A 63,697-nucleotide genomic window follows, 5' to 3' on the forward strand; every position below is an offset into this window, starting at 1 on the left:
TATTTAAATATATTTGTATTTTGTACATTTGTAATAATGAAGTTGCAATTTAGTACATTTAAATTATAAACCTAATAAGAATAAAAATTAAAATCAAGTACTTCTCATGTGCTTTAATATGTTAGTCAGCACATAAAAATAATTGTAATTATTTAAGGCATGACCACAGTTTACTAAACATAATTATTTAAAATGTACTTTAAAGTAAAACTTTTTTGTGATTATTATGAAGTGTTCTTAATTGTGTTAATGAAAGTGTGCTTTAAGTACAATTAAGTAGCCTTTTCTTTCATTAATATTATATTAATATTTGAAGTACACTACAAGTGCACATTCAATACAGTTAAGGGCACTTCTTTTTCAAAGGCTTGGAATTAATTCCAAATAATAAGAATGAATTTGGTCATGAATATTGCATAAGAAGAAACTGTCATCAGCTGTCCATCAAGTTGTGCCATCAGGTCTCTTCTGTAGAAACCAAAATCGAAAACACAAACTAATACTGTTATCTGCATACCAAAATGCAACCATAAATAGTTAGTGCAATCCTGTCTGAACTTACTAACCAAACACTTCCTGTTTTCATTGCATTCCTGTTAGCTCTTGTTAGAACATTATTAGAAACATATTGTAAATTCCTCCATCCATCAGTCAGGCTAAAAAATTCACTATGCTCAATACATTCGTCATAATTACTAGCTTATGGTGTTTGGTTTAAAATCACAGCTACACTGGTTTGTATGTGGCAAACAGAAGTGTAGAGCAGGCAGTTGCCTGAAGCGAAGCTGGTTGTTTGTTTAGGGATCACCTCGGCAGGAATGAGGAGGTTCTGTCACTCAAGCTTTCACCCTGCTGTCTACCTGTGCTTTATCTGTGTCTCAACTGCCAGCTTTTCTGCCCCAACCAGTCAAGTCACATGCAAAAACATCAATCTAAGACTGAACCTCATCAAAGCCAAGTATTCTCTCGTTGCTATGACACATGCGTTGATACACTCAACAAAGAAGGTCTGATTATCACTTATAATGAGCTGTGTGACTCATAATTTAAATGAGAAACTGCAAGGTAAGGTTGTGCTTAAAACAACTGATTTTTATGATGTAATCACTCAATTTAAACACTATATTTTGATAGTAATGTGTGAAAATTTACTTCCAGACTATTGCCCCTTCAGGAAAATATAATCCATTATTATTTAAAATGCTGTTATGTGGCTCCCTCTGCTGTTTGGAATTCTTAAAGGATGAATGCAACTAACTCTTTGTCACCATTCTTTCGCAGAATAGACTCTAAGTTTAAGGTGAAGTGAGTCATTTCTGCACAGTAGCAGTTAGTGAATTAGCATTTTTAGACTTCCTGTTCCATCGTCCCAAAATATATATGTTTTAATGGAATAAGTTATGTTGTTTAGTACAAGCTCAAGATATTTTATCCTACAACAACAACAAAAAGTGTTTGCTTTTATATATAAAATCATCATTTATTGAATACTTTCAATTGGGAGGTCACCCTAACCTAATTATGAAAATGATATTGAAATAATTTTTGTATTTTTTTTTTTTCTTCCATTGTTGTTTTAAAAGTATCCTTTTGATTCTTTTAAAATGTTAAGTTAACACTGCCGGTCAAAAGTTTGGGATCAGTAAGATTTTTAATGTTTTTTTTAATTTTAAGTTTCTTCTGCTCATCAAGGCTATTTTATCAAAAATACTGAGAAAAAAAACTTATTTTGTGAAATATTATTGCAATTTAAATAACAGTTTTCTATTTTAATATACTTTAAAATATAATTTATTTCTGTGATCAAAGCTGAATTTTCAGCATCATTACTTCAGTCTTCAGTCACATGATCCTTCAGAAATCATTCTAATATGCTGATTTATAATCAATGTTGGAAACCGCTGTGCTGCTTCATTTTTTGGGGCTGTGATATTTGTTTAGGATTCTCTGATTGATAAAAGTTAAAAAGAACAGCATTTATTTTAAAAAAAAAATTGTTTTACAATACACAATGCTATTCAAAAGTTTGCGGTCAGTACATTTTTTCTTTCTTTTTTTTAAGAAATTAATACTTTTATTCAGGAGGGATGTGTTAAATGAATAAAAAGTCATAGTAAAGACTTATTTTGTTAGAAAAAGATTTCTATTTTGAACAAATGCTGCTCTTTTTAACTTTGCATTCATCAAAGAATCAAAGAAAAAAGTATCACATGTTCCAAAAAACAATATGAAGCAGCACAACAGTTAACACTCATAATAAATCAGCATATTAGAATGATTTCTGAAGGATCATGTGACACTGAAGACTGGAGTAATGATGCTGAAAATTCAGCACTGCATCACAGAAATAAATTCTATTTTAAAGTATATTAAAATAGGAAACCAATATTAGAAATTGCAATAAGATTTCACAATATTACTGTTTTTTTCTGTATTTTTGATCAAATAAATACAGCCTTGATGAGCAGAAGAGACTCCCTTAAAAAAACGTTAAAAATCTTACTTATCCCAAACTTTTCAGCGGCAGTGTGTGTGTGTGTGTGTGTGTGTATACATAATATTTGCTTTGTAAATTATGAAACTTTATGTAAAAAAAAGCTACAAGGTGTGAGTAGAGTGTTCAAAAGCCTGTAACTTTAAAAAATGTCACTACCAAACATTTTCTGCAATTAAGCACACTTTTTTCAGTGTTATTCCACATTTAGTATTTATATGTGTACCATTGTTCAGAACTGTGCCAGCTAACCATGTGCTGATTAGCATATTTGAGCTAGGTTCAAAAGTATCTAAAAATGTCACTATCAAAACAGTCACTACTGAAACATTTGGTGGAGTTTCGGTAGTGACATCTTTGTTTTTGTTTGTTTTTTTTGTTTGTTTTTGGAGTCATCCCATAAAATTATCACTACTGAAACAGTCACCATTGTTTTGGTAATGACAAAAGGGAACACATAATCCTCATTTATGGGGGATATATACAAAATTTTAGTACAGTTAAGATTTTTTTTAATTATTTTTTTAGTATGTTTTAGTGTTTTAGCATGCAAGTTAAAATTATGTAATGTGATGTGGTCAGTCTCTACAAAAGCATTACTGTCACTAACGAAAATGTGCAGTCAATATCAAAACATGGGATGTTTTGTCAAAAATTAAGGATACTGAATTATCAACTAAGATGTTATGATTTTGGTTCAATGTATATTTAAACTAATGAATCCTTAACTTTGAAATCAGTGTGATTAACTTTTTGCCTTTTACAAAGAAAAACTGGATTCAAAATACAAAAAAACCTCATACATTACACTTGAAATATTGTTAAAAATGTAATTGTTATTGATTTACCTCTGAAAAAAATTTATAAAATAGCAAAATATATTTAGTCAAATCAAGTCACCTTTATTTATATAGCGCTTTTAACAATACAGATTGTGTCAAAGCACTTAACAGTATCAAATTGGAGGACAGAGTGTCAGTAATGTATAATGATGAGATTAAACATTCAATTTTCACTCAATCATTTACAATGTATATGTAAGCAAAATCTTAATAGATCAATATAACCCTTCTAATTAAATTATTATTACAGTGTTTCGGTAGTGACAAATTTGGGGAGAGGACAAATATTCCAAAACTTTTTGAAAAAACTGCACAATTACTAGAAATGTGTACCTTGGATATTGTACAATTTGCATACATACACTTTTTTTTTCTTTTTTTTAAAATAGATAGAAAAAATAATATACAGTGGAGATCAAAATTAGCGAATCCATAATCATTTATTATGGAAATATTGAATATAGTTAATCTCCATCAATCAAAATTTGAAAGAATATTAGCTGTGAGTATGCCACTGTTCTACTAATGTTTGACAAAATAACCAAGGCATTAAAAAAAACAACTTTATTTTGTAATCAAAATCAAAGTTCAGTAATCAAAATTAGAAAACACTAAAGGACTAAAGAAGATTACAACACCTGTTTTGGAGAGTTTTTGAATGACTTCAGCACATCTGTGGCCACAGGACATCACTAGTCTCTCACACTGCGCTGGTGTGATCTTGGTCCACTCTTCTTTCACAGTTCAGTGACTTAAGTGGGTTTCTTAGCCATTATTTTGTCAAACTCCTGCTGCAGAAAACATCCCCCAAACCAGGACACTTCCTCCTCCACATTTCACTAACTTCTTTACACATTCGGGGTTCAGTCTTTCCCCAGTTTGACAACGAACATAATGTTTCCCATCAGACCCAAATAAATTGCACTTGCTCTCAAGTGAACTTTGGACCAGTTCTTTCTCCACACAACATGCTCCTCAGCAAAGGTGAGCCTAGGCTTTTGATTCTTTCTGCTGAAGAGAGGCTTAGTCACCGAGAGGGCTTTCAGTCCAACTTCTATTAAACGTGCAGAGATGGATCCATACCCTGTTCATCACTGAATCCCCACCGAGTCTCTACATTATCCTGTCTTCTCGTGCATTTGTCTTACGTGGATGACCAGCCTTTTTGGGGTACTTGAATGAATTAGTGTCATTGTAATCCTGCAGTATTCGAGAAATCGCAGATTTGGAATGACCAGATTCTCTTGCAATGGCTGTAAGGATCATCCCTTGGCTTTCATCTGGACAACCTCCGTGTTGCAGGGTTTCAGTCAACTTAGAGCGGCCCGCCATCTTGCAATCTCAGTGAAAACTGAAGAAATGTTGCCAGTTTAATAGGGTTTGTTATAGGAAATTAGCACCAGGTGCCAAATTAACTCCAGTAAAAACATGGAGGTATGTTTTTTTTAAAATATCTCATTTAAGTCTTTTATACTGTGCTTCAGAATATAATTAATTTATGAAATATGCTTAACAAGTGCCCTTCTACTCCTCTTAGGATAAGTTCAAATTGGACTAAACAGTGACCTTGTCATTTAGAAAAGTGTATATTGCTCTCTAATTTTGATCTCCACTGTATATAAATCCAAATTTTTATCTCATAATTCAAATTTTTTGCCTCACACTTTATTGATATAATCTCAAAATTCCAAGATATAAATCCAGCATTGCAAAATAACTCAGAATTCTATAACTTTTTAGATGAGTTTATCTCGCAGTTCAGACTTTCTTTCTCTGAATTCTGTTTTTTTTTTTTTCTGCAATGGAATATAAAATAATTGTTTTTTAAAGTAAAGCTCTCTTAAGCTCTCTTATAATTAAAGGAAATGCCCGTAACCCTAATGGATCTGGCAGAAAATTACCAGTATATTTTCCTCTATCAGTATATTTTTTCTACTTACAGTGTACAAATAACAGTTACAATTGTCTCTACATAATAAACTACAATGAAAGAAATTGTTTTAACATCTAAACACACACTTTACCTTTAAGGCTTTGATCACCGATCTACACAAAGAACTACAGACCTGCAAGCGCACGCTCTTTTCTAGCTGACAGGTTTCTGAGAGACTTTACATTACTTCACATGTGGGTGCCAGCCAACACAAACTATACCTCAGTCAAAACTGACATCTAACCTGAAGGCAGGCATTAAGTGAAGACATGCTTGTCTCAACTACAGATGATATTCTGCAGCTGAGGTAATATTTTTTGAGTTTGACTACTACAGTTACCATGATACACTTGTCAAAACACAGGTAACATTCAGTTGGTATTATCCTATGGGATCTGTCAAATTATTTGGATCATGTGACTCAAACCACTATAGTACACTGACACCAAATAGCACCCCAGGAAAACACATTCTAAATTTAAACGCAAGTGTAAAGAGTATGTTTAACGTAAACATATGACATTTGGAATTTAGAATGAAAAGAGGTTTTAAGGCCACAAGAGGGCACCACTACACTAACTATACACAAAGGGGAAAAAAGTTGTAAATACTGTAAAGTAAATATGTAAATACTGAAGAGTCTGATCATTATTGCAGTGATTGATATGTTTCTGACATGTTGTATGTTTTCCGAGTTGTTTTCCAAAAGTCCAGCTTTTCATTTCTTAAACAACCCTGTTGGAAAATGTATATTCCAGGATGACAATATCAAGTTTTATTGGACCCAAATTGTGATATAGTGGTTCAGTGAGCATAAGCAACCATTTTTCACATATGAATCGGCCACCAATGAAGTTTGCTGTCAATATTTTATCTACGAAAATTTTTTCCTTTTTTTTCAGCAAGGATGCATTAAATTGAGGTGAAGACACTTATACTGTTACAAAAGATTTATATATATATATATTTTAAATGCTGTCCTTTTAAACTTTCATCCTGAAAAAAAAAACATGTTTTCCACAAAAATATGAAGCAGCACAACTGTTTTCAACATTGATAATAACAAGAAATGTTTCTTGAGTATGAAATCAGCATACCAGACTGATTTCTGAAGGATCATGTGACACTGAAACTGGAGTAATGATGCTGAAAATTCAGCCTTAACATCACAGGATTAAATATAAAAAATTAAACAGACATCAGTTCTTTCAGATAATATTTCACAATATTACTATTTTACTATAATTTCGATCAAATAAATGTTGCATTGGTGAGCATAATATACTTTCTTCAAAATCTTACCAAGCCTAAACATTTGAACAGCATGGTAACAGATAACCTTATTAATGTAAAGTACTAAAAAATGTCCTAAACCTCTGATGCCACCCAACAAAGACCGACAGTGAGACGTCCAGCTCACATAGCAGTATGACATATGTCTTCCTGTCGACAGGGTCAGATTCTAACAAGCCCACATCTGGCCCAAAACAAGCAAACGGTGCTACTCATCTCTTCCACATTGTGTTAGTGTAGGGACAAGAGGTCAGGAGAGAAAGCGGGAGTTGCATTACACAAGCCGCAAGAAATGCTCATCCAATTACTACTGCTTGTTTTGTATGGCCAAAGCATGACATAGTCTCTGAATCTCGCAGTGTAAATAAGGAACTGAATATGTGTTTGTGCAATTAAGATAGGCATCAAAAGATATACAAAACAAGAAAAAGACTTGATCAAAGCGGTATAGAGAATAAAGATGAGCAATGCAGGTAGTCTGCTCACTGTATGTGTGTGTGTAAGAGAAATAGAGGAAACAGACAGCAAGATTATTCAAGGTGAGCACTATCATGAAAAACATCTCAAATACAAAGTTTACACGACAACAGCTAAAATGAGGTAAACCTCCAAAAATCCTTAAGCTCTTCTCCTTTTGTGAAATAAAAAAACAACAACAGCACCTTTATAGGGACATCACAGTTAACTAAAGATATAACCATGAACAAGATTTTGTTACTTGAAATAAACCGAAACAAGTTGGTTTGTGTATACAGTATATAAATATAATTTATTATATTCTTCGTATTATTATTTGTATTATATTTAGATTTATTATAATATATATATATATATATATATAAAATTATTGTACTTATTTATTATATATATATATATATATATATATATATATATATATATATATAAGTTTTGATGTACCCAAATAACTAAAACTGAAATAAACCTTAATAATAAAAAAACACAAAACTAATAAAATACAATAGAAAATATGAATATATATGAATATGATAAATATTAAAATAAAAGCTCATTCTAATTATTAACAGCGACTATAATGTCTGAATGATGCAGGTAATTAAAAATAAGGTTTTCTTGAAACAAAACAAAATAAAATCACTTTTTGGGAAAATGTGCCCTGTTTTGCAAGATTTACTGATAAAATTGAGTGGCAGCATTTTCATATTTTAATATTTCACTGTTTGCAACTTCATAAATGTAAATAGCCAGATGATTTGTTCATTTTCAAATAACTTCTCCATTCAAAAAATAAATCATCTGGCCATCATACTGTGGCCAAAAAAAAGTTATGAACTTTACAATCACAACACAGACAAATACAATAAATATGATTGTACAGATTAAAAGTATTGAAACATAAATGTGCCTTTAAAAATACATTGCCTTTATCTATTTAATATAATTATAGTTGATGTGAAGCATATTTATATTTAATATATTCCTAAAACAATTGGAGTGGATGCTATTGCCACTCACCAGACACAGACTGGCGTTAAGTGTGTTAACTGTAGAGCATTTCTGGGCTTATGGTGGTGGGAGGTCATGCCGGTGGACAATACTACCGTTTGTCACTCTCAGCTTTTGTGTTATTCCAAGCAAACTCCCCGCTCTCCCGGGGCCAGTGCGTCCTCTTTCCCCGTCCCATTCTCTACCTCAACATGCCTCCCCCTTAACCACATCTCTCTCTCTGTCCGTGTCTCTCCTTCTTTCCCCTCTGCCCAGGACTGTGGGGTCACACAGAAGCACAGGGGCACAACAAACAAACAGCCATACAACAACGTGTGGGTCAGGAGAAGGAGCCGGGACCAAATATGTTGAAGTCATTAGCTCCACGGGGAGGGGGCCACCCACTCTGACCCGGCCTGACTATGGATCCTCCTCTTGCTTATGAACACATACCCCGGTGCCCTGGACCTCAGGGCTTACCCCAGCTTGACATCCAGGGATGATAGGAGACTAATACTGATATCTCGTTACACAATAAATCTCACTAAATTCTCAACTGACTGAGAATGAGGGGCAGAGCGGCTCAGTGTAGCGGTAATAAAAAGCTCAGTGTAAACTACTGCACATGCGTTTGTTGTAACTCAAATGCAGTATCTTTTTCTTAGTTTAAGGATAAATTCAAATATTCATCTTTTAAGATATGCAAAATGAAAATAAAAATAACAATGAATTACAAATCCAAAATTCAAGAGACTGAAAGTACGGAACCAATTTTCTTTTTTTTTTTTTTAGTAAATGTTTTGCAGTATATTATTTGTAGTTTATAGAGTAATTTCAAACTATATATATATATATATATATATATATATATAGTACATATGCGCGTGTGTGTGTGTGTGTGTGTGTGTGTGTGTGTGCATGCATATATATATATATATATATATATATATATATATACATTACAACCATTACAAAATCAGAATTCAATATAATGAAACTATGACATCAATACTCTACATATAAAAACTTTACAAATTTCAAGCAATATTACACACTATAAATATTCATCATGAATAGATACATGATAGGGTCCCACTTTATATTAGGTGGTCTTAACTTCGATACTTACATTTGAATTAATCATTTGGTACAATGCACTTATTGTGTACATACATGTTTTTACATTGTAATTATATTTTTAAATACCTGCATGTAATTACATCTGTTATTAATTTCTGTAATTACATTTATAATTACTCTGTTGACCCATCCCTTACACCTTAACCCACCCTTAAACCTACCCAAACCACCAAACCTGTCCCTAACCTTACCCGTATCCCACCTCAATAGCAGCAAAAATGTTTTGCAATACAATATGAACACAGTAAGTACATTGTACTTATTTTTGATGTAAGTACATAGTAGTTAAGGCCACCTAATATAAAGTGGGACCCATGATAGACAGATAGATAGATAGATAGATAGATAGATAGATAGATAGATAGATAGATAGATAGATAGATAGATAGATAGATCGATAGATAGATAGATAGATAGATAGATAGATAGATAGATAGATAGATAGATAGATAGATAGATAGATAGATAGATAGATTAATTATCTATCTATCTTAATTTTATTTTGCATATCTTGAAAGATATGTGTGAATATAAATATACAATATAAAAATAATGTGTATATAAATATGTATATGCATACACACACACACACACATATATATATAATTTTTATATTGTATATTTATTGTGTATTTTTGTATTGTACATTTATAATATTTTATATGTTTATATAAGATTGCGGTTGGGAGGACAGCTAAGTATCTCTACTGTGTAAAGTATGAAGACTTCGGGACAAGCAGCAGTTGTGTCTGGTGTCTGGCAGAATGATGGTCGGTGAAGACGTGTCTGTTTTCGCCATCAGCGAGCCTGGACCGATGACGTAGCACAGGACGCTCCTCCAATAGTGGAAGAGACGGCAGACTCACGCGCTACTTAAAGTCAAGCGGCTGAGCTGGAGAGTGAAAGTGCCAATTACTTACCCCGAGGAAGAAGACGCTTTATCCTTACCTTTATCAGGAATTTAGCAACGTAGATGGCGGCTTCAAACAAGCAGTTGACGTCGTTTTTCATAGAGGACATTTTATCCTTAAAAGAGGGTAAAAAAGAAGACTCCTGCCAATCTGAGAGCGACAGAGCCGACAGCACAGACGGACGAACAGGTACTGCACTGTGAAGACCATTTCTGAAGAGGTGCACCTCTAGCTAAGTTAGGAAAGATTAAGCAGTTATATCATTTGCATGTCAAACTAGTAGGCAGTTAGCTAGTTAGGCATGTAGGTAGTTTAGGTAAACTGAATATGTATGCCTTACGAAAATTAACTATTGGTTTTAGTATAGTAAAAGTGTAGTAACCATGTGTTTTTGTTTGTTTGTTTTCGTTTGTTTTTTTGGCAGATTGACTACCATTTGTATAACTACAGTTTTACTAGGCTACAAATACCATGGTTAGCCTACACTATAGTTAGTGTAGCAGAACAGTTAATTTGGTAATAACTACATTAACTGTTTTTTTTTGTTGTTGTTGTTGTTGTTTTTCGTTTGTTTGTTTGTTTTTTTGTAGTAAATCCATCGTTCGTTTTCGTAAGTTGGGCAGTTAAGTTAAAAGTAGACCTACCATTGTATCTGTAACGTACTCTGTCAGGTTTAGATATGTCCCGAGACCAGTTTTCCTGTGAGAAACTGTCCTTACGAAAATTAACCATGGTTTTATTGTAGTAAAAGCGTAGTAACCCTGTTTTTTGGCGTATTGATTACCATTTGTATAACCACAGTTTTACTACAAATACCATGATTAAACTACGGTTAGTCTAGCAAAACCATAGTTGATTTGTGGTTACCATGGTTTAACTACAGTAACCATGTTTATTTGGTTTTATTTGTAGTAAAACCATGGTTAATTTTCGTAAGGGGGTCTCTGTCAGGTTTAGATGTATTCTGAGACCAGTTTTCCTGTGAGAAACTGAGTTTAAACCCCTAAGTGTATCCTACTTACGTTCGCAGACTCGGAGGATGTGTCGGTTTGTCGGAGCCCTGAGGATAAATCAGAGTCCGCGGATTTGGCGGGAGGCGGCAGCGGCGGCGGCAGCGGGAAGAAGAAGCGGTCGCGCGCCGCGTTCACGCACCTGCAGGTGCTGGAGCTCGAGAAGAAGTTCAGCCGTCAGCGCTACCTGAGCGCGCCCGAGCGCGCGCACCTCGCGAGCGCGCTGCACCTGACGGAGACGCAGGTGAAGATCTGGTTCCAGAACAGGAGATATAAAACCAAGCGGAGGCAGCTAACGACAGACTTTCACAAATCCGACGCCACCGCTGTGGCTGCAGAAGAGGACTTCTTCAGAGCTTCACTTTTAGCGACGGTCTATAAATCATATCCATACCGGCCTTGCGTGTATGACTTGCACGGACTGAGTGTATGGAGACCAGCACTGTGATGGACATTAACATGGACTTTCTCAGATTATTGTGAATAATATTCTTTATTATTATGGTGATTTTTTAAAGTGTTGTACAGCTTTGTATTCTGTGAAATAAAATATTTTTTTTTTCAAAGGTGCATATGTGTGTGTTGCATCATGAGCTACAGGCTCAAAGTATTGTGGTCACTCCAATGACATTTTATTCAATCATCCCCATTTCATCTTCACCTTTTTTTATTTAATTCATAAATTTAAGAAGTCCAGGGAAGTATGAGCTTGCGCCTTCCATCATGAACAGAAAGCCACATTTCTTTATCTTGCATTTATCTCACTTATGTTAACGTGAACTTGTGAAATGCATTTTTGCCTTATCTGGTTAAACAGACTTAGAATAGGCCTACTTCTGACCTTTTACTTTAAAACGACTGAGGAACATAAAGAATATGGATCTAAGTGAACTGTAAGAAAAATAGTGCAACTAGCCTATATGCTATAATTCATTTGCATCGTTTTTAGCCATTAATTCACCAACACTTAAATAGTTACAAATTTGAGTGTGTTGGAAGCTCATAGCCTACATGTTTGTAATATGGCCTTCGATGAGCTTAATTTAACATTTTTGTGTTCTCTGAAGTTGTCATACTGTGGCTCTAATGTTTTTTCAATTGGATTTCAGTAAAAGTGTTCACACATACATCATTATTCTTTCAAAATAATAGCACTTCCTAATTCCTAAAAGCAGTCCATTGTTTAACAAGGATTGCAATTATTCTTCAGCCTGAACACTTGCCACGTTCACAAGCCATGCTAGCTGATAAATCAAGAAAGGATTCTCTTGTAAAACATGCAGGTCCGCTCAACATAGAAGTTTAACATTGCTACAAGAGATTGTGATCTCAAGCGCCCCTATCCTTCTTCCATTCAACTTAAGTTGACTTCAGCAGAGCGATAGTTTAAACCGCCTAGACCGGAGGTGGTCTGTTGTCTGAGGGATACAGGTAGGCTTCTCCTGGAAAGATGACACGATTTACCCTGTAAGAGATGTGGTCTAATCAGTGAGTCATGAAAACTCAAAAAAAAAAAAAAAAAAAAAGGATTGCTTAACCTGAATTCTAAACTGAAATAATAACTGAACCATTTTATGGTTTACTTTACACACAAAATCCACAACCTGGAATATGTTTGCAATACTTTTCCTTCAGGAAGCAACTGCCATGTAGGTCATCAATCACCTGTCTTTAAAAAGCTCTCAGGCATAACCAGACCTCTTTAGCTATTTCTACAAAGAAATGTCTCAGTATGTGGATTACATGAATAGCAGTAGGAAGTGTTTGTTACAGGGGTGTTAAAATGAGGCATGTATAAATATTTGGTAACACTTTTGGTTATGGTCTCATTATGTAGTTGCTTATTAGCATGCATATTACTATCATATTGGCTGTTTTTAGTACTTATAAAGCACATATTAATGCCTTATTATGCATATTTTAGATCCCTTGGTCTCTACCCAATACCTAAACCTTAATAACTATTAATAAGCAACAAATTAGGAGTTTATTAAGGCAAAAGTTGTAGTTAATAGTTAGTTAATGGCAGTTGGTCCCCAAACTAAAGTGTGACCAAATACGGTCCCACTTTATATTAGGTGGCCTTAACTACTATGTGCTTACATTTAAATTAATCATTTGATACAATGCACTTATTGTGTACATACATGTTTTTACATTGTACTTATATTTTAAAAAACACTTATGTTATTACATCTGTAATTCATTTTTGTAATTACATTTATAATTACACTGTTGACCCATCCCTTACACCTTAACCCACCCTTAAACCTACCCAGACCACCAAACCTGTCCCTAACCTTACCCGTATCCCACCTCAATAGCAGCAAAAGAGTTTTGCAATACAATATGACAACAATAAGTACATTGTACTTATTTTTTTATGTATATATATATATATATATACACACACACACACAAATATTTACTATACATTATATTATATTATATTATATTATATTATATTATATTATATTATATTATATTATATTATATTATATTATATTATATTATATTATATTATATTATATTATATTATATTATATTATATTATATTATATTATATTACATGCTACACACACACAAATGTATTGATTACCTGGCTGTATGGCTATTTAACAGATATTCATTAGCATATAATATAATATAATTAATATAATATAATTAATATAATATAATATAATATAATATAATATATAATATAATATAATATAATATAATATAATATATAATATAATATAATATAATATAATATAATATAATATAATATAATATAATATATAATATATATAATAAATATAATTAATATAATTAATATATGCTCTTGTCTTACTGAATAACTTTGCTGCAAGAATGTTTATTTTAAGCAACCGTTCCCATTTGTTGTATGACAGGTGGAAATTATTTATTATTTCAAACATCAGTCAGATGACAGAAATTCTCCACTTCCCAGTTGAAACGATTCAAACCAGTTTCAGCTATTATCTAAAACTCAAACCTGTCTGGTGGAGTCTGACTTTGACATCAAACTTGTTCTGGATTCGGCCCCTTTCTTTCAGTTGAAGCTTGCAGATCCACCCAAGCAGGGCATATCCACCCACATATTTCTATCTCCACAACAATGTCATGCCACTTAATAATAGTAATCTGTGTGGTGACATTGTTTTGGTTTGTGAGATAAGCGCGGCCTGTGATACAGGGGTCCTCCGTACAGAGTGCGGGTTCACCTAATGCCACCCACTTGGCTCGGCTCCAGAGAAACTCTGGAATTTTCAGCGTCAATCCATTTCTGTCTGTTCGTATCAATATCCTCACTTTACCAAAATATGTTCTCTGTTACACCCTAATTTACCCATCAAAGACTACATCTGATATTGTACACGTAAACACTTGGGAATTCATTGTGATGTCATGTGAAAACATTTATGGGATTGGTTTCAATGCCATTCTCTGTTAAATATGTTAAATATGTTAGTCAATTGGCAGAGAGATTGAAATGTGCGCTGTTGTTATTATTGTCGACAGAGTAACAAGAAAACCTTTAAGTCTTGAAAAAAGCCCAAAAATTGTGACTGACAGCTAAAGGGATAGTTCACTCAAAAAATTAATTTCTGTCATTATTAAGTCACCCATACGTTGTTACAAACATGAATGACTTTTGTTCTTCTGTGGTATACAAAAGGAGTCTTCCTGCCTCTGCTTTCCTTATAAGGACATTTCACTGCTTCTGACTTCTGACAATCTCCAAAGAAATAGAACAAAATAAAATATACAAGTGCTTTGGCAACTGAATGAATGAATGAATGAATAAAATATTTTAAAGAATCAAAAAATTATTCACTGATAATCTTCCTGCAGCTCTGAAATCTCATTCATGCAGGTTTATCACCATTGATTCTTGCCTGTGTAGTATATCTGTAGTATCATTACTGACTGCTAATTTATGTTTGTGAATAAATTTAATGGATAATGAGGTTTGAAAGCTGGATGGGAATATTTTCAATGAATACTGAAATCAAATCACACTGAAACTCACACAAAAGTATCATATGACTTTAAAAGTCTTGGAATATAGGTAAGGAGTCATATCACATATTACAGCTTTGTCATTTCTAAACAATAAATTAATTAAAAATTTAATTAAATTAAATTAAAAAAAAAAAACACACTGGGTTTGCCAGTGTAAATAATTACTTTGTGTGTGTGTGTGTGTGTGTGTGTGTGAACAACATCCAAGACCACAGTACCTGTACAGGCCTGCGTCACTCATGTCAAAGATAGCTGTTTTTCTCAGATGAACCTGCTGCCAAGCCACACCTTATTTATTCATTTTGTCTACTTGTCAAAATGCATTATGTAAAATGTTCTTACCCAGTAATTGCCAAAGTACTTGTCTACAGTACATAATTTATTGCCTTTCAACTTCAGTATGTTAATGACCGGTATTACTAGATTACTTGAGAGGAAATTGGAAACATTTATTTGAAGTCTTTGGTCTGCAAATGCTTGCTTGTGCCGATGTACTGTGGTGAACAAGAGATCTGAATTCTCGGCTCCGTTAAGTTTCTGAATCTCTACAGGTAGAGGTCAAAGTGGGTGGAGCTGCTGACCCCCAGGTGTGACGGATAACGAACAAAGCTCTCGATCATGACTCAGTCACCTCATCTAACACCTGCCAATCAAACTAGGCTGCACTCTCACGCAAGTACGGGTGGAGTTAACTGTTAGGCAAAACTTACTCCAGAATATATACTGCTCCATACTGAGCATTAAACAGCCTTGGCTATGAGAGGTGGTGAATTTGGTACTGTTATGTTTTTGAAAGAAGTCTCTTATGCTTACCAAGGCTGATTTTATTTGATTAAAAATACAGTGAAAACAGTATCATTGTGAAATGTTCAGTGCATCAGTGTCCCATGATCCTTCAGAAATCATTATCAATGTTGAAAACAATTGTGCTGCTTAATTTTTTGTATTAAGCATCCTATGATGACTAAAAAGATCGAAAGACCAGCACTTATTTAAAAATTAGATTTTTTTTATGTTAAAGGTGCCATAGAATGCATTGATGCAATATTTTAAATTGTTCTCTGATATCTACATAAAAGGTATGTGGCATAGGTAAAGGCAAAAATTCTCCAGAAACGGTTTTACATGTCCATTTACAACCCTAGGATTTCTCCCTAGAATGAAATGGTCTGTTATTACCTTATTTGGAAGGGTCATGAATAATAATGTTGAGCTCTGCTCTGATTGGCCATCTGAAAAACCCATCCCTGCACAGCCTGGAACATAACATTTATTTCCATGATCTGCCATTTTCGCTGTTGTCCTCGCTTGTTTCTTCACAATACCTGCAGAACTTCTGGTGGTTCGGCTGGCGGCTGGCCTAGAACTTGGGCGGGTATATGCAAATGTTGGGGGCGTAACTATTAGTGATCCCGACTGTTACGTCACAGTCGGTGTTATGTTCTGATTCGCCTATTTTTCAGTGAAAGTCTTTTGCATTCACGAGATTTACATAAGAAGAAGGAAACAATGGTGTTTGAGGCTCACGGTATGTCATTTCCATGTTCAGAACTCTTATTATTCAACTATGCCAAGGTAAACACACTTTTACTTTCTATGGCACCTTTAAAGTCTGACAAAGTGACTCATTATTAGATCAATTACGATCATAAGTTATTATGATCATAAATTAATTAATGTTAAATACCAGATGTCAAATAACAAACATACTTTCAATCTCAACACTGGATATAAACACGGAAGAAGAAGAAGTGTCTTTTCAGAAAGTATCTCAGCAATGCAATAAACTGTGCTTAAAATAGCCTGCAATTCTTAGCAAATTCTCAAAAATGATCTGAGCTTCAAATCAGCTATTTCAACATTGATTTTAAGGCTCTATGCATGTACTGTATGTCAACAATTGGCCATTTTCATTTTAGGAGAAACATCCGAGACAAAGTATTTTTATGATGCTTAAAAGAACTGCATTCTTCACATGCACGTCTCTTGAGCTATGAAAGAGAAACATTTGAGTAATGTTCCTCTGTACAGCTGCAATTGTACTGTTTCATGTGGCATTAAACTGAAATTCATTTTCAAGACAAGTGGCTGCGTCAAATTCTTGACAGTTTATGACTAGTTGACTGACTTCCAAAACACTGCCTAAGCCATCTCACATTTCACATTTATTCATCCAAACCATTACCCACTCAACAACAACATTTCAGATCATTTCCCCTGATCTCTCCTCAGTGTGGCGGTTCTCTAAGCGACGGCCTTTGGGAGGAAGATGCTGTAGTCTGCGTTTAGGGGTAAACAGGATTAAAACCTTTGGGTCCAACTGATCCAGTGTCTCAGCCACTTTGGCTCCATCATTAAAGGATTAGAAGTGTTGGAAACCCTGATAAAGAAGGTTCAGCTCCCTCTCTGTCTAGCACAGGTTTACACGCAGCCATTATCAGCCGAGTGACAGCACTTCTGGAGGGAGGGTGGCCCTCTCTGAGTGCGGATTAAGACATGTTGTTGTTTCCGTTATTCACATCCGTAACATCTGCAGGTTCAAGCCCTGAGTAATGTCTATTTGCAATACAATTAGAAACGAAGATAAAAATCTCTGGCAATATGGCAGATCTTGTAGTAATGCCAGCTTTGAAAAGCACAAATGTGACCCTGGACCACAAAACCAGTCTTAAGTCGCTGGGGTATATTTGCAGCAATAGCCAAAAATACATTGTATGGGTCAAAATTATCAATTTTTATTTTATGCCAAAAATCATTAGGATATTAAGTAAAGATCATGTTCCATGAAGATATTTTGTAAATTTCTTACCGTAAATATATCAAAACTTTTGATTAGTAATATGCTTCATTTGGACAATTTTAAAGGCGATTTTCTCAATATTTAGATTTTTTTTTTGCACCCTCAGATTCCAGATTTTCAGATAGTTGTAATCAATGGAAAGCTTATTTATTCAGCTTTCAGATGATGTATAAATCTCAATTTCGAACAATTGACACTGGTCAAGCTTATATAATAGTATGCAAATATATTATATTATATTATATTATATTATATTATATTATATTATATTATATTATATTATATTATATTATATTATATTATATTATATTATATTAATATTTAAAGCATAGAAAAATACCTTATATATATATATATATATATATATATATATATATACTGTATATATATATATATATATATATATTTGTTTTAATTTATATATTTATTTATATATTTATATACATGTATGTATGTATGTATGTGTGTGTGTGTGTGTGTGTGTATACATATGTATGTATGTATGTATGTATATATATACATATATATATATATATATGTATGTATGTATAAATTACAATAAGATAATTGTAAGGTATACTACAATAATGTCCCATTACTTAACATTAGTCAATGCATTAACTATCATTAACTAACAATGAGCAATACAGTCTTGTTACAGTATTTGTTAAACTTTGTTAATGTTAGTTAATAAAAATACAACCAGTCATCTTTAGTTCATGTTAGCTCTGGTCCATTAAATAATAAAACTTTTAATGCATTAGAAAATGTTGACATCAACATTAACTAAGAATATATATTTTTTTATTATTAGTTCAAGTTAGCATGCACACACACACACACACACACACACACACACACACACACACACATTATCAACAATTGTTGAAAACAGTTGTGCTGCTTAATTATAATTATTATTATTATTTTTATTATTTTTTTACCATAATACATGTTTTTCTGAATTCTTTGATGAATCGAAAGGTCAAAATAGCAGCATTTATTTATTTATGTGGGAACCAAAATCTTTTTTACATTTTTTTATTTTTTTCAAAAGGTCAAAAGAACAGCATTTTTTTTGTTTGTTTACTCATTCATTTATTTATTGTATTTTTTATTTTTATTTTTGGTAATAATATACTTCTTTACTGTCACTTCTTTTGAATTTAATGTAGAATAATTATAAATAATTATAAATGATAAAGTTTATAAAAGTATTAATTTTAATTATACTTTTAATTGATTATATATGAATTATAATTATTATTAAATCTTCTGTGTTTAGACTGTCTGAAGAATTGTTTCTGTCTTTTCATGTAAATCCAGAGTGACTCTCTTGTGTGGGTCATGCATTCTGGTGTTGAACTCCATGTTCGTACAAAAATACACTTCCTGCTGACTCTCTAAAGCATTTGCATGTAAAATGAATGTCTAAAAACAAACATTTTTGTAAAGAATCTAATATTAGTCAGTGATCAGCAAACAAATGTGATCCACTTCCTCTGTAGGAATGATATAGGATGGTTTTGTAACAGCACCGGCATGTTGAGTCTGAAAGATGAAGACAGAAACCTGTAAACAAGCTGATAAGGGTCAGCGGTGTAAGGTCTGCTTATGGGAAATACAGGTTTTAAACAGCTCATTGGCAAGCATTCAATGAACAAAACATTGCAATTTTCTTTGAAAAAGGAACTATTCTTAGATTGATGGCTAATTGTATTATTGATGGATGTTTCTCATCTGATTTCAGATACTCAGCATTCTATTGATTGTCTTGTTCTTCACTCACACCTTTCAAGACACTGAAGAAACACACCACATGACCAAAACATTTCGATGAGCCTCATTGTTGTTCTACTTTGCTTTTAGCACACACACCCTCTGTGAAAACACCACAGCCGATCTGAGCAGCAGGGCATCCTCACCTCTAATGAAGCTCTATTCAGTGATTGGGTGAGGTTGTCATTCTTTCCAGTGATGATTATTAGATATCGTTCCAGGGAACCACACCTGACCTGACTGTCAACATTGTCAACGTGTCCATTGTCACCTGTTCTGATGGGGAAAATCTGATGATAATCAGAAATCAGTGTAAGAAAATCAAGTTTGCTTGAAGCACAGAAGTGCCTGATGATGACCTCCTGTATCTGGCCATCTCTGCTTCATGAATAAGCCTATGCAGAACTCAGCACCAGAATGCCAGGGGGTTTCCAAGGGTGTTCTGGGTGGTTTCTAAGGGGTTCTTAGGGTGTCCTAGGTAGTTGCTTAGGTGGATCCTTTAGGGTGTTCTGAGTGGTTGCTTTGGGTTTCTATTGCATTCTGGGTGGTTTCTAAGGGGTTCTTAGGGTGTTCTGGATGGTTGCTTACTGGCACTTTCTATGGTGTTATAGGTGGTTGCTAGGGGGTTCCTTCCAGGGTGTTCTTAATTGTTGCTAAGGGGGTTTCTAGCTGGTTTAAGCTGGTATCAGAGTATGTGAGCAGAGTGGAGCGGCATGATTTCTGACTGGAGCAAGGAATGGATATTTTGAAAGTCAGAGCGTTGTGGTTTTCGCTCTTTCCGAGAGTGCTTCACTACCGCTCCATCACGAGCACAATTAATGCCAACAGCCCATAATATAACTGCATTTCATGAAGAATTCACGCATTAAACATCATAGCAAGCTTGACAGATATGTGGATCACTCAAATCAGAAAGAAGGTGAAGGTTATAATGACAGCGACGGACGAGTCCTCAAGGTTACATCTTAAGCATGTTTGTTTGTAGCATGTGGATACTCAATACTGATTGGTTGAATTCACGTTTTAAACAGTTTATTGTTCAGGTAGTTAATCTCCGCTCTAAACTAATGTGCTGCTACATTGCTGCACAGGCGCACACAACACATGAGCTTGCACATAATGTACAGATCATGTGAACATAGACACATTCAGGAGTGCAGAAAATTATTGTCAGCACTTTCCTGTGATTTGTCAGCTTAAAAATGGAAAGTTACAGCATATTCTTTCTGTTTCTGAAGTAATGTGAAAAGGGTCCATTATTGAATGCCGCTCACATACTCTGGCTGGTATACCTGGGTGGCCAGCTGTTCTCCCAGCCAGTTGAAAAATGCCCAAAACCCCTTTAAAACCACTCAACAAAACCAATCCAGGCTTAGGCCAAAGTGCAATATATAATAGCTCATTCAAATTCCTAACTCAAAATAGTATGAGCGAAAGTAGTAGAGTTGCTCGCATTAGCAAATACCAAAACTAACCTCCCATTACACTCTATTGTCAGTTGCATTTTTTATTTTTTATCATTTTGACCGAGCAAGGGGTGATGATTGACAAAATGATGTTTATCTCAACAAAGACGCTATCAGGTGAGACCTTCATAGCCTACATGGAAGACTTCCCATTTGTAACACATGCTTCATGAACCATAAGCTATGACTGCGATACTGTTTTAAAAAAATTATCTTTCTTTGTTCGCTAAGAGAGCTAAGAATGAACGCATTATAGCATACAACCAAGCATAAGGAGCGAGCGCATGTTTGTATCATTCTTCAGCTTCAGTCAAAACGAATGGCTAGAATTCCAACTGTGCTGCAGCTTCATACTGATAAAAGATACTTAACAGCCTGCCCACGAGTCTGTGTTTAAACGTCTGTGTATGAGACTATGAGGTGTGTGATTGTATGCGCTCCGACTGACCCTCTCAGGAAAGAGCAGTCACAGGATCACACCAGCCCTGACCCTTGACCCCATCAGGAGTGACCAATCATGCCCAGGCAGGGTCAGAGAGCTGGGGGAACACAGACATGGCTCTCTGACTGTCGACGTTATCATGACTGATTCACGTATTGCTCTACCCAGCAGCCCTGTTACAGGCCATTTAACAGCGTATTAATCAGACACATGACCGATACAGACACTCACCAGGACGTTTAAGTAGAAGAGATTCCAGTTATTATTATTATCTTACCTCGGTAGTGGCTTCTTTGAATAATTTGACATTTTATGCTATGACAACTACATTAGCAGATGTTTCTATTTATTTTCCTCAACAACACTGGCTAATGAAACTTCATGCTTTTCAAGCGAATTCGTACAAAATCACCACATTGTAAAACAGTTATTCTGAATGTTTCACAACTATGTTGAGCAAAAACTCTTCAGAGCGTTTAATTTCTCTTGAATGTATAGATTAAAAATCAGTGCATTTGAGTTTAAATTTTAAATTAGGCATTTAAATTCTTTAACAACAGCATATGGTGGATAGGTCACTCAGAAGTGAACATTCAGTCGTCATCTTTTCACTCTTCCATGGAACACAAAAGCTTATATTTATACTGAATGTTAGCTCCTCTTTTCCATAATATAAACTTCTTTTATTATGTTTGTATAATTTCTTTTTGTGCATTTTTGAGCATAATAGTCCCTGGTTCTCATATTCCTTTAACCTCTTCTCGATTGTGAGAAAGAAGTGCACTTATTTGTATTGCATGTGCACATGTAGTGCACCAAAATCTATATATATAAAGTATATAAAAAACACTACTTGCAGATAATTACATAATATTAATTACACTTAAGTGAACTTAAAAGAGAGACACTTTCGTGATTGTTTCTAACACATTTATATATCATGATTTATAGAAGTACACATATTTTGATGTGTTGACTAACATACTAAATACTTGATTATCATTTTAACTGTGTATAATTAAATTTTCCATTTAAAGTTAATACATTGTAGATGTACTAAATTGCAGCTTCGTCATTACAAATGTGCAATTATACATAAATACCTGACATACAATTTTGAAATAAAATGACATTAAGTCTTATTATCTTAATTATCAAAAATGCTTGTCAGCATTCAGCAGTTCACTTTAACCATATTTCAAAGACAATAGAAGTAACTATGAAATTACATATAAAAATGTATGTTCAAGCACTTCTAATTCAACTAATTGCACTTAATATAAATTTCAACTACAATATATTTTCATTTAATTGTAAATAACATCCAATTAAGTCTCCGAAAACATGACAATCATTTCACACTTAGTCTAATTGGTATTTTTTACATTATATTGTTATTATTAAGTAAACATAAAGAACAACATGGACTTAATTAAAACATTTTTCTACACTGTAAAAAGTGATAAGTTGACTTAACTTAAAAAAATTGAGGAAACCCGTTTCCTTAAAGTTATTAAGTAAATAATAATTAAAAAAATAAGTTAAGTGAATTGTCAAGTTTACTTAACTTTTTTTTTTTATTATTATTATTTAATTAATAATTTTAAGGCAACGGGTTTCCTCAATTTTTAAGTTAAGTCAACTTATTTTTTTACAGTGTAAGTACGTTTATAAAAATTATTTAAATGTCCAAATTGGACTATGGCCTAATCCTGGTTTAGTCTAAGCCCTGTCTGTGAAACCGGGCCATTATCACCTGGAGCAAATACCAGATTGTTATTTTTTTATAATATAAATATTAAGAAATAATATTATTTTGAAATGCAATGTGGACAGCGTACACTGTAAAAAGTGATAAGTTGACTTAATATGCAGCCCTTATTTGGGAGTCACACTCATGGTCTTCACGGTCAAAAGTGACCGGACACCTGAAATTTTTTTTTTTTTTTTCTTCAGTAAAATCAATCTAATATATTTTTGTTCAATAATATTTTTTCTTTTTTCTTTTGTATTTTGAGAGAATCTTATGGTACTTATTAATATTTATACAATAATTATGATACATTTTTCCCATTGAAAATAGTACAAATATTTTTTTTCACATTTTTTTAAATAATTTTTCAATTTATGCAGTATTTCAGATGAAAATAGACACTAGGCCTTTAAAATCCAATTTTTTAATGCAGATTAGCACCTCCTGGTGTGAGCAAAGAAAGAAAAAACATGTAATTTCATGGTGTAACCACTAGTTGCCTGTATAGGACTCTATAGAGAGTCTTGTGAACTCCCTAGTTGTTTTTAGACATAATTGTTTACTTTTATTAGGTTGTGGATATAAATGTATACTTAGGCATTCTCAAAGACTACTTTTTGTCAAGGTTTATATATTTTTTTGCATTATTATTATATAGGTTTTTTCATTATTATTACTACAGTCAACCCTGAACACAGAAAGCATTTTGTTACACAAAACATTAAAAACTATAAAATGTAACAAAATGAAGAGGAATGCTTTATCAGAGCCTAATCCTTCAGGGTCTGATCTGATTTCAACCTCTTATTTCACTCAACTCATTTTGGCTATATGGTTATTGCCATACCAATTCATTCGAGTGTGTATAATTGTGTATGTGTGTGTGTCTGTGAGTGTGTGTGAGTGGATGTATCCGTTTTACACTCTTGATGTTTTAGAGTATAACCCATTCCTTGTTGTCCACTTTTTAACTGCATTGTAGTTGAATTATTGATTTTATTTTACATAGTTGCTGTGTTACAGGCAAACAAGTTCATTGGGGTGTGTGTGTACAAGTGTGTGTGTGTGCGTGTGTGTATGAGTGGATGTGTTGATTTTGCACTCTAGATGTTTTAGAGTTTCACGCCTTCATTACTGTACAATGTTTTTCTGCATTGTTGGGGATTTGTAGATTGTACACACAAAAATTTTCTGTATTTTTTTTTCAATTTTTCACATTTCCCATTCATTTCCTGTGACAATTTTTTTTACGACCACTTAACTTTTTCGAATCATGCCCTCAATTTTTTTGTGTGTTCACATACCAAGTGCCATAAAAGTCACGGAGTTTCGTACCATTCTGGTGAAGCTACGATTTTTAAAAATTCAGAAATGACTGAAGACTGCATAAGGGTTAACTTTAAAAAATTGAGGAAACCCGTTGCCTTGAAATTTTTAAATAAATGATAATTAAAAAAAATAAGTTAATTGAATTGTCAAGTTCACTTAACTTTTTTAATTATTATTATGTACTTAATAATTTTAAGGCAACGGGTTTCCTCAATTTTTTTTAAGTTAAGTCAACTTATCACTTTTTACAGTGTATAACCAGTATACTGGACTTCAAAAAATGTCTGCCATTTATTTTTCATATTTTATAAGAGTAACATTCTCTAATGGCAAATGTAAAAAAAATATATATATATATATATATATATATATATATATATATATATATATACATATATAGTTTTTTTTTCAGATAAAAATGTGGGCTCATGTAAAGAAAAAATATATATATTTAAAGCAAATACTGTATGTTCAATGCATTGCAGCATTCAGAAGTTGACCTGTCAGTTGTTGCCAAACACCATGAAAATCTATTTTCTATTGCAAAAATTGTGTTTTGTTTGTGGAGATTGATGTCATCAGATTAGAGGAGCTGTCATTGCTCTTCTCACACCTGTTGTTCAAAGTGGGATATGTGCTTTTGAAACTAATGAGCACTCAAACTACTCCCTGAATATCTTTCCACTCCACCCTTTTCTGTGTATATAGATGTACGTAAGCCAAAATGCTTTATTGATGAGCACACTTGAACGCTGATCTTGCCCAACCAACCAACACACACACATACACACACACACACACGCACACAATGAATAATAACAGAGAAGCACATGAGAACACTCATTGTCTTGTAAACTGACTGAAGGAGCGTCGTCCTCAGACACGTTGTCAAACTGGATCTTCAAAATACAGAGTCAGATCAGTGATTTATTATTCAGAAGTGGATACAAGTCAGAAGCAATATGAGACTGCAATACTGTCTGAATTGTATAAAATAGCTGAGTGGGGTAAGCTGTGTCAGTTTTCACTTAAAGCTGCTTCCCAGCAAGAAGAAAAGAGGTCAATTGAATACTTATAATTATTTATACTTTTGAAGAAAAAAAAAAAACCTGTTACAAGGGGCCATAAAAATATGACGTACGAAGTGACACTGCTTGCCTCACATTCCAAGGTATGACTTCAAGTTGTTGGTAAATATGTAAAAGGTTCAATGATTTCAAATAAAAGACGAGTGGGGAAAAAAACATAAAAACACGTTTAGCCTATTAATGCACAATCTCATTTCAAAGTTTTATTCTTGTTTATTTGTCAGTTTGTTTTCAGATCCATAAACCAGCTATGAAAGGTTTAAGAATATTTGAACGTGTCGAATGAATTTTTAACATTATTAATATTATTTCCTGCATTTGCAGGCAAATCTGTATTAGTAAAGCTAAGCGTTTTCAGCGCTGACTAATTTAAACGCCTCTGATTGGCCAAAGCATTCCTAAGTTCAACAGAAACACGTGTGATTGGCTCAATGCAGCAAACAATTAAAAAAAAAAAAAAAAACAGCACGTAAAAAGCAATCTGATGCAGTCTGAGAGAATCTAAATGTAATTTCGCGAACTGATACTTTTCATTCGACAGCCGTAATATATGGAGTCAATTTAATGCCGCATATATATGCAAAAGAAAATAAAGTTTTGCAAAAGAAAATAAGTTTTGCAAAGAAAAATAAAGAATTGCAAAAGAAAATGAAGTATTGCAAAAAGAAAATAAGTTTTGCAAATAAAAATAAAGAAAAAATATTTCTATTGCAAAATAGAAAAATAAAACAGAGCAAAAGCAATGATTTTGCAATACATATTTTCCATGGCCATATCTACTAATTTATTTGCAATGCAGCTTTTATTTTGCGTTTCAGTCAAGTTTGAGCTTGCGATACCGTTTTCCCCTTTGCGCTTCACGTTTCTGCGTGTCTCACTTTGTGGCGCTGTTTTGACATGGGGGTGGAGTCAGGGGACGGGGGCGTGTCCAACAGGCCTGGGCATGCCTCCCTGGAAGTGACGTCATCGGCCCGAGACGCAGATCACAGCTGATCCAGGCACCGTCACTGAGCAGAGGCATGCTGGCGGATCGTTTCCTTTTATTCACTAGCTTTAAAACATGCATGCTTTCGTTTTATTAACAAATGTATATGTGTATTAGCAGCGTTTGCTCAAGTTAAAGAAGTTGTTAATATGAACATCTGCTGTTTATTTCTCTCAATGTGTGCACACTTTTATAGCATTAAAATGTGTACTGTTTCATTTGGTTAACTAAATGTGCATTAATAGTGCTTGTTTAAAATCTCTTAACCTGTGCACAGCGCTCTTTGTTTACATTAGTTCAGAGTTACTGCTAGTTTTAATGTAAAAGAATGCAATTAACTTCATAAACTATACATCATTAAAAAGGTCTAAAACTCAAGCTTCATATCCATCTCGACTTCGTTTTTCATTTACATAACTCCTGGCATAAATTAAGAAATGACTGGCACTGGAAGTTTAAAAAAAGATTAAAAAGTCATTTTGGTTTAGTTTTGTCTTGGCCACGAGATATTAAGTCGTGGGAACGTGATAATACTGTATGTCATGGCCATGAGTTTAATCATGCATAAACAAACTCACGTGACCATAGCAACCTGGGATTATCAGAGACTGATCAAATATATTTATCCATCCCACAGTCCGTTGATCGTGTCTTTTTATGTAATATATGTGTATATTAGGCTATTATTATTATTATCATTATTATTATTATACAGCCCTGAACGTTAAGAGATCGAAATGAAGGGAAAATAAATCAAATACATAACAACGAATATAAAAATATTACTAATACTAATAAAATACATGGACTTACAAGACTTGTGGGATGGATAAAAATGTTTTCTTGTCAGCCTATTTTATTATACTTTATGTAACATTTATTCATAATAAACTTAATTTGAATGTTGTCTACATCGCGATACAGTCCAGTACGTAGCCTATGGTTAACACTTCAACCACCAGAGGTCGCTGTATATCTAAAAGCGCCAGCGGGTCAAATTCACCCATGCCATGACTACTGTTTTGATATGGCTAAAAACGTAGTATGTCACTGTATTATGCCACTGTCTTCACAATGTCTAGAGTCATAAAATTATTATTTTTAGTCATCAGCTATGTTTTTGTCCTGTTGTTTTAAGGTCACAGCTATTTTTAAGCAGGTTACACTAATCACTTTTCTTAATGATGAATATAAACCAGTCTGCAATGACAACGAGAATTACGAGGAAATAAATACATATTTGGGTGTTGTAATATTATAGCTAATAAAATGTTTCAAGATAACCCATGTTATTTAAATGACTAAAACACCCTAAATAGACTATTATAAGCAATACTAATTCACCACATTGCAAAAGATGTACAATGACAAATTCAAGTGCACAGTTTCACCTAATTAATTAATTTGTTTAGTTATATAATTTATCATTTGAATAAGAGAACAACACCAATAAACTTGGGGTAATCATAAAAATTGTTTTATTCATTACATCATAGTTCAGATTTTTTTTCAGGAAAAAATAAGCAACACAGTAGCGAACCATAAACGATAAAAATTGCAAACACAAATTAATATTTAATCCAAAGTTTGAACATTTATGAGTAGAGGAATAAACATCTAAAACATCTTCATTTGAACTTGATGACAGGAATTATGCGTAAATTTGTCCTGATGGCGCTTATAGGTATAAATGCCCCATTTTGTTCTGGTTTTATCTAAACAATTTTTTAACAATAAACAGGGATTGTAAATAACAAAATTTTAGTAAAAGTCAATGACTGTAAGACTTGGATATTTTTAATTGAAAATATATTATGTAGCCTATTTGAAAAACAGCCATGGGTAAAATTACCCCGTGGTGGTGTTAATATAATAATTTAATAATGTATTTTTTTTTTTATAATTTCTTAATTAAAAATAAAATATTAATAAATACATCTCTGATAATCCCAGGTTGCTATGGTCACGCTGGTTTGTTTACCCATTAATATCTCGTGGCCACGAGAAATTTAAACCAAAAGACTCAAGCTTCATTTTTTTAAACTTCCAGTGCCAGTCATTTCTTAATTTATGCCAGGAGTTATGTAAATGAAAACGAAGTCGAGATGGATATGAAGCTTGAGTCTTAGACCTTTTAATGATGTATAGTTTATGAAGTTAATTGCATTCTTTTACATTAAAACTAGCAGTAACTCTGAACTAATGTAAACAAAGAGCGCTGTGCACAGGTTAAGAAATTTTAAACAAGCACTATTAATGCACATTTAGTTAACCAAATGAAACAGTACACATTTTAATGCTATAAAAGTGTGCACACATTGAGAGAAATAAACAGCAGATGTTCATATTAACAACTTCTTTAACTTGAGCAAACGCTGCTAATACACATATACATTTGTTAATAAAACGAAAGCATGCATGTTTTAAAGCTAGTGAATAAAAGGAAACGATCCGCCAGCATGCCTCTGCTCAGTGAAGGTGCCTGGATCAGCTGTGATCTGCGTCTCGGGCCGATGACGTCACTTCCAGGGAGGCATGCCCAGGCCTGTTGGACACGCCCCCGTCCCCTGACTCCACCCCCATGTCAAAACAGCGCCACAAAGTGAGACGCGCAGAAACGTGAAGCGCAAAGGGAAAACGGTATCGCAAGCTCAAACTTGACTGAAATGCAAAATAAAAGCTGCATTGCAAATAAATTAGTAGATATGGCCATGGAAAATATGTATTGCAAAATCATTGCTTTTGCTCTGTTTTATTTATCTATTTTGCAATTCTTTATTTTTATTTGCAAAACTTATTTTCTTTTTGCAATACTTCATTTTCTTTTGCAATTCTTTATTTTTCTTTGCAAAACTTTATTTTCTTTTGCATATATATGCGGCATTAAATTGACTCCATAGTAATACATTGTTTAATTGTGCAAGAGCGATTTTTGCCCCTTTGTCTTGAATTTGTGGTGCATTTTTGTTCATTTTGGTGGCATTTTTGGTCTGTTTGCCTATATAAACATATAAATATTGATATCTAAATCTAAATACAATATAATAAAAGAGTTCAGATGCAAAAGCCTCTAAGTGCCATCTGAAATTTTCATCTAAAACGAGTATTTTTATCAGGCTCCTATGTCTAGGTTCAGTCATTTTACTCTAATGGTAATGTATAGGTTTATTACTATGCAATTAAAGTGAAAAAACTAAACATAAATATAGAAGCCTGATAAAAATGCTAATTTTAGAAGAAAATTTCAGATGGCACTTAGAGGCTTTTGCATCTGAACTCTTCAAATATAAACATAGGCATTCTTAAATCAAAATAAATGTACTAAAGAAGGAACATTTCTTAAGCTATTAAGTCTGGTTTTCTAAAAAAAAAAAAAAAAGTCAGAATTACCCAAGTATGCTTTAAAAAATTTCAGTGTGGTAAGAAAAATAATCTTATTAATAATCAAATTATATTAGTTTTAAGTATAAAATCGCTTAATTTCAATAAGCCTATCAGAAAACCAGACTTAATATCTTAAGTTATTTTGCTTCTCAAGTAAATTTTTCTTGATTTAAGAATGTGTATATACATATCTGGAAAACAAGACAAAAATGTATTACTTTTTTGCAGTGTATATCTCTCTTAAGCTCTTTTAAAAATGAATTTAACATGGAATGAAGTTAATTTTGTCTGTGGGAACCCTAAATTCTATCCATGTCATGTGATGATCTGATTGGCTCTTAAGATTGAGCGCACAGTGTGGTCGTAAGACCATTATGACCTCCACCGAGGCTTGGCAAAACAAACAGAATCTCCTCCGCTGCAGTGATGGGCACGTTCACCTCCTCCACAAAGAGAGCCATTGTCAGCGCTGCAATATGCCGTGACAAATTTGCCCAAACTGATAAGACAATGCTCAACAGCACATCCTCATGATTCACAAAGTCGGCCACAGAAACAGATTCTAACTATACAGTCCTATCTGAGCTGAAACCATAACGGTTTCACTGAGTATCGTGGTAGAGTCAGATCTCAACTCTAGACTTAGGATGTTTCTGTAATACGGCCCCATATAAGACTAAAACCTCAAAAAAGGCTGTACAGATGACTCATGATTTTGATGGATGGAGAATAATGTGTCTCCTGCATGTATTTGTTCTGTGAGGGAATGAACATACACTTAAGACCTGGACCCTTGACCTGCTTTATCTGTGATGTAGGATAAGCGTGTGCAGATGAAGCGATTGGGACGGTTATGAGGACATTTCAGCACAGGATGATGAAGGACTATCTTTTTATGCCTCCCAGATAAACAACCATCTCAGACAAGAGCAAACAAAAACGCCAAACAAGGCCGAGCGGTGTGTGGGGAGTGTGTACGTGTCCTCAGACATGTTGTGTCACAATTGGAGAACAGAGGACCTTGTTTTCCCTGCAGGACTGATCAAGAACTGCTGCTGGAGAGATGACCGAGATTTTCTGTCCATCATGACCTCTCAGGTTTTCATCAGGTGACTAATAGCAAATGACAATGTATTAATTGGCCAAGGCCAACGAAAACACTTTTGCATATTTATTTCTTATTCAAGTCTGTATGGCCCGAAGTATCTGGATAAATGACTTTATGCCACATTATCATGGTATTAAAAGCATATTTATCTAACTATTATTTTCTGACTTTATAAGTGAACTTCACTTACTAAAATAACTAAAACTAAAACCAAGTATTTCCAAAATAATAAAATATTTTATTATAGTTTAATAGTATATTAGACACATCAAACATTATTTGATTGCATTTAGTATCAGAAAAAAAAATAACACTTCTACAAACCAGGATTTATACTGTTATCCTTACCTGACTCTCATAATACTAAAAAATAAATAAATAACAGTCCCTGTTGTAACAGAAGTCATATTCTCTGGACAACAGCGCCCTCTTCAGAAAACAGAGAGGTGCGCTCAATCCATGCCTCAGTAATAAGTTTATAATAGAGAGTCATGACACATGATTTTATGTCAGTATTTATATCCATAAAAGCCCAATTACACCAATGTCTATTTTCTATTGAAGTGGTCAAATTGTTGTTGTTTTTTTCAAACATCCACCCTAGCTCTAATCAAACCCCACTTAAATTACAAAATTTTTTAACTGGAAATGTAAACTAGAATTGGAATTCTGTCCTACAAATAAAAACTAAAAAGTTCAGTCTTCTCAGAATAGGTTGAAACATTTTATAGACCAAGTTATATAATACTCGTCACCTTTGCCATTGTAATTGATGAATTATAATTCATAACTGTAGGTTTAAATAAATGTAAACAAAAACAACGTAAACAAATATTTATATACTTCAAGGAGTATTTCAAATCTCAAAACAAGTATTTTTGATACAGCAATAAACAGCAGGTTCCTACAGATTATTAAATTTAACTGAATGAAACTGACATTATTTCTGAAGTTAATTATTATTTTTTGTTTATTTTGAGGCCATAAAATGAGCCTTAGAATCACATCGGCTAAATATGCATTCACGACAAGCATTCATACAATGTTACAAACATACTAAACAAGACGTGTGTCATTTGATCATTGTGCATTTTATTTCAGCTCCAGTGTTTCAAACTGTAGCAGCATTTCCACCAATCAGTTTAAGAGTCTACATTTTACATTTTCATTGCAGTAAAAAAACAAAACATAACTTGCGTACACTAGATGGCACTATTTTTTATTTCAAAATCTCCCCACTTCTTCTACACTGTGCGCACAGAGCGGCCAAGACATGAATTGGTTCAAGACACATATTTAGAGTAACACTGCAGCACTTCACTGCAATGGGCAAATATCAGAATAAGACATTGATCAATCGGTTTCATGTTTTCTCGAGAGCATGGTACATAGTGATGATCGGACAAGATCAATATACACAGAGCAAACGGAGTGTTGTTAATATTGGACCCAAAAGCAAAACCTTTAAAAACGTACACAATTTAAAATGGTTTCAAATACAATGTGCATTTTAAAACAGCTAGTTTTGCAGAGCAAGTACAGATAAGCAGCATTTAAAAATGCTGGACCCAGAGAAAGCAAACCCATGGGGTTTCCACCGTACAACACGGAGCCAAAGGGTAACGGAAATCTGTCCTTAATCAAATCAAAATCTGCTATCGCTGCCCCTCGTGAGAAATATCACCACATCCATCATCTCAGTTGCACCCTAAAAGAGAAAAACCTAAAACACGTCACTATACAAGTCTCAATACGTCATACATCATTGTTCCCCAACCCGAAAGGTCAAATGTGTAAATTAGTGATATATAAGCTATACCGTAATGGTAGTGAATAAGATGCTAGTTGGAAGAAACCAAAAAAAATTAATAAAAATAAACCGGTGGGCTGGAAACACACAGCAAATCAAGTACTAAACCAATAAGCATTTAATCAGAAGGCAAATAAACTGGCATTAAGAACGTCCAAACTTTCTGAGATGAAATAAACAGAAGGCAGAGGACAAAAGTCCAAGGGAACAGGAAGTGAGAGAGAGAGAGAGAGAAGGGGACACAGGAAAGGCACAGACCAAACAGAACAGCTAGAGCTGAACCGGTCAGCTCAGTAGAAGCAGAAACCAGTGCGGTCAAACCATTAAATCACATCCAAAATAAAAGTATTTGTTTATATAATGTGTGTGTGTGTGTGTGTGTGTGTGTGTATATAAAAAGACACACATGCATATAGATTTAAGAAAATGCTATGTTTATATATTAAATATTTATATTCATAGAATTTAACTTATAAATATATGTACACGTAAATATTTTCTAAATATACTGTATGTGTGTATTTATATATACATAAATATAGGCTAAAAAAAATAATTTTTTGGATGCGATTAAACGTTTGACAGCACTATGAAAACCCTCTCGCACACGGTCTATTACTGGAAAACAAGGCAAGCCTTCTTCTGAATGGGCGACTGAATCTAGAGATTCACAGAGAGGCAGAACACAAAGGATGAGTCAGCTGCATATTCACAAACGGCTCAGAAACAGAATAAATCTGCTCCCAGACTGAAATAGATTGTCACAGCTATGAAACCTCCTATCTACTTCATTAAGGAATAAAGATTTCATTCTGGGTTTGGGATTTGAGCTGCACGCTCTCCATTCTCAGGGTTTCAACAAGCAGAAAAACCTCTAAAGCTGCAAAACCCACTGCATAGATCACATCTCATAATTATGTCACAGGCTTGACTGGTAACATATATACATCGTTGACAACCATGTCCTTAAACAGCAAAAGAAAAAGTTATCACACCAAAAAAACAACTAATTTAGAAATCCTAAGCGCTTTAGTGTACTGAAATCAGGCAGTTTGATTAAATTAGCATCCAATTCTTTGGAAATCTAATTTCAACAGTAGATTAGTCCATCTAAAATTAGAAGTGTCAAATATTTGGAGTATTCATAGCACAAATAATCTATTCTTGAACTTTTGTCAGGGTTAATGAAATTAAATTGAACATGAATAAAAATGAGGCTGCGTTTGTTCACTGTAAAAATTCCAGAGGCCAAAACCTCTTGATTTTAATACTGAACCTATTGAACTTCCATTCCTCACAGCCACACTTTTATTTAAGTCAAATTAAACACGCCATCTTCCCTGATTGAGATCAATATGCATTCATATTTTCTTGATAAAACAAAGGTTAAAAAAAAAAGAAAAAGAAAAAAATAGAACCAAAAAAGCAAAGCTTGAAGCTCAGGCAGCTTTCATAGAGGATTAGGCAATAATAATAATAATAATAAAAATTGCTCTTATTAATCTTGAGCAACAATTCAGGAATGTCTTAAATTATAAAATACAAAAAAAAAAAAAAAAAAAAAAAGTAATAAAGAGCAAACTCTCCTGAACCCCTAAAATATTAAAAAGTCCAGAAAAGCCAATAAAATAAAAAAAACGTTCTACCGCACCGGTTTGTTGTGTCATTGAGCAGATATAAATACAGAGGCATACCATCACGCTCAATCATAAATTACCTTCCTGTTTCAGTCATGTTTACAAGAAACTGTCTGTAGTGTGCAGCGTCCATACATTCTTGTAACATTAAACTCTTCCAATAAATTAATACGTTAGCAAAAACACAGAAGCGGCTGGAGTGTCTACTGCATAAGAAATGAGTGTCTACTTTCCCCTTTGAGCCGAAGGCGTCTTCTGTCGTCTGTTGGTCCTCACGCTCACTCTTTGGATGGGCTGAACAGATTCAGCGCTAGCGGGCCTCATGTAGGGCTGGCCTTGTGAGCGTCCCTCCTCAGTTCCTGGATGTGCGGGTCCTGTTGGGTCAGAAAGTATTTGAAGAACTCGTACACGGACCAGGCGATGGCCGTAGACGGCATCTGATAAATCACCCGCGCTCTGATGCCTTTAAAGAAGGCCGGCACGCCGCCCAGCCGGTACACTGTCCTGAGCGCGTTGACCATGCCAGAGAGATGTCCGCTGACATGCGCCGAGCTGAGCGCCACGTTCTCCTGCGTGTTTAGCAGCGTCTTGCACACGTCTAGCGGAGTGGTTACGGCAGCAGACACGGCTCCGGCCGCCGCTCCAGACAGGATGTGCGTCTCGGGCCGGTACTGGCGCTGGGGGTTAAAATGTTCCTGCATGTATTCATACGTGATGAAGTGGACGGCCTGGAAGGGGATGTTCATGGTCAGTTGAGTGCTGTAGCTGCGGTAGAAGGCGGCCAGTCCTTCCTTGCGACTGATCGTCAGGACGCAGTCATACAGGCTGCGGTATGGAGAGTTGTACATCTGCATCCTCTGCTTCACCACTGACAGAGAGACAGTGAAAGAGATTTGATGCAAAACTGAATATAAAAGTATGAAAATGCCCGTCTTTGCAAGTATCCTCATAAACAGTCATTTAGGTCTTAAGGGAAAGTAAACAGCTGAGAAAGAAAGTGCATGTGTAACAGTATATTGGATCCAGATGTTCGGTCTTAAAGGGGGAAGCTACCTATTATTCCTCCTGCTTGTCATTCATGTTAAATCAAACAACAGTTCTTGCCTAAATTACTTTTGTAACTTGGTAAACTGTTTATTGATACAATGTATGGGGCATTTCTTATTGTAGTTTTTTGTCATATTGTAATTAGTTACTTCTCTTCAGTGAGCTTGAGTTTTTCCTCTTTATTTGGCTTGTATTATTTTTTCTGTAATATTGACAGTGGTGACAAGAATTATGGTTTCAAAAACTATTACACACAGTCAAACATTTTTGAACAGTAAGATTTTTATTGTTTTTTTCAAAATTTCTCTTCTGCTCACCAAGCCTGCATTTATTTGATCCAAAATACAGCAAAAGCAGTAATATTGTGAAATATTTTTACTATTTAAAATAACTACTTTCTATTTGAATAGATTTTAAAATGCATCATTACTCCAGTCTTCAGTGCCACGTGATCCTTCAGAAATCATTCTAATATGCTGATTTTGTGTTCAGGAAACATTTATTATTAAATACAGTTGAGTAATTATTTTTCAGGACTTTAATGTAAAAAATAAATAAAAAAAATAATATATATCGTGATGTGTGTGTTTTCAGCAGCAAATCAGCATATTAGAATTATTTCTGAAGGATCATGTGCCTGGAGTAATGCAAAAAAAAATATTTGAAAAATCACAGGAATAAATTACATTTTAAAAGTGTATTCAAATAGAAAAGTTATTAATTAGTAAAAAAAACTAATATTTTACTGTTCTTGCTGTTCTTACATTGGATCAAATAAATGCAGGCTTGGTGAGCAGAACAGACTTCTTTAAATAAAAAAATAAATAAAAAACCCATTAAAAATCTTGCTGTTCAATAACTTTTGACTGGTAGTGTATATCATTTGTGTGATCGAAAATTACTCTTATCGTGATAAGATTTGGGTCACGTCGCCCATCCCTATCTGCTAGTATTGTACTAAAACTGCTCATTAAAAACCCATATTCGTAAAAGGCATGATGTTTTTAGGTTTTGGCCTACAAAAATACAAGTTTGCATTTTAGCACCTCTGGTTTTTTTTTTTTTTAATGGATTTTTCAGTTAAATGCCTAAAATAAGGTCTGTGTTTGACACAAGCTCAAGATCTTTTTGCGTTTTATTCTACGACATGAAATGCATCAGTAAGTGTGTTTATTTGTAAAGATTATCACAATGAACAAAACAGTCATGTGAGAATTTTTGTTGGTCATGGAGCTTATTTTCGGCAATAATCCAAGAATCCAGTGAAATTCCTATTGGATTTTTGTTGAGGGAAGAAGGGCGAGATGGCCTACAAAAATACATCACTGCAGCACTATATTGTGATATTTTCTGCATTGGCCAATATCAGTGTCTGATCGGCTGGTTAGCAAAAGTGCACATTTTGTGTTTTCAAATACTTCGTGAAATTTGGAGTACATATTTGCATAAAGTATGTTCTTTTAATCCAGCAATAATGTTTGCATCATATCTGCTAGTATTATACTGAAATCAGCCATTAATGTAAGAAAGTAACCATTATTAAAAGAACTTCAAAGACCACACAGTCATTTCAGCCAATTGTCAATTTTCTACAACTGAGTTTTTCTATGCTCATTAAAATGCATATTAACTGTATTAATTACATATACAATAATAATGATGATGATAATAATAATAATAATAATAATAATAAATACAAGAACAACTACTCACTTGATTTTAGTGATATATTTTTGTTTCTATTGTCTAGACCATGGTTTCCAAACAGGACTTAAGATTTTCAACATCTCACAAACCTCCTGCATTTCCTTAAGTAAATTATTAATTTTTTTTTTTTTTTTTTTTTTTTTTTTAAAAAGTAAATCAGCTAATGAAAACATGAAATGAGGAATTTCTTGGGTTATTCTGCTACAGTTATCTTGAAGACTCCAAAACAAACCACTTTACAGTGTACTTATAACAGTATTAATATAAGATTCATTATTGACTGGTATTGACAGTAGAAGAATACCTTCTGCTGGGTTCATGATAGCATCGTGGAGGACAGTGGCAACACTTCCCGCCACACCTGAAGAGGAAGAGAGAAGAAAAATGTACATCACCATATCAAGTAACAAAATGTTGAAAAACAGAACAGAAACTCATGCGCTACATTTACAAATGTCCTATACAACAGACAAAGGGGCACTCCAATTTCATTCCTTTTCCTCAAAACAATGGCACAATGGACACACAACAAACCTGAACCTGACAAATTATAAAGTCTTGATCTCTTGAGCTTCAGTTCAGAGTTCTGAAATCAGAAATCTAGCGATGGACATTCATAGAAGGGGTAAATGAAAATTGGCTGTTAATTTGTTAACTCTCAGGCCATTCTAGACATGGGTGACTTTTTTCTTCAGTAGAACAATAAACATTTTTTTGAAGTCACAGTTCTTGGAGATTCAGCAAATGCAAGTCCACAGCTACAGTCACTTTCAGAGTCAAAAAAGCATATCAAGGCAACAAAATTAATACCCGTGGCTCCTGACGATATATTGAGGTCTTATGAAGTGAAAAAAATAAAATAATATTATTATAATAACAATAATAATTCTCTCTCTGGAAGAAACTGAACATTAGTTACAACATTAATACCTGTAATCCAGAGCCTCAGGCAAACGGTCTGAAGTGACGCCCGGTTAGCGAACGAATCAGTCTTTTGAGTCAGCTCTTTGAACCAGTTCACCAAATCGTTTATTCACTTTATATGCTTTAGACATGTAAACCACACATTTTACATGACATCATTATCAGGTACTTCAATAACATAATTACATGTATGCAGGGGTGGGGAGGGGCTATCCATCTATCTATCTATCTATCAAAAAAAAAAAAAATACAAATGTGATTTATTCTGAAGCAATATTCTGATCAGTTTTCTATCAGCTGTGACATAAATCTGCATGTTTGTTTTTTTTATATTTAATCCAAGGGCATTTTTTTTACCTTTATAGAGGGCATTTTCCCCCTAACCTCATTAATACTTCATCTTTCATTTCAAATTCTTACAATTAATCTATAAATTCAATTATAATAATGTGATTGATTCAGTTTGATAACGTATAGATAACATTTACAATGAAAAATACAACTGCATTGAACAATGCTATGAGATTGTTTTAATATTGAATATACAAACAAGAAACAATGGTGGAAATTATACTTTTACACCAAATTAAAACACCAATAGGTGCCAGTAGGGAGTGTTTAATGAGAGTCATTGAGTTGTTCATTCAAGAGATTCGTTCAAAAAGCAGATTCATCAGATGTTTATGCACGGGCTAATCAACTTTGACTCCATCGATTCGTTCAAAACACTGAAGCATTCAGCAGTGAAGCGGCTGGTTGCTGTGAGATGCACTGTGGTTCTGCCTAAAATGCAAGTGACCTAATATTATTGTACTTGCTTACTGAACTATTTATTGAACTATTAAACAGTCGTAATGGTGAAGATGTTGTGTAATGTTGCCTAACTAACTGAATTTTAAATATAAAAACTGTTTATTGAATTTTTACCTCAGCATGCTGACTTTCCTTGTGTTGCGCGTTTTGATTTCTCCTGGAGAGGCAGCATGAACCTCGCCCCAGCAGCGCAACTTTATACCATACATGCATTTATATACAGTAGCTATATCCACTATTCGCCACTTACTCCAAGTGTAATAAAATCAGAATACTAATAATACTGCCTAGTTCTTTTTGGTTATTGATGTTTTAATCAGTTACTTTTCTGGCGTTAATGAAGCGATAATGTCAAGCCCTGGAGTCTGTGTGCTGGGGCTCAAACCAATTTAAACCCTGCATATGTGACGCCATTGCATGATTACATATCAAACTGGTGAATCGGTTATTTGAATCAAAAGCGAACTGTCTGAAAGAACCAGTTCACATAAAATAATCAGCTTTCCCATTTGCTTGTAAATTACAGTTAATAACATTGTAAGTAATGAGCAGCTTCTTGCACCGACCGATCGTTTCGCTTCATGAGACCTCTATATTTAGTCAGAATCCACGGATATTAATTTTGTGTTGCCTGATATGCTTTTTTTTTTTTTTTTTAAACTCAAGTGCTGGAAGCTGCGGATTGCATTTTATGAAATCACCAAGGACCACGGTTTCAGCTAAAAATCTTCTATAATGTTCTACTCAAGAAAAAGTCTATCTTAGATGGCCTGAGGGTGAGAAAATTAACAGCAAGTTTTCAATTTTAGGTGACCTATCCCTTTAAGACCTCACAGAATAATCCCTTCTCCTACCGTTAGCAATGTGACTGTTGCCGCCGTTCTGTATGACGTCACTAAGGCTGCGCTTAATCCGCTCGTAGCAGGCGAAATAGAGTGCGTGTGCGGGACCGGCTCCCAGCACAGTGATATTGAGGCCCCTCAGGGGCCGAAGGAGGCCCTCTGTCTGTACAATCCTCTTCAGTGCACCGTACACACTTCTGTACTGGGCCTTCGGGTCCGGCTGTAAACTCTGCATACGTGTCTGTGGACAGAAAGACAGCAGCATATAAGCCTATCAACCATAAAAAAACAACACCACTTGATATGCAAAACTAAATTTACATATTTACAAACAAAGTTTAGGAACTAGACCAAATCATGAAGATCAGTTCTGGCATTGTGTAGGCAATTTGGCCTCGAACTAATTTCTGATGTCAGTGATTTATTCAATTCCACCAAAAAAAATATAAATTTACAGAGACCCTAAAAATAGATATTGTCCGACAGAAACAAAAAGGATGGGTAAATTGTTAACAAAAAAGGGAAGGAAATACCATCAATATGTAGACGGAGATAGAAGCAGTCAATCTTTCTGCTAACCCAACCTCTCAGCTCAGTTATAAAAACATGCTTTGTTTAATGTGAATGATTTGGCAAGAATCCTCATAACACACAGACTGAGGGGCACAGGAGCCAAACTATCAGAATAAACCCTGATCCACAAACTGAAGCTTACTCTGCACGAAAACCGCCCACTCAGACATGAAGAGACATCTGTGCAACAAAACCAACCAGTTTTTTGCTGCCAAAACTTCTGGAGGGAAGTATATTTTATACTGGCTTCCCAGACTTTTTGACCACATATGAATATTATTAAATGTTTTAAAAATCATTTTGATTCACACTAATTGTCTAATAGTGATTCTGAACATTTGGGAACAATTTCAAAATGACTCGCTAAAAAGAACTCGTACAGTATATGGCTTGTTAGAACACTTTTCTCTATACATCTGCAATACCTAACCATTACAGCATTTTAGACTGTTTTATAACAGATCTAGACCGCAAAATGCATTTGATGTAAGATGGAGTGAAAGAATCATTAAAGTCTGTCTATACAGTCCATGTAAAACAAGTTTAAACCAAAATACTTCTTTCAATAATTTATTTTCCATACTTCGTCCCATTATCTTTCTAATTCTACCTCTTAAATCTAAACACTAGACAGGCTGGTGTGACCGGTTACAGCTTACTTTGAACAAGATACTATTACAGCTAATCACAAGGGTTGAATTAGCTCTTCTTTAACTAGAGAACTAGACAAACACCAAGATGTGTTTGTATTTGCCCAAAACTTTCATCATAAAATCCCTGTCATCAAACAGCTACCTGGAATAAAAAGAGATCTTCCTGAAAACATTCATCAGGGTGGACTGAGTTGTTTCAAACAGATTTGATTCCGCATTTCAAACGGTTCTATAATCTCAACTCATGCTTCATTACATCAACAATTAAAGCAATAGGGTAGACGTTCCCATTAAGCACACTTCCATTTTTGAGAAGATTATAAAAATAAAAATTATCCTACTTGCTGTTTTAACAAATTGATGTGTTTGTTACTATACACCTATAATTTCAAGTCAATCAGATCGTCGCACGCTAAGATATGAGTCTCCATGTGTTCACACTGTCTGGCGGCCATTTTGAAAGCAGTCTAAAAACTTTCACCAAAAGAGTCATCCCTTAAATGTGCATTTTTATTTTTTAGATGTTTAAGCCTTTATTTTGGGTGAGTTTCACTACTTACTGTAAAATTAAGAGATTAATGTTCAGACTTTTGCATATTATAACCTGGAACTTATCGAAATAATTACATCAGATCCAAAAGATAGCAACACAGCGCAGATGCTACAGAACACAGTTAGCTGACTAGCTGTATAAGATTGTGTGCCACGCTAACATTACTGGCTTGTACTTTCACATCCATAATATTATACATTGACAGTTTATTGCTGGTCTGTCAGTTTATTATAAATTGACAGTTTATTGCTGGTCTGTGGTTTTACAGTGCTGTAAATTTTAAAGATGTCATATTATTGTAAGCTGAGCTTAAAGGGTGCACTTCTATGAAAATCACAGCTTCAGTGTGACATCAATAAGAAACAGTATAATTTCATAGATATTCTTAATAGTTGTTCATATTAAAATATGTATGAACTTAATACATGACCTAGATTATTTATTTAGCAAAATCCTATCATTTTAATAAATATTACATGAAATTTATTAAAAATTGTTGCTGCTTTAATTAAGCTCAGTGTGCTCTTTAAGCTCTTCCACATTGAACGTCTGTAAATACTTCATAAACAGACTTGACTTGATGGTTGTCACTTTAAGTTAATCGATTTTCTATGGATTCTGTCGACTCAAATCTGCAGACTGGCTCTGATCTTTGGCAACTATAGCATCAACTTCTCCAGACTGTAAATCTGTGGAAAATCGGGGCAAAAATCATGTAGTCTATTCAGCCTTAAGAGACTATAGATAAGTTTACATCCATTTAAAAAGAGGCTTCATAATGAGGCTAGTTTCTGTGTTCATCCCCATGAATTAAATGTTTTATTGGTTTGTTTTATTTGATTGTGTTACTTAGCTGAACGTGTTGTAATGGGCTTAGATGACACTTCATTATGAATATATAACTGATCGACTTGAATGCCTTGTTGCTTGATTTTAGTGTTAATTGAAATGCTTGTCATCATTTAAAATAAAATTAAAATATTACTCAATATTTATTTTAACATAACTTTTTGTACTGAAACCAATATGTTGTGCACTAAAAAGGTCTCAATGTAGATTTTGGTGAGCTTAATAGGTACGTTTACCCTACTTTTACAAACTTCCACAACTATTTTAGGAATACATTTAGGTGCATTCTGGAGGGCTTTAGAAAATGAAAAGCAGAAGAGCAGATAAATATGCCACAGGAAACACTAAGCCAATGTAGTGGCACGTAATGCTATGAACATTTGAAAATCCAAACTTGAATGGGTTACACACTTCGGAGACCAAAAAAAAAAAAAAAACAGGAAGGTGGAAAGACTGGCCTTGTCAATCTAAATTTGCACCACTGACATTATGAGCACTTAAACTAAACTGGTTACTATCAAGCAACTGTCACAGAAGAGAGGTACCAGTCACGACAGGAATGTGAGTGAGTGTGAGTAAATAACGGCCTGTTAATCAATTTCAAAACATCCCGTCCCAAATGCAAGAGACACTCTTGCACATTCACACCCTTCTGGACGTGTGAGATTGCGACCTCTGCCCTGGCCCACCCATCAGGCATGAGGAGTGACTCACACCAGCCCGTCCGTTACGCACCGATTACTGGTAATACTCTGTAGTTACCGCCACCAGGCCCAGCGTTTAAACCAGCTGTCAATTTTCACCTGCCATTGAAACTGCAGTTATATTTAGCCTACATACCGTACATAACATTATTGGCTATTGGTTTAAATTTTCCCCCAATATACCCTATATCTTGATACAAACTTGCAATCGCGAGAAGAAAAAAAAAAAAAAAAAAAGGCAAAATTGGATGTTTTCAGATTTTTTTTTTACCCTCACAACTGCGAGTTTATATACCGCTATTCTGACTTTAAATATTTCACACTCACAGCATTACTATTTTTACTGTATTTATCTAATAAATGCAGCTTTAGTGAGTATTAGAGACTTTGTTCAAAATTCCAAACTTTTGACCAGCACTGAATTTTAATTGGAAAAATAAATACTACTGTACGTAAAATACTGTTCACTTTTTTTGTTAGCTACTTTTTAAACGGAAGCCCGTTTCTGAAACTGAATTTAAAAAAAAAAAAAAGATAAACACGACTTCTCACAATTCAAACTTTTTTTCTTGCAGTTTCAAATCTACATCTTGCAATTCTGACATTTTTCTCAGAACTGCATTATATAAACTTGAAGAATAAAGTTAGAATCTTGATATAAACTTGGAACTGCAAGAAAGTCAGAACTGCGAGATGTGAACTCAATTACAAGAAAAAAAAGTGCAAGATACAAACTCGCAATTGGGAGAAGAAAATAAATTGTGAGATTATGAATTACCTTTTTCGGTAACACTTTATTTTAAGGTGTTATAATACAGAGTAATTACCCAAGTACTTATTTCATGCAAGTACAACAGCTACTACTAAAATGTACCTACCATTAGGGCTCGGCGATATATCACATGCGATATGCATGCGCATCTCGTCAGTAAAGCCGGTTCCTTGATTAGCGGTAAATCTCCATCACCTGTTTTCAAATGGAGCGGCATTTAATACACGGAGCCGTAGTTCACTTACAAGCTAGGCAATATCGCATTCATTATCGAAGGCGATTCATCTGCGATAATGAATGCGATATTGCGTAGCTTGTCAGTGAACTACGGCTCCGTGTATTAAATGCTGCTCCATTTGAAAACAGGTGATGGAGATTTACCGCTAATCAAGGAACCGGCTTTACTGACGAGATGCGCATGAGATATATCGCCCAGCCCTACTTACCATGTAACTAAGTTATGGAACGGCTTGTACTTACAGTTTGTAATTATGTAGATGTAATAGGCAGCTACTGTTACACAGCTACTTGTACACTTAAGTACAATCTTGATACACTTTATTTTAAGGAGCTTCTGCCTGTGTAATATTCTGTAATTGTAATACAATTAGAAATGTATTACATGTATTTTAGCTGTGTACTGGTGGGTTAAATCAAACTAAGGTGCAGCTGGAGAAGGTGTACAGTATAGATACACATGAAGTTACATGTGTAACAGAAGCTGCCCATTACATCTACATAATTACAAACTGTAAGTACAAGCTGTTCCATAACTTAGTTACATGGTAAGTACATCGTTTCATGTAAATACAACGACTACCAAGTACTTAAGTAGTTACTCTATTTTAAGGTGTCCATAATACAAAGTGTTACCCCTTTTTCTTTCTTTCCTTTCTTTTTTATTCAGTGGCGTCAAACAAGCTTCCATAACTTTTAGTTTTATTATTAGAGTAAAGGGGTACAACTGCCATAGGTACCACAGTTAGACTATGGATAAATATGCAGAACTATGAAAAATATGCAAGTTTTTCACAAGGGCAAGTACAAAGTATAATCAAGAGCTTTAAAGTCTAAGTTATGTACCAAGCTTTTGGTATCCCTGGTTAAAAATGTTAAAAGTGGGATCAAATAGCAATATCACTGGTAACTGCATTTACTAAAGCAATTCATTCAGAATAACATTAATAAGACCTATATAACTTTGTGGCACCAGTTCCACTGCAATTAAACATTACTCTGGAGCCCTGACATACCTCGATGTAAACATTAACCATTTGTGACCCTGGACCACAAAACCAGTCTTAAGTCGCTGGGGTATTTTTGCAGCAATAGCCAAAAATACACTGTATTGGTCAAAATTATCTATTTTCATTTTATGCCAAAAATCATTAGGATATTAAGTAAAGATCATGTCCCATGAAGATATTTTGTAAGTTTCTTACAGTAAATATCAAAACTTAATTTTTGATTAGTAATATGCATTGCTAAGAACTTTATTTGGACAACTTTAAAGGTGATTTTCTCAATATTTAGATTTTTTTTTTTTGCACCCTCAGATTCCAGATTTTCAAATAGTTGTATCTCGGCCAATATTGTCCAATCCTAACAAACCATACATAAATGGAAAGCTTTTTTATTCAGCTTTCAGATGATGTATAAATCGAAAAATTGACACTTAAGACTGGTTTTGTGGTCCAGGGTCACATTTCAGTCTTCACTTTATGCAATGTACAAAGAGTACAAAGCTTGCATTGTAAGATGGACAAAGTAGTAACTCATTTGCATTGTTGTAAAGTGTTTATATTGGGTCAGTGTATGGAGAGGAAAAGCAGTGTCTTTCTCCCCGTTTCTCTATTCTGGATCTTCTGCTATTGCTGCATCTCTCTGAATCACACCCGGTCTCTTACTGTACATGCATCACAATATTACCCAACACTGGCATAGAGAACCATGTGATCTGTTAAAGATCCATTTCAGTCACAAACTACAGACTACCAACACATTTAAGTGGGTGTTAGACCATATTAAATGTCATTTGCAATGCAATTATCTTCCATAATGTAACATTTTAGAGTGAAACCAAATATTCTTTGGAAAACAAAAGTTGGGCGTAGCATGACGTTGAGAAAGTGGAATGTGATATATTCGCTAAAAAAGTAAATAGGGTCAATTTCATGTCACCTCTATATTTTGTAATAGAAAATGAATTAATGGAATGCAGTCTTGTTTTAAACTGTGAAAAAGCACCACCATGTGCACCTCTCTCATTATCCAGGAGCATGAATGATTGCCGATAGAGACAAGGAGTGTGTGAGTAAAGGTCATATATGGAAAAGCTCCTGTCCTGAAACACTCCTTAGATGTGTTTCTAGGAAGTGACGAACCTCGTACAGCTGGCAAGTCCCCCACTATTTCTCACACACTGGAAATTCCAGTGTCACTTCAGCCTGAAATCACTACTACAGACACATGTGCTCCAGTAACTGAATTGCAACACAGGAAATTTAATTACCAGCTATAATACAGTGACAAAGTTTAAAGCAGTTTAAGCGGTCATTAAACAACATAGCTAACAAATCTCAGTTTCCCTGGTTCCTGAAGATGCTTTTTTTTTTTTTTTTTTTTTAAACTACGCAAAAGCTTAGAGGAAGTATTTAAAGCTAATCTTAGACAAATTATTTACTGGTCTGTCACAAACCAGTTCTGTTAGAGGGATAGTATAACCTACTTTTATAATTTAATATTAGTTCAACATTAAATTAATGTCCTTTGCTCCACATTTAACTTATGTTGTATTTCTGATACATGACATACATGGGATTTTATTGGCTCAATAAATAGTTTGACATCATTAGGGTCAGTGACATTAAAGTGCTCACAATAAAGAAAAAGGAAGAATCTTTTTTTTTTTTGGCAAAGGACCTTGAGACGGGAATTGAACTTTGGGTCACCGTGAGCACAGTTGCGCTATATATGCAGCACTGACAAGAAAAGGAAGAATCTTTTAACAGGAAGGAAAGATTTATTAAAATGTGTGCCAAGTTCCTAGAACTAGATTACATGTATTGTCTCTATCTGTAAACTTATGCTTGTAAGGAAAAGCTTAAATTGAATTACTCCAAAAATGTAGTAAAACATCAAGTAAAAGATAACTTTTTTTTTTAACAAAAGATTTAAATATAGTTCTGAAAGCATATTTATTCATTCATTCATTCATGCATTAGTGTATGAATTATTAATTAATTTAGGTTTTTAGGGAGTAGCACCACATTACATTTTTTACAACCTTAATTATGTATGAATATTAAAAGCAAAGACTTTAATTTTTGGAATTATATATATATACACATATACATATGAATGATATTATTTATTATTATTGTTTATATACTTTTTAATCAGTTAATATATTTGTACTTGATGTGTCTGTTACATTTATTTAAACAAACAAATACAGTGGTGTGAAAAAGTGTTGGCCCCTTCCTGATTTTTTAATTTTTTGCATGTCGTCACACTTAAAAGATTCAGCTCAAACAAATTTTAATATTACACAAAGATAATGCAAGTAAATACAAAATGCAGTTTTTAAATGATAATTTCATTAAGGGAAAAAAGCTGTCCAAACCTACCTAGCCCTACACGAAAAATTGCCCCCTCCTATTAAATCATGAAAGAACTGATTAACCACATTATTTTAGAAAGCCGAGTTACATTTCACTAGCCAAACCCAGGCCTGATTACTGCCAGACCTGTTGAATCAAGAAATCACTTAAATAGAACCTGTCTGACAAAGTGAAGCATGCTTAAAGAGCAACACATCATTCCTCGATCTTAAGAAATTCAAGAACAGATGAGAAACAAAATAGTTGACGTATCAGTCTGGAAAGGGTTATAAAGACGACTCATCCAGGAGGTCATAAAAGAACCCAGAACAACATCTAAAGAACTGCAGGCCTCACTTGCCTCAATTAAGGTCAGTGTTCATAATTCAACAATAAGAAAGAGACTGGACAAAAACAAGGCAGAAGCCATTGCTGACCAAAAAGAACACAAAGGCTCGTCTCACATTTGCCAAAAAATATCTTGATTATCCCCAAGACTTTTGGGCAAATATTCTGTGGACTGATGCGACAAAAGTTGATTGCAGTTGTTGCTGCAAAGGGTGGCGCAACCAGTTATTAGGTTTAGGGGGCAAGCACTTTTTCACACAGGGCCATGTGGGTTTGGATTTTGTTTTCCCTTCATAATAAAAAAGACTTCATTTAAAAACCGCATGTTGTGTTTACTTGCGTTATCTTTGACTATTTAAATTAGTTTGATGATCTGAAACATTAAAGTGTGACAAACATGCAAAAAAAATAATTAAATCAGGAAGGGGCCAACACTTTTCACACCTCTGTGTGTGTGTGTGTGTGTGTGTGTGTGTGTGTGTGTATATATATATATATATATATATATATATATGTATGTGTGTATGTTATATATTTTTTTTATTTAAATTTAATATTAACGTTTTAAAAGTTACTTTTTCTGCTCACATGGCTTTGGTTACATAAAAAGAAAAGGTGTTATGTCAGAGGCAAAGACCATTACTACACTTTTTTTTTTGGCAGTAACAAAAACAAAAAGTTAAGTGGTTCCATTTTGATTCCAATTTTAAGTTGTCTATAATCTCAAATTACAAATTTCTGAATGTCATGACAAATAATGACTTAATGCACCATCATGAGAAAGAGTCACCCTTTGTCCTAGAAACGCCATATCCCTCTGTGATCTCTGACCAAGTTTCATTCTCCATGTCTGCCATCGCTAACACGCACACACACCCACGAACGCACAAACCAGTTACAGCCCAGTTCCTTCCAGGTAATGTCCAGGGGCCTGTGGTTGGTTAGGCATGAGACGCATCTCTGTGGCTATGTGCTCTCCAGACACGTATACGCAGCTCTCAAATGTGTAGCACTATGGTGACCAGCAAACGAGTGAAATCTGGCAGCCACTAAGGAAACAATGACAATAGCCTACGCAAGTCTCACAGAATAGATGCAGAGCTCAATCTGGCACAGTGACAGATCACTTTCACTCACAAACTCCAAAAAAGACATAGTTGGGACACTTTTGTCCCGCCGTAAAAAACTCCAAGAACTGGTTTGTGAAGAGAAAGAGCTAAAATTCCTACAATAAGGAACTGGATGCAAAGGACTGTTGTGTTCAGTGAACTAGCTGGCAGGCTTACATTTGAATGAACTGTTGTTTTAAAGCCGGAGCGAGGCTAGCCCAAAGATTAGCGCTACGCTCATGCATAAAAACACCATGGCATTTCCACTCAACATCATGAGACGACGCTTTCACCCTGGATAAAATATGTACAATGGGGAGAAACAGAGATAACCTTTTGTTCCTCAAAATTAATCTGAAATAATGAATCTGCCCGAGTCAAAGTCATGCTGACTTAAACTCATCCGTTTCCTCTATTCGAGGATGCCGTGGCCTAATGGTCAAAGATCTAGGCCGCTAACTACAAAGTCACAAGTTCAGACCACGGGAAAAGGGTGAGCCATAAACTACCACCATTATGACCTCAACCCACTAAACCCAAGATTGCGCAAGGGTAGACTGTCCTTGTAACAAGTATACTTAGGGCCCTATAATTTCCACGATGCGGAAAACACAGACAGAATCGCGGAATCCAGTCATAAAAACAGAATTTACAGTTTAAACACAGAATGTCACGGAATGCGTCAAATTTTGAATGAATGAAATAAAAAGTAGGTCATTACACTCAAGTCAAATTGCGATATGAACTAGCAGGCCCTATCTGTAAATATTAAGCCACAAAAGTCAATTTAAATATGAATCCTGCATGTTCTGCGTGTCTGTGTTAATGTCTGGCACAAACGTGTGGTTTTGTTTACTACATACACTGAAGCACAAGTGACACTCGTGATGATTTCTACATTTGCCGCCTCATTAAATGAGGATGTAAACTCATGAACAACATCTCCAGAACTGCTCGGAGTCTCACTTCATGAGCATTTTACTGTTTGATTTGAGTAAAACTAGTGTCATCATACACAGTATTGTAAAGGTATTCACGGCAACCCGTAAAAATAAGACTAGTTTAATTTGAAGACATTGTGCTAGAAATATATTACTATTGTTCAGTATAATGTGCATAGCTGCCTACTACTACTACAACGAAATAAACATTTAAGGAATAATCACAGAACATTTCTTCCATGTTTTTTAATTTTAACAGTAAATCCCCTTTGTTACTTAAATTTTCAATAATTAAAAAATAAATGTAATTAATGTTTTTTTTGCCTTCATTTGATAACCAGAAAAATGTAAATACACAAACAGAATTTCTGAGAGAAAAAACAAACAAAAAAAACACCCCTTTCATAAGGCTATTTTAAGAAACAAAATGAATAAATTAAGTTGTTTTTATGCATTCAAATAATTAGACATGCTAAAACACAGAATTTGGTAACAATAAAACATATGGCGAGAAAAAAATTATAATTTCATAGGGCCCTAAACATGAAATTTGTGTTACACGTTTAATAAATTGATGTGAAAATGTATGAGTTTCATGATTTTAATTATGACATGCTTTTTGATTAATAAAATTTAACCATTAAAAAGGAGTCAAGAAAAAAAATAAAACTGAATCCAGAAAAATTTAAATGGAAAAAAGACGGAATTTGGAAAAAAAATAAAACTGATTTCATAGGGTCCTAGTATACTGCAAAAAGACTTTAGGAAAGCCTTTGTGAAAAGTACGTACACTTAACGCTTAACGTACGCTTTATAAAAAAAAAAAACTAAAAAAAAAACTTATGGAGATAATACACTTTAAAAGAAATAATTCAGTGATAATTGTATGGAAGCCCATTTCTGCCACAGAATTAAAAACAACAACTTTTTATCTCAGAATTCTGACATGTTTTGTCACAACTCGGATCTTAGTTCTTTTTTTTGTGTGTGTGTCTGTGTGCGTGTCTTTGTGAAACCGAAATTGCAAAGAAACAAAGTTTCTTTTTATTTATTGGTCACTTTTTGTTCTAAGAATTGCTATGAAACGAAGTTCAATTTGAGACATAAACTTAGAATTGGTCTCAAACTCAATTCCTGGAGGGCCACAGCTCTGGAGCTTTAGCTCCAAATCACACCTGTTTGGAAGTTCTAGTAATCCTAAAGACCTTGATTATCTGGATCAGGTGCGTTTGATTAGGGTCGGAGCTAAACTGTGCAGAGTCTGTGCGGTCAAACAAATAATCGCGATTAATCGCATACAAAATAAGTTTTTGTTTACCTAATGTGTGTGTGCGCGGTGTATATTTATTATGTAAATATAAATGCACATATACACATAAATATTAAAGAAAAATTTGTTGTTTATAGATTAAATAAATATAATAAATTATATGAAAGTAATACATTTTGAAAATATATACTGCATGTGTGTATTTATATATACACACATATTACGTTAACAAAAAAATTCATTTTAGATGCGATTAATCATTAAGCACTAATATGAGGTTAGTAGAGCTTCTTTAGCAGCGTGGGCATCTGTCAGCAGCCAGACGAACTGCTGTCTGGAGAGGAAGTACACTATTTTAAAGTCGTAGACAGCACAGCGCGCTTAAACAGCAAAAAGCATGGCCGACTGTGCTGGTTTAACTTAGTTGTTGTTGTTTTGGACCAATTTGAGAAGGTTTGAGTCATCAAGTCATTTTCCATGCTGATCTAGCCTAACTTTGTTTTAAAAGTTAGCTTGACGGCTACGTCGCATAAGCTGTCCAGGGCTGCTAACAGCACACTGGAGACCCTAGTGAATGTCTTCATGCCCTGCTGTCTGTTCGGAGTTACCTTGACCGAGTCCACGGGGTACATGACTGTGTGCTCCAGCACTCCGGCCACGGCGCCCGCTGTCATGTGCGTGCAGAGGGACGCGTGAGCGGGCAAACTCTCGTAATCCTCGTCGCTTTTCACCTCCGACATCTCCAGACTCGCCAGGACCGTCTCGGTGCGCAACTCCATGCGTGAAGGGCGGCGCTGGGAAGGTTTAAACGCACGAGTGATGCGCGGAGATGTGTAACGGCAGCACGAGCCCGCACATTTTTACCACTACCACTGACAGCGTCACTTCAGCGACGCCGCGACGTCACCGTGACGCAGCGGCCCCGCGCCAGGCGATGAGAGCGGGAAAGTATGAAGTGGAGGTGGAGCTTAAAACTAATGTGATCATTAAAAAAAGTACAGTGATGTGAGAAAGCCTGTGGAGTTTTTTTTTTTTTTAGGGTGATACTTCTTTTAAGAAGTGATTTTAACTGTTTTTAATTCTGCTTAGAGTAATTATTATATTCTAGTCAGTTTCGTTTTATTAACTCATTAATCCGGCCTGATTTGTAGGCTACTTTTTTGGCAGGTAACAGTTACGATTCAATTTAGCAATTCGGTTTATTTGATTAACGGGTTGAAAATGATTCAGTTGAGTCATTACTGAAAAGCGTTAAAAAAGTACAGGCACAGCATTTGTTATTAAATAAATGTTAGTTATATACACCTACTTTTAATAATACTCCTGCTTTCTCAATTAAACGGGACCTGTGCTGGCAAAATGAATTAGGCTACAATGAGCAAGTTTTCAAAAATTAGTTTTATTTTCACATTCTCCATTTAAAGACTTGTGCCCATTAAAAAAATAATAGAGATGTGGGAAAGCCTGTCAAGTTTTTAGGGTTCCCTGCAAGCAAGCCTTTTACAGGCCCACTTAGGGCTGGCATAAGGGCCCCCAGCAGGCTGCCAGCGCAGGACCCCTGAGAATTTGCTCGTTGGCTAAACGCTGGCCCCTTAGAGCTGGCCCTACCCTCACTTAGCCCCCAGGTAGCCCTCACTAGGGCCATTTCTCAAACAGAAGGCTGCATCCTCCGGAGGTCGCATTTGTAGGCTGCATGCATCATAAAGAAGAGCTTATTTTAGAATATTAACAGTTATAAATTTGACCATTATTCATAGTTAAGCGTAAATTGTTATAATATGCTTATGACTCGGGAATGTAACGCTCAGTTAACTGAAATAAACCAGGCTTGATGACGTATGCAGCCTTCCGTTTGAGAAACGGCCTATTAATTTGCAACAGGGGTGTCCAACCCTGGTCCTGAAGATCTACCTTGCTGCAAAGTTCAGGGTTGTGGCTAGAAGGGATACAGCTCCGACCGGAAATGAACAATGAAATTAATTTTCTACTTATTAGATTGTGTTTTATTGACATCTACACCTACCCCAACACTAAACCTACCCCTTATAAGAATGAACAAAATAGTAATTATTGTTGTACAGTGTGACAAAAATTACGCTGTGTTGATGTGCGCATGCCCAGTAGCGCCATACGTATCCCTTCTAGCCTTAACCAAAGTTCAGTTCCAACCCTGATCATCTTCTTCTTCTGGTGTTATTGGTGGTTGGAGGACCAACTTAAATGGTGCATTCCCGCCACCTACTGGATAGGAGTGTGGAGCATCCAACCCTGATCATACATACCTGTCCTAATTAGTTGATTCAGGTGTGTTTGATCAGGGTTGGAGCCGAACTCTGCAGGAAGGTAGATCTCCAGGAACAGGGTTAGGCACACCTGATCTACAACAATACATCTGTTTCACTTTAAATCATTGGTCTCAAACTCAATTCCTGGAGGGCCACAGCTCTAGAGCTTTAGCTCCAAATCACACCTGCTTGGAAGTTTCTATGAATCCTGAAGAGCTTGATTATCTGGATCAGGTGTGTTTGATTAGGGTCGGAGCTAAAATGTGCAGACCTGTGGCCCTCCAGGAATTGAGTTTGAGACCAATGCTTTAAATACTTTGCAGCTACCATAACATAAGTCTTGGGGAAAACAGTTATTAAACACCTGAAATGGATGCAGTCACCACATAACTAATGTCTTTATTGTCACATTTCAAATCAATGGATTTATTAAATACAAAATAGAAAACATTCAATTCAGGTTAATACAGCTACACTCTAAAAAAAAAAAAAAAAAGGTTCTTCAACGGTTCTTTGGGGAAGTTGGGGTACTTTATAGCACCGTTACCATATAAAGAACCTGTTAAGCCCCTGTATGGTTCTTCAGCGGTTCTTTGGGGTGGTTAAGGTGTTATATTGCACCACTGCTGTACATAAAGAAGTCATTAAGCCATGAGCAAGCCATTAAGTTTTTTAACTGTGCTTGCACTTGGATGGGATTAATGCAGAACACAAATTCCAAGTATGGGTTACTTGCCCACAGCTTCTAGTAGGCCTGCCCTCGACTAAAGATTTTCTAAAGACTGTTTTTTTTTTTTGTTACATTTTATTGACGGCCCCCATTTTTAACAATTTAACTACCCCAATAGGTTGATGCTGGAGAAAATTAACAAAGCATCAGGGAACATCTGCATGTAATGGAGGAAACAGAGAAGCTTAGACCAAACATAGAGCTCCTCAAAGAAAGGATGGCGTTGATAAAATGCTATCGGACAAATTTTGTGTCCAAATATAGCACTGAGGAGACTCTGTCTGAGTTCTTGTGTTTCATACTGGCCAAAATGCTCAGTACAGTAGTGTGTTAATTGCCTACTTATTTAGTTGTATGAGTTATGACTATATTTTAATACATGTCTTTCCTCCTTTGCCTTCATGCTTATCTTTTGATTTTGTTGACGTGAACTCCGTTAAATTTAAATATAGCGTGGGAATTGAATATCGGATTCATATCCGTTTTGCGACGACACATTTATGTGGCTAAGTGTAAATGGAAACGTTTTAACAAATCAGACAGATATCCGATCAGTGAAAACGTATGAAATGACCAGGTGTAAACAGGCCCATAAGGTTTGCCTTGCAAATAAATATAAGATGGTTAATGCTATTATCCCCTCTCCCCCAGGGCCATTCTCAGACCAGCCCATCCCAACACCTAAGATGAAGCTTAAAGGCTGTAGGGAGGGTCATCTCGTGCAGTATGACCACACTGTGCTCACATTGGATGGACAGTTAATCACAGAGGAGAGCGAGGACATCTCGACGGCACTGGGACTCCTCTTGTAGCAGCGCTTCTCAATTCCAGTCCTGGTGACCTGCCCCCACATGTTGTATATGTCTCACTTATTTAACACACCTGATTCAGATCATGAGCTCGTTAGAAAAGAGCTCCATGAATGAGCTGTGCTCTGACTGATATGGTCCCTACGAAGGCTATTCATTCACAGATTTACACTACTGCCTGTCACTGTAAGTCAATATTCTCTATTTCTGGGCCTCTTCCAAGTCTAGTTGCAGTTTCTATTGTTTTTAAAATCCTGAAGGACTTACAAAAATGTTAGTATGCTGTTGACAGTGAAAAAGTGAAAGATACTGCAGTACTTCAGAGTGTACGACTTAGTTTGCAAGTGGTTGTGTATGATACACTTTCAGTAATTTCACTCACTCACTATTAATGTTAAAAAGACTAGATTTTCCAAATAAAGTAAAGAACTAATGTAGGCCTAAGACCGTAGGCGAAAAAGTTATCTGATTACAGGGCTACAGTGTATATATATATGTAAACCAGGACTCTCTCTTCTTTAAAAATGTACATATTTCAAGCTTGTTGCAATATTTTGTATGTGTATAAAACAACAACCAGGTGAAAGTTGATGTGTTCAAAAGTCTTAACAGTCAAAAATAGTCCAGACTATGGTCTCGCATCGAAAAGAACTTTAAATCCATATTCAAACTGGACCATGATGTGGTGACTGAATGAATGAGGCATTTATATAGCGCTTTATTGTGTATTGCTGTACACCCAAAGCGCTTTACACTCATGGGGGGGTCTCTCCTCAACCACCACCAGTGTGCAGCATCCACTTGGATGATACGACGGCAGCCACAGGACAACGGCGCCAGTGCGCTCACCACACACCAGCTACAGGTGGAGAGGAGAGAGGGTCATAGAGCCAATCAAGTGGATGGGGATTATTGGGAAGCCATGATTGACAAGGGCCAGTGGAGGGAATTTGGCCAGGACACCGGGGTTACACCCCTACTCTTTACGATGAGTGTCATGGGATTTTTAATGACCACAGCGAGTGACCTCACCAATAAAGAGTCCTTCTAAAATGCATACAAATACACTGTCTTAAACTCTTAGGCTATACATATAATGGTATGACAGAATGGTTATGGTTCCAACAAAAAAACTCTTGAGCAAATCGTAAAAAAATAACTGACTCAACAGAACGATTCGCTCGCGAGTCGGGTTCGATTTTTACAAAAAGATTCCCACACAAAGCTGAAATGAAAGGTTGTAAAAATGTACACGTTATGTATCTGCTATTCTGCATCTGCGTCTTGTGATTGTCATTCCAATCCACTCATGCTAGATTTGCTCCGATCCATCTGTGAGAGTGTGATAGTTTAGGTGTGTCTTTCTCAGAATGGATCTGAAGTTCAACAGTGTTCACTTTATCATGCAACATCTGCTCATTTTGTGACTACAAATGATACAGAGAATCTGGTTTTGACCAGATGTCCCTCTAACTTACTCCACCTTTCATGCACACACAAAACATTTTGCACTCTTCTGTTGAGAATGAGTTCATGGATGAAAGAAAATACACTTTAGCATACTTTTAAAAGGAGAACTTATGGAAGTAATGTAATTTAAAAGAATAGATTTAAGTGCAATCTGAATGTTTCCAGACATGTCTTTTACAATTAAATAAAAATTTATTTTACATTTAAATGAAATGAAATTGTGTGTATATATATATATATATTTAGGCTATATGTAATTTCATAATTCTGTTGAGTTATTAAAATCAAGTACTTTATGTGCTTTAGTATGTTAGTCAACACATCAAAATAAGTGTACTTCTTTAAAGCATGACAAGATTAACAGCACGTTTTAAGAGTACTCAAGTGTGTTAAGAAATGAAAGTGAACTCTCTTTAGGTACACTTAAATGGTCTTTTATTTTATTACTACTATATTCTCTGCAAGTACTGTTTTTATACAATTAAGTACACTTCTTTTTCACAAAGGAAGGCAGTATGATTAGTAGCAGTGCTTCTCTACACCAGTGAGGTATCAAATGATCAACTTTACAGTGTGTTAAATAACATTTTTGAGCCGTCACATAACTTCTACCATGGCATGAGCTTCATTAGCTCATATCACATCCCATGTGAGCAGATCATATGATGCCTGAGAGAGAAAACATGAACCAAACAAGCATGGTATTTGAACACTTAGACCGCGTATTAAACCAGTTTCTCAGACTTCCTCTGACACAGCAAACTCATGAATGTGTTGTGTGTGGTTGGATGTATATGGTTTGTGTATACACTACATATGCAGCGCTTCTGTTTTTGAATAGACTCATTGAATAATGTATAATGAAGCTCTGTGGCATTCTTTGTATCTTGTATCTACCAAGAAGTTTGAATTTCACTTAGAGATGTAGCACAGTATGGGTGCCAACATGTATGTTGGTGCCAAGATATATGACTCTAGAACATCTCTGTAATGAGGAGCGAGAGGGCGGCACCAGAAACGCCTGCGTCTGAGATGGCTTCACATGATTAATGACTTTAGTCTCAGACACACTCTCTTTATTCACAATTACTTCTGAAGTGTCATCCTTACCATAGAAAATGCTTAACAGTTCAGGAAGTGCAAAGATCAGTTATCAAAACTTTTGAAGATGGGGAGAAATCATTTTTGATGCTGACTATTGGTTTGGCTGGAAATTGGTATGGCCTAGTTAAAGAAATGTTTCACATCAAGACTCACTCCTGATTATAGATGATTTGAGACTAATTTGGGATCAATTAAATCTAAAAGATGGGTTAATTTCAAGACTATACAACTCTATTGCCTATTACAAAATTTAAACAAGAAAAAATAGTGCATGTAGTGTGCATGTGAATCTCTTAATTGTCTTGTGAAAAAATTGTTTACTTTTAAAAAGAGTACTTATTACAGTAAAAAAAAAAACTTAAGTGTGAACTGAATGTCATGTTTTCAGCTCCTTGATTACATGTTATTTAAAAATAAATTATTATAGGACTTAAGTACATCTTTACCTTCATTCTAACTGTAATATTAAACGGTATTGAATTACAAACTACAATTAAAATGATCAAGTACTTTATGTGCTTTAGTATGTTAGTCAACACATCAAAATAAGTGTACTTCTTTAAAGCATGACAAGATTAACAGCACGTTTTAAGAGTACTCAAGTGTGTTAAGAAATGAAAGTGAACTCTCTTTAGGTACACTTAAATGGTCTTTTATTTTATTACTACTATATTCTCTGCAAGTACTGTTTTTATACAATTAAGTACACTTCTTTTTCACAAAGGAAGGCAGTATGATTAGTAGCAGTGCTTCTCTACACCAGTGAGGTATCAAATGATCAACTTTACAGTGTGTTAAATAACATTTTTGAGCCGTCACATAACTTCTACCATGGCATGAGCTTCATTAGCTCATATCACATCCCATGTGAGCAGATCATATGATGCCTGAGAGAGAAAACATGAACCAAACAAGCATGGTATTTGAACACTTAGACCGCGTATTAAACCAGTTTCTCAGACTTCCTCTGACACAGCAAACTCATGAATGTGTTGTGTGTGGTTGGATGTATATGGTTTGTGTATACACTACATATGCAGCGCTTCTGTTTTTGAATAGACTCATTGAATAATGTATAATGAAGCTCTGTGGCATTCTTTGTATCTTGTATCTACCAAGAAGTTTGAATTTCACTTAGAGATGTAGCACAGTATGGGTGCCAACATGTATGTTGGTGCCAAGATATATGACTCTAGAACATCTCTGTAATGAGGAGCGAGAGGGCGGCACCAGAAACGCCTGCGTCTGAGATGGCTTCACATGATTAATGACTTTAGTCTCAGACACACTCTCTTTATTCACAATTACTTCTGAAGTGTCATCCTTACCATAGAAAATGCTTAACAGTTCAGGAAGTGCAAAGATCAGTTATCAAAACTTTTGAAGATGGGGAGAAATCATTTTTGATGCTGACTATTGGTTTGGCTGGAAATTGGTATGGCCTAGTTAAAGAAATGTTTCACATCAAGACTCACTCCTGATTATAGATGATTTGAGACTAATTTGGGATCAATTAAATCTAAAAGATGGGTTAATTTCAAGACTATACAACTCTATTGCCTATTACAAAATTTAAACAAGAAAAAATAGTGCATGTAGTGTGCATGTGAATCTCTTAATTGTCTTGTGAAAAAATTGTTTACTTTTAAAAAGAGTACTTATTACAGTAAAAAAAAAAAACAAGTGTGAACTGAATGTCATGTTTTCAGCTCCTTGATTACATGTTATTTACAAATAAATTATTATAGGACTTAAGTACATCTTTACCTTCATTCTAACTGTAATATTAAACGGTATTGAATTACAAACTACAATTAAAATGATCAAGTACTTTACATGTGCTTTGGTGTGTTAGTCAACACCATAGGCGTAAATCCCGGGGGGGACGGGGGGGACAGGACCCCCCCTATCTGAGGCTTGTCCCCCCTAAAAATATCATTACAAGCGACTCTGTGTATTGAAAATAATATAATGGACATATACTTAAAATAATTGTGTGATTAGTAAAACAAAATAAACGCAAAAAAACGTTTTAAGTTCAGAAATGTTTAGATTCCCCCCCCCTCCCTTTCCTCACAGTGGTTTGGTCCACTGCCTGCTTTCCTTCTTTACCGATACACACACACGAGTCCGGTGAGAGAGAGCAAGTTAGTTATGTGTAAGTAGGCTGTCAAGGCTATTTTATTCTCTTTAAACATCGGGTGAAATGATTATTTCTCTTTAATACAGATGATCATTAATAAATTAGTCATGACAAAAAAAATATGACATCTGATGTATTTTCCATGACCGATTATAAGGTTAACAAGCTTAATACTGTAGCTTGTCACCCACTACAACTAACACGGCGATAAGCCTGTGTGTGAACTGATAGTAGGCTAATATTGTAGACTTACGTGTTGGGTTTCGTTCAATATGATGTCAAGTGGCAGATCAGTGGGTTTAATGCGGTTGAATTAATGCGAAAGAGACATACTAGGTTTCAGACGAAAATAATAATTATAAGCCGCTTTTCCACTATCGGGCCGAACGGTTCTCTTTGCTTAACCGTTTCGTTCCGGGCCAGTCAGCACGGATACGGTTTCGTTTTCCACTGCGGGGCTGATAACGGATCTCTGTGGAATGCATCAGTCGTTGCCGTGGTAACACAAGTGTTTATGATATGAGGTGTAAATAACCACCGCGTTATGGAGGATGATTTCTTCAGATTTTATTACTAATTTGTGTTTACATTGCTCAAAATAGCGCGCTTAGCAAGCTACGGAAAAACTAGCAGCCAGGCAACAGTGACAGATCCTGAGTGGCGACGTCATGCACACGCACTCTACCAGCACGGTTCAGTACGGTTCTAACCGTGCCGAGAATTCCGGGCCGAGAACGGTTTGTAATCGTGCCGCGCCGTACCAGGCTCACGTGGAAAAACAACTGGAACCATACTCACAACCGGCGCAACGTCATAGAATGTCTCTGAACAGGTTCACGCCCACTTTTGGGGGAAAACAAACCGCCATACAGCATCGGATCGAGGAAGTGGACTAACCTTACAACATGCCAAAGAGTTGTTGTGTGGTTGGGTGCACCAATAATGTTTGTAAAAACCCAAATTTAGCCCAGGCTACCTGCCATCATCATCCATATCTTGCTGTTATGGAAATATTATGAATTACGGATGCTATCGAAAGCGAAGCCAGGCTAGTTGTATGGCTGGACAGAAAAGTGCACTCAGTACTCTAAATATAAGGACATAATATATACATTTAAAGATGTTTACTTTCAAATGAAGTAAAATCATTCACTGGTTTACCTGGTGATTAGATTAGGTACGAGTAAATGTCCGGCAAGACACCTCTGGCCACTGGGTGGGGTTGTTACACCAATTTGACGCTGGGATAATGAGTTTTTAAATTGACCAAATTAAGTTTGTGGATGTATCTTTCACGCTCTATGGCAGGCAGGGTGGACATATAATTACTTGACATGATTAATCCTAGTGATTACTTAAATTATTCACGTCTGTCGGCTGTGTATGGACGTTGCTTTTTGCCGCTATTTTGTATTGAAGCCTATGGGAAGTCTAGTTTGTTTTCCCCCAAAAAGGGGCGGTAACGAAATTGACAGTTAAGTTCCCGGATGTGCCGGTAGTGCGTATACCTGACCAAAACCGTTCGGCCCGATATGACCGCGTGGTGAACCATGAACTCATATTTAAACACGGTCTCCATGCTATGTACACACGCTGCGTACACATATCTATCCTTACAAGTACAATTTTGGCTGTATTATTTGTGTCCCCTTCAAAAATTGCTCTTGAGAAATTTTACGTTTATTGTCCCCCCCTACTGTCAGATGAAATTTACGCCCCTGGTCAACACATCAAAATAAGTGCTCTTAAAGCATGACAACAGATTTAAAAGTGTACTTAAGTGTGTTAAGAATCAAAGTCATGAAAATGCACTTAAGTACAAAAGTGTACATTCTTTTCACCAGGGTTTGCATGTAAGCATAATAACGGAGTCACAGCTTCACTCTCTAGTCATGTACAATGGGATCAAATGATTCATTAACATAATTGCTATATTTAAAATAACTATTCTAAGCTTAAAGTCAGATTTTGTTAAACATTTTCCCCAAAGCATATCTGTTCCTTCAGCAATGTAGTTGCATTCTTCAACTAAAGATGCTCTTGAGAAATACAAACATCTGAAATCATAATACACACTTCTTGGTCAATCTCATTCCAAGTGCTTTCTTAAACTGGAGATGGTGCTACAATAAAGAGAGAGACACTACTACATCCCACTTATTGTCAATTTAAATATAGCTTGTGCTGTATGCAATGTTAACCTTTTACCAATAATAAAGAGCAATTTTGTGTCAGTTGTTGATTTTTTTTTTTATTCAACTGGTTTCAGCTTTTTGATTTTTGTTATATGGAGGTCACATCACATCATGTCTTCCTCTCACACCTTTATCTTCAAAAATAAAAAAACATGTCATTTCCATCACATTGTATTCTACATTCTACAATTCTACATAACTTGAGATGTTGTGAAAATGACACAGTGGTAAAAATGTTCAGGACTTTCAGAAAACAAAGTTGACTAAATTCTGTCAGACATTAATGAACAAATTAAGTTAGTATGAAAAGTGTGTTTTAGGAGACTTTATATTCAATGCACCGGGCTAAAAGTGCTCCTGGTTGAAGAAAAACTCTGTTCATCAATTTATGTGAGTTACCCAATGGTGTAAGCTGGCTGTTATTCAAACATCCTCTTTAAAACTTTTCATTGTTTAGCTCTTAAAAACTAAACCCCTCAAAAAGACTAAATAACACGTGTAATCACTCACAGATAATTATATTTTCCAGGATCTTCTGATTTATTATGTCACAGACAGTGCTTGATCATCGTGGTTTGGACATTACTAATCGGAAACTACATTTTTAAAAATATCTCAACTTTTTAAAGATCAACTTTTGGGGAATTTTCCCAGATGGATAGAAGTTACTGAATGTTCAAACTGCACATTTGTGCTCATTTCAGTTCAGGCCTGATGTATGTCCTAAAATATCATTTAATACATACAATACACCAGTGACCGGTATGGTTTTTAATGTTTTTGAAAAATTAAAAAAAAAAAAAAAAACTTTAAATAACAGTTTTCTATTTTAATATATTTTAAAATTTAATTTATTTCTGTGACGTCAAAGCTAAATGTAGTTTATATACTGAATAAATACTTTTCATGGCACTGTATGTATGACCACAAACTTTTGAATGACAGTGTAATCTAACATATTAGACACATCAGATTTTTTGAAAACATTTTTAAAATATGAGTTAATGTGGTATGTGTCACACTGTAAAAAGTGATAAGTTGACTTAAGTTAAAAAAATTGAGGAAACCCGTTGCCTTAAAATTATTAAGTACATAATAATAAAAAAAATAAGTTAAGTGAACTTGACAATTCAATTAACTTATTTTTTAATTACCATTTACTTAAAAATTTTAAGGTAACGGGTTTCCTCAATTTTTTTTAACTTTCAATTTTTACAGTGAGACGAGTGGTTTGTTCTCGGCAGCAGCAGAGACAGCGGCGGCAGACATGTTTGACTGAAGCCCAACAGCGAGTGTATTGTGTTTCTCAGAGAGTTGCTGATTCATGCTGCTCACAGTACTGTGTGTCTCCGTCTGACAAATGTACACTTAGACCGTTTAGATAGATAAACGACTTGCTTGACAACTAATTCTGTCACCTCAGGCCAATTCACGACCTTCAGTCACAAAGACCAGACAAATGGGTTAAGAAACACAGAATATAAAGATTCCTGAGCAGCTAAATATTTATCAAAGCTATTTATTTGTTGACAAGTCACATGATTTGAAAGTAGGCCT

General features: G+C 34.9%; 2 protein-coding genes across 2 annotated transcripts; one reads left to right on the forward strand and one right to left on the reverse strand.

Annotated features, from left to right (window-relative positions):
* The first annotated feature begins 9,366 nt into the window (after window positions 1-9,366).
* nkx3-1 (NK3 homeobox 1) lies at window positions 9,367-13,361 on the forward strand. Its single transcript, XM_058785048.1, has 2 exons — window positions 9,367-10,266; window positions 11,108-13,361. Exons 1-2 carry the CDS (start codon window positions 10,140-10,142, stop codon window positions 11,533-11,535), a joined length of 555 nt encoding a protein of 184 aa, XP_058641031.1. The 5' UTR covers window positions 9,367-10,139; the 3' UTR covers window positions 11,536-13,361.
* Window positions 13,362-32,322: 18,961 nt separating this feature from the next.
* Window positions 32,323-52,336, reverse strand: slc25a37 (solute carrier family 25 member 37). The gene is made up of 4 exons (XM_058784823.1): window positions 52,013-52,336; window positions 40,043-40,271; window positions 37,756-37,812; window positions 32,323-35,565 (listed from the first exon to the last, which is right to left on the reverse strand). Exons 1-4 carry the CDS (start codon window positions 52,181-52,183, stop codon window positions 35,018-35,020), a joined length of 1,005 nt encoding a protein of 334 aa, XP_058640806.1. The 5' UTR covers window positions 52,184-52,336; the 3' UTR covers window positions 32,323-35,017.
* Between the last annotated feature and the right edge of the window lie 11,361 nt (window positions 52,337-63,697).

Source organism: Onychostoma macrolepis, chromosome 08 (genome assembly GCF_012432095.1).
Source record: "Onychostoma macrolepis isolate SWU-2019 chromosome 08, ASM1243209v1, whole genome shotgun sequence".
NCBI classification, from domain to species: Eukaryota; Metazoa; Chordata; class Actinopteri; order Cypriniformes; family Cyprinidae; genus Onychostoma; species Onychostoma macrolepis.

Bases quoted from the DNA above. Each gene is read 5' to 3' on its own strand.
- slc25a37 (XM_058784823.1), bottom strand. From the start codon at position 52,183: ATGGAGTTGCGCACCGAGACGGTCCTGGCGAGTCTGGAGATGTCGGAG. The intron at 40,272-52,012 runs GTAACTCCGAAC...TTCTGTCCACAG, and splicing joins ACCCCGTGGACTCGGTCAAG to ACACGTATGCAGAGTTTACA. The intron at 35,566-37,755 runs GTATTCTTCTAC...TCTCTCTGTCAG, and splicing joins TATCATGAACCCAGCAGAAG to TGGTGAAGCAGAGGATGCAG.
- nkx3-1 (XM_058785048.1), top strand. From the start codon at position 10,140: ATGGCGGCTTCAAACAAGCAGTTGACGTCGTTTTTCATAGAGGACATT. The intron at 10,267-11,107 runs GTACTGCACTGT...TTACGTTCGCAG, and splicing joins CAGCACAGACGGACGAACAG to ACTCGGAGGATGTGTCGGTT.